This window comes from Taudactylus pleione, unplaced genomic scaffold (assembly GCF_031769625.1).
Source record: "Taudactylus pleione unplaced genomic scaffold, aTauple2 ptg000439l, whole genome shotgun sequence".
NCBI lineage: Eukaryota > Metazoa > Chordata > Amphibia > Anura > Myobatrachidae > Taudactylus > Taudactylus pleione.
In genome coordinates, this window is record NW_028284841.1 from 733,268 (window position 1) to 805,356 (window position 72,089).

Sequence of the window (72,089 nt, forward strand, 5' to 3'; positions counted from 1 at the left end):
TAGGAACTTAGAGGGGGGATTAGGGTTAGGCCCTGGGGGGAAGGTTAGGGTTAGGTACCCCTAAGGAGGGTAAGGATTAGGGGAGGGAATTAGGTTAGTCTATACTTACCTTAGAGACGATCAGGATTTTCACCCATGTCTGGCAGCCGCTGTCGGGATTCCAACCGCCGGAGGTAATTCATACCGATTCCCTTCCCACAATAGGCACATAAAAACTCTTTATCTGCAGGTGTACATTCCTGTCTCTCAATGTCAGCATACATTTGAACAAAGCGAAATTCAGAGTTTAACTCTATCAGACATTCATTACAAAGGTAATGTAGGAGATATCACGTATATCTCCTGCTTACATTTCAGTCTCGATCAGACCCGCTACAATAGTATGGGCACCAAAATTCATTAACCTCCAAAAATACAACATTTTTGAAGCTTGACAGCAGGAACCTATGCCATCTTCAGATGCCACCGATTCCTGGACCCTAGCACCTTCCTTAGGGAAGGAGTCCCAGGTTGGGAAAAGAGATCTTTTCGGATCCCTCTGCCACTGTTTGGATCCCTCAGCTGGATGCCGGCTTCTTCTTTGTGTGCATGCCTGAATCCCAGTTCATGCATGCGCACTAGCACTGCCAAGTCAGACTCGGCAGTGTTAAGTGTCACTGCTACCAAATTAGCGGTGATAGGGATCGTGGGGAGAGCTGATCTTTAGATCAGCTTTCTGCACACCCGAGCTATATTGAGTCACATTGGTATTTTTGAATCCACAGTTGCGACTCACAGCGAGTTGGATACTAAAGTTTCGTCATTGCTTAATGAATAGCTCCTTAGAGTGTTATTTAATTGTCTGCTAACAACAAATGTCTGTTTTTGTTGTAATCTACAGAATTTTCAATCATTTATTTTCATTCCCATAATTTTTGCCAAACTGGAACTTTATAGAAAACTTTTACATGCTTTATATTTATTTACATATTTAAAGAAAAAAATATCTTCCTAAATATAACGTCATAGGGAAGTGCAATTATACTCCAAGAGCCTCAGGTTTGCATCTGCTTGATGGCACCACTACTGACTGTACAGTAGTGGGAGCCAAATGGATAGAGGGCCTGATTCAGACCCGCTCGCGAGCGCTGAGCACTCGCAAGCGGGTCGATGTTGCCCAAGTGCGCATGCGCATGACGGAGGCGGCTCCGTCGTGCGCATGCGCAAGACCCGAATAACAACGGCCAAGCCGTCGTTATGGGTCTCGCACCAAAGGGGGCGTGCTGTCGATGGTGATTGATTCCCGTGGGAACGCCTACCGTCTGGGGCCGGCCCCACTGACATCACTAGTGATGTCAGTGGGAGTGCTTTTGGCTCTGATAGATCGCAAGGATCTCGTCGCAAGCCCGATGGTCGCGATGGTCATTTTGGCTGCTCGCTATAGCTGTGGGTGGTCACCCACAGCTATGCGAGCGGCCAGGAGGCCGCTCCAAAAAGTAGGAGGGACGGCCCTGATTCAGAGCGAGCGCTCTGTCAGAGCATCCGGCTCTGAATCAGGGCCAGAGTACGATGGCAGGTCATGAGGATGTGTTGGTATTGGTTTGTGATGGCGCTGTTCCAGGGGGAAAGGGGAATGGGTTGCTACAGTATATGGGTTGACACTTCTGTCTCCATAGGGACCTTTTAAAAATACTGCAAGGCCTTCTTCACTAGTAGATTTTAGTAAATTGTAAATTTCACATGTTTAAGCAAGTTCTATTGTATCCCCTTCAATGAGTGTGATCTACCACTGTGGCCCTCCGACCACTGCTCTAGAGGCAGGTCATGCCCTTATTTACCTGTGACCACATCCACAATTTGATTTATCCCATCCTTTATCATACTTGCCAGCTCCCTGAAATAGTAACAATCTCCCTGACTCCCTGAAGAGTATAGCAATCTGCCTGATTGCACATTAACCTCATTATAACCTTCATAGCTTCCATGTCTTATCACATCCCCTCTCACAGTCCACACATAACCTCACATATTGTCTTTCTTTCACATACTCCTGACATTTTGCCGACATTCCTGTGTGACTGGATCATGCAGCCCACCAAGAAACTCTGCATTCTGGCCACCAAATTGCAATATATATAGCACCTATCCTTGTGTATCAATGCCTGTTTCCCTATAGATTGTAAGCTTGCAAGCAGGGCCCTCTTACCTCTATGTCTGTCTGTTATTACCTTGTTTTGTTCTATCAATGTTTACAATTGTAAAGCGCAACGGAATATGCTGCGCTATATAAGAAACTGTTAATAAATAAATAAATAAATAAATAAATTATGTAGCTGTTATATACTTGGAAAAAAAAGACATCAGAGATATATACAAATGTACATTCAAATGGTATAATCGGTGCCATTTCTCTGCATTTGTTATAATACAAAGTGATCCCTATGGCTACATGCATTTTCATATAAAGTTTCTCTTGGCCACTTATATGGAACCCTTTGTAAAATACAATACATGAGCAAGCCCTCAAAGGTATCACTGTGTTTTCATCAACAAGTAGATCTTACTAACTGCTTTTAAGGTTTGTTTACATTTGGATATAACCAAAGTTTATTGCACGCTTCTCAGATCTAGCAGTACACGTCCACTTTACTGCTGCACTCATTGGTGCTGCTTTCACAATCTCCCTGAAATGCTTTTTCGAAAGGAGACAAGTACGCTTTTACCCATGGGAAATTAGGACTGGACTGCAAAAATGGGCAGAGCTAATTTGCTCTATGTAACTAGGACATTATCATGAGTTAATAATCTAATATATGAAAATACAAATGTACACTCCATATAGACATGGCAGCCTGCTTACTACCTTTGCTAATGCAAGTAATCTGTCTTCATGCAGATGACCGGCACAACCATTATTTTTCTGTCTGCCGCCGTCATTACTTTTATTACCACTGACAACTTTTCGATGTTGGGTAGAAAAGATCCACCAGAAACAGGCATCCTATCTCCATCCACATGCTCCAAATGAGCACCAAATTCTGCCTACATGCCGACAACACCCCTGAGATAGATAATTTCCTTGCAATCGCATTATCACAGCCCCTAAATGCCTTTTTCATAGAAAGAGTGATCTATGGGTCAGACCGTCCACTCCTTCAACCTCTATCCATGTGTGAATGCATGGTATAGGGCATGCACAATCAGCGACTGATTTCTGTGCAGCACAGGCACTTTGCAGATATGCCCAAGATCTGTTCCCATTTGGACTTTAGCGGTACAATCCCGTTTTTCGGGCACAGTTCCGCTGTCCTATCTGCAGTGTTCCACATGCGCGCACCATCCATTTGGTGCCGGGAGAACGCTGAGGGCAGCCCAGCAGCCAACGGAGTGCTATGCTCGTCCCCAGCATGACGAGACATGTCACATGTCAAACACAGACCCACATTGAATTTTCAGCATGTTGGGAGGTAGGTCACAATTAGGCCAGGATTGCTGACTTTTGATTTCTCCTCCCCGGGAGAAGCAGGTGGGTGGATTTGAGGGTGGGGACCGATCGGGTTGCATCATTAAGCCCCACCTCTCACTGGAATTACCCACAACCGCCGGATATTTACGCGATTCTCATAGAAAACATCAGGGGGTGTCAAACTCCTGGCCACCCAGCTGCTGTGTGACTACATATCCCAGCATGCCCTACCACAGTTTTAACATGCCCTAAGAGTAAAATTGTGGCAGTGCATGTTGGGATATGTAGTTCCACTGCAGCTGGATGGCCTGAGTTTAACACCACTGCACTACACAATTGGCACCTAATCGCATGCGATATCTTCCGGTTGGCCTGTAGCACGGCCAAACGGAAGACGTTGCATACGACCCGCGGGAGCGCACAATAGAGCGTACACACTAGCCGATATGCGTGATTTGTTGTGCTGATAACAATAACGATATCATTCAACTGAACGATCTCCCGGATGTGCTGGATGATCGATATCGATCATCCAGCACACCACCAACGATGGCCAACGACTCACGTTCAATGATCACGGGTCCTAGTATAGTAACCTGGCCGATATCGACCAGGTTGGCCTGCTTGCACGGGTGATGGACGAAATCATTATCGACCATACGTGCAGGCGCATTGCAGGTCGTTGGTGTGTTGGAGGCACAGAAAAATGCACGATATGAACGATAACAATATGATCGATATCGTTCATATTGTGCAGAGCTGGCCCTAGGCATAGGCATTCTAAGCAAATGCCTAGGGCAATTGGAATGCCTTGGGGCATTCCAAGGCCCTGACGTTGCCCCTCCGCGACGCTGCTCCCCCTTTCACAACGCTGCCCTCCCCTCCCGTTCATACCCCTTTTACACCAAACAACCCGGGTTATTGCCAGGTTGGATCCGGGTTGAGGCTCTGTGTGAACGGCTCCCAAAAAAATAACCCGGGTCGATTTACCGGGCAATCTTACTCGGGTTGAGAGCAGGGTTGAAAATGGGTTGTTCCCGGGTCATGAGGCAGTGTAAACGGGTGCTACCCTGCTTATTTGACCCGGCTAGCCCCGAAAGATGCCGATTGGAGCTTCTGGGGCACTGACAGATGATGTAATTTGTCAGTGCCCTGCAGAGAGAGATGCATATGAAGCCATCACTTGCCTGCCTAACCTTCTGCACCACAGCAGCCTGACCAGCAGCCACAAAAGCAGGCAGGCACACAGCCTGCCACAGCCAGAACAGCAACCTGTAGCAATGCTGTAAGCAGTCCCCACCCCTCTCTTTTGTTGCCTTTTGTGATCATCTTTGTCAGACCTTAAAACAGACCATTTTTAATGACTTCTATAGAGAAAAGCAGGTATTATCCGGGTTCAGTGTAAACGTGGCAAACCCGGGAATAACCAAGGTCGAGTTGCAGTGTAAACGGGGTCTGAAGCCGAGTTGACCAGTGTTCAAATTCCAGGGTTGGACCCGGGATTTTGGTGTAAAAGGGGTATTAGTGATCACAAATCAAATACGCGCAATAGCTCAATTTTGCGGAATGGGCGGTGGGTCCGCGGAGAAGCACACTATCGCGGTCAATCCCCTGGCTCCTGCTTGTCTGTCTTGGATCATGTAACAGCGCCCGGCACTACAGGGACAGGCAAGGCTTCCCCAGCACCTGGCGGGAGGGCAGGTTCGGCACACAGCAGGACGGCGGTTCTGGCACCCGGCAGTAGGACAGCCCCAGCACCCGCTGGAGGGCAGGTCTGGCGGCACCTAGGCAGGAGGACTTCCCCGGCACTCAGCGGGAGGACGGCACCCGGCTGAAAGGCAGGTCCGGCAATACCCAACTGGAGGACTTCCCCGGCACCCGGTGGGAGGGCAGATCCGGCTGGCAAAAGGACAGCCCTGGCGGCACTTTCAAAACAGCAGTAAGGCATTAGCAATCACCTCCTCCTTTTATGCTGTTTCAATGATGCAAGGTCTGCAAGTAGATAATGTGTTTGTAGGGGGTGGGATGGTCCAGCTGCTACTACTACTTAAGCTGCCCTTCTATCTACCATCACACCCTATCTACCCCCAGCACTGCATGCCACTTACCACCTCTTTGCCCCCCAAGTACTGCCCAGCTGCTATCTACCCTTGCTCCCTCCCTACCCCAGTACTGTCTGCCCCAACCCCTTCCTTGCCCCCCAGTACTGCACCAGCTGCCATCTACCCACACTACCTGCTCCCATCCTCCACCTTGCCCCAGCTGCTATCTAAATGATAGCGATAACGATTCTTGACAAACAGCACTAATCTTTGATTACCAGTTTATATCCAGAAAACATGGCATAACCCCTCTAGCGAGCGCTAAAGGGGTTATCCTTCATTGAGGACTTAGATTGGTAGTGAGATTATCTGCAAGGTGGCACCAGTCAAACCTTTGCCTAGGGCACCACATTGGCTAGGGCCGGCTCTGATATTGTGCATTTTAATCGTACCGTGTGTACGCACCAATAGAGAAGCTATAGTAGGAAAATACTGTCCCAATAATATACCTAATTTTGTCTTATTTTTATATGTGGCTGTGTGCAAACCTGTGACTGGTTGACTGAATGTCAGATTACGGGCAAAACCATATTGATGCTATGACTAATATAGCTGTCACAGTTACCGCCCACTAGCGCCTGGCACGGGAACTGCACTCTGCCAGTCACCGGAAACTGGTTACCTCAGCCAGCAGGTAGCCAGCAACGTGAGCGTGACGCAGACAATAACGCGCCGCTTGCGGGAGCGCGCTCGTATGAAGGGGCGGGACAAAATAACATATCCGGAAGATCTTCATACGGAGGCGCGCCTTCCTTCTCTGCTGCCGCATTCGGACTCCAGACAACTCGGACGCGGGAGTGCGCCTAGGCTAGAGGCAGCGGCGGAGACGCGCAGTGTTGTGCTGCGCAGAGCCGGAGAGGCAGCAGCAGGATGGAGGAAGATATTTTGACCACCCTCAAGATCCTGATCATCGGGGAGAGCGGGGTGGGCAAGTCCAGGTAAGGAGAGAAGACAGACGGTCCCGGCAGACAGGACCTGGGGTCTGATCACGGTGTTAGTCAGTGGATCTGGGCCTAGTTATTGCCAGCACTGATCCCTGACACTATTGTTAGGCGGTGACAGGGTTCCTACTAGAAGTTGTCGACCTTATCCAGCTGTTGTGTAACTACAAATCCCAGCATTCCTTGAGAAGCAGGGACAGGCAGTTAATACTGGAACTTCTAATTTGGCAACAGCTGGGGAGTCCACAGGTTGCTAATGCTAATCCCTTTGTCTGATCTGTCACTTTTCTTTTTCCATCACCCGTCAGGCTGGGGGCAACCCCTGTCGCCCGTCAGGCTGGGGGCAACCCCTGTCGCCCGTCAGGCTGGGGGCAACCCCTGTCGCCCGTCAGGCTGGGGGCAACCCCTGTCGCCCGTCAGGCTGGGGGCAACCCCTGTCGCCCGTCAGGCTGGGGGCAACCCCTGTCGCCCGTCAGGCTGGGGGCAACCCCTGTCGCCCGTCAGGCTGGGGGCAACCCCTGTCGCCCGTCAGGCTGGGGGCAACCCCTGTCGCCCGTCAGGCTGGGGGCAACCCCTGTCGCCCGTCAGGCTGGGGGCAACCCCTGTCGCCCGTCAGGCTGGGGGCAACCCCTGTCGCCCGTCAGGCTGGGGGCAACCCCTGTCGCCCGTCAGGCTGGGGGCAACCCCTGTCGCCCGTCAGGCTGGGGGCAACCCCTGTCGCCCGTCAGGCTGGGGGCAACCCCTGTCGCCCGTCAGGCTGGGGGCAACCCCTGTCGCCCGTCAGGCTGGGGGCAACCCCTGTCGCCCGTCAGGCTGGGGGCAACCCCTGTCGCCCGTCAGGCTGGGGGCAACACCTGTCCCAGGGACAGGCAATTAATACTGGAACTTGTAATTCGGCAACAGCTGGTGAGTCCGCAGGTTGCTAATGCAAAATCCTCTGTCTGAACTGTCACATTTCTTCTTCCATAACCCATCGGACTATGGCAGCCCCTGTCACCTGTAATATTCCCCATATTGGGGAAGCTTTAGCGGCCTCTAATGACTCGCCAAAAGTAATCAAATATTTACTTTTTGTTTTCACTTTTGTGTGTTTTTACATAAAAAAAAAATAAAATAAATGTGTGTATAAGGCCTAATGTGGGCTAAGCTTAGAAGAAACTTTTTCGAAACTAGTTATTGGGGGTGATTTAATTCACGGAGAAGGGATGTTGGTCCCGGAGCTATTCAATTCTAGTCCGACTATAATCACTTAGTCATGAGAACTGGCATTTACTGACTCAGGTGCTGGCTGCGAGGCTGTTAGCGCCGCGCTAAGCTGGAAAACAACTTCACGGCCTGCACTTTAGTCGGGCAAACAGCGCACTGAATTGAATGGTTCCGTGAGCTCCCTGCTGGCTGTTGAGCACTGAATTGAATCGGCCCCATTGTGTATCTACTAATTTTTTTTTTTTGTCAGTAGAATATGTCCTATCATGTAGATCAGGGGTGGGAACCTCTTTTCTGCTGAGGGTCATTTTGATATATACAACATTACCCGCGGCCCCGGTGCAGGCCATGAGCCTCCATGTGACATCAAACAGGGGCGCGGCCACAATCACAGGTAGTGTTCCCGCTAGGCTGTTTTGGCGGGGCGCGGCGCCCTGCCTTCCTTCTGGAGGGCAAAAAGCACCCTACCCTCCAGGAGGAGGGCAAAAAGCGCCCTGCCCTCACAGCCTGCGGGAGCCGTTCTCACCCGCGGGACGCAGTGTCCCGCGGGTGGAGAAACATGCGGTGACCCGGTCACCGCCGGAGAATAGACGCCGGGCGCATGCGCCCGGCATCTATTCTCCCTGTCTGCAGGGCTTGGGGGCTGCCCGGCGTGTCCGTAAGTGCCGGGCACGCCCCCAAGAGTGACGAAAAGGGGACGCGTCTTACAGACACGCCCCCTTTTCCGATGACCAGGCCCCCTTCTCGGTCGCGCGCGCGCCTTTGGCGCGCGCACAGGCATGCCCTCTCTAGCTCCGGCGCCCTGCCTCCCGCCAGAGCTAGAGGGAACACTAACAGGTGATTACAGCAATGCCTGGAGCATCCTGAGGATGCTCTGGGAAGCTGTAAGGGCAGCGGTGTGACCATCTTAAGCGTCCTAAGGATGCTCCAGGCGGCACCTTTGCATAGATTCTGGCTGCAGGTTGCTATTCTAGGCAGCCTGCTAGCCAGATGAGGTTAGCAGAAAATATCTCCAAGGGCCATACCAAATGATTCCGAGGGCCTTATACGGGCCTGAGGTTCCCCATCCCTGCTCTAGATGTTGGTTATGCTCTTTTTTTTTTACTAGTGACTACACCCACTAGTGACACACACACATTTCTGCTCTCGGCCACCTGAGGTGGCAAGCAGAAATGTGCGAAAAGTCCGTAGTTTGGTCTGCAGGGGCGGTTTAAGAGAGGTGGAGGCCCGTGTGCAGGCCCCTCCTTTTGGCAGCGTAGTAGACTTTGGCTCTCTGCCAGAGTCCACTATGCATGTCCAGGTCTCTGGGAACATGACACCTGCGCTATGTTCCTGGAGACATCTCTAGCGCACATGCACAAATCACTGGGAAATTGGCTGCCGCACCATTTTCCCGTTGATTTCAGTTGCAGCATCGGGAATCCGGAGAGGTAACTATAATAATTATATGGGTATGTGGTCTGGCTGCCCCTGCACCCAGGGCCCATGTGTGTACTGCAGGCCCTGCATCCATTATAGATACATAGAGGAAAAAAGGAGTGGCTGGGCTGCACATTCCAATCTTAAACATATGTCCTACCATGTATAGACCTGTAGTTCTAAAAAATGGAAAATGCAGGTGTACACTCTAAGCACAAACAATTCTGAAATCAAAATATTTATAATAAACTCCAACAATTAGCAAGGTTTTTTTAAGTAAGGTACATGTTTGGCCAAAGATATTTGTACACCTACAACGTCACGGTGAACCTCATCAGACTGGTCCCTAACATCCCCAATACTGACACATTAAATACATTTATCTAGGACTTACCTTTTAATAGAGCCCATTTAAATGTTTGTACTGCAATGTAAAGGACCCATCCCATCCCTGGGAAAGGTGGGAGGAGTGCTAACACAAGAGAAGGGGTCGCACCTTGAAAATATACCTTAATAGAGGAAAACAGGAGGGCCGGAATGGGTATGATACCCGGCGGTTCGATTCCCGTCAGCGGCAGCCCGACAGGAGCAGAGTTAGAAGCAGCGGAAGCCCGACATCGCTGGAAATCCCGATCGTGGATAGGTAAGTATCCACTAACCTAACCCCCCTAACCCTCCTTAGGGGTGCCTAACCCTAACTTCCCCCCCAAGTGCATAACCCTAACCACCCCCTTCCCCGCTGCCTAACCCTGTCCCCCGGTGGGGTTGCCTAACCCTAAGTCCCCCCCGGGAGTGCCTAACCCTCCCTCCCTCCCTCCCCCTAGCCTAACCCTAACCCTCCCGGGGGGGTGCCTAACCCTAAGTCCCCCCCGGGAGCCGTAAACCTAACCCTCCCCCCTCGCGGCTGTCCGCTCGCGGCGCCCGGCATCACTGCGGTCGTGATGCCGGGTGCCAGGTCTCCCGGCATCGGGGCAATGCGGGTGTCTACATCTAGACGCCCGGCATTTCACCCATGCCGGGATAAGACAGTCGGGAAGCCGGCTGCCGGTATTTAGGCAGTCTGCTTCCCTGAGTGCTGGGCTGCCCATCCTAATCTTAAACATAATAAGAGGTGCTACCATGCTGAGACCTGTAGTTCTAAATTCATTATCGATACGCCAATCTTTGGGCGTCCTAATCAGGACTTTAGGCAGGTTTAGCAGCTTTTTGCGGATAAGTCTGGTGCTTTTGTGTGCGATAATGGGCGCCCCAAGCAAATTAGTTGCTCCGTCAGGCACCCATTAATTGCCGCCCAAAAACAATTGCATTCCCTCCTTTGGCTCTCTTTATTCTTCTGTATCGGGTGTATGCAATATGTGGCACTCCAGCGGTTGTGGAACTACACATCCCAGCATATGCTGCCACAATTTTAGAATGCCCCAACAGCAAAACTGTAGCAGGGAACGGTAGTATGTGTATTTATTAAGTTATTTATATAGCGCATACATTTTCTGCCGAGCTTTTACTGAGAATACTTGACCATTCACAACAGTTTATTCCCCCATGGAGCTTAGTCTATATTCCCTACCACACGTACACACCCACACTAGGGTTAATTTTTGTCAGGAGCCAATTAACCTACCAGTAGTGTTCCCGCTAGGCTGCTTTAGTGGGGCGCTGCGCTATGCCTGATTTTAAAAGGGCAAAATGCTCCCTGCCCTTTTAGCAGTGCCCCGCTAAAACAACCTGCCCTGAGCATTCCCCACCCGTGGGCCACAGTGTTTCATGGGTGGGAAAAGTTGCAGTGAAAGTTCACAGCTGGCTGAATAGACGGCGTGTGCACGGCATCTATTTACCATGAATGGAGATCTTGGGGGAAGCCCAGCACCTCCGTAAGTGCTGGGCACTCCCCTTTTCCTGTGGCACACTTAGAGGCTCCCTGCTGGCGCCCTGCCCACAGTCTAGTGGGAATATTACTATCGGCATATTTTTGGATAGTGGGAAGAAATCAGAGTACCTGGAGGAAATCCCCATAAAGTCAGGAAGAATATACATACTCCACACAGTTAGTGCCGTGGTGTGGGTTGAACCCAAGAACTGGTGAGGCAGTAATACTAACCATTACACCAACCATGCTGCCCATCTAGTGCCACATGTTTCATTCTCCTGTTGTATATAATACAGCACAGATAGTAGTTTGTACTCTGCTGATGTGGCAGTACTAGATAGCAAGCTGTGTTGTGGAAAAGTGGGAATCCTGTATTACAAAACATCCTTTCTGGTCACCTTATTTACTTAACATAGGTATGGCTCACAAGGTGATGTGAATAAACTTCCTGTAAGTGAGAGCTCTGTAGTTACCCTTAAGGGGCCTATCCTTTACCTGACTTTATGAACAATCCGACCAAAACCAGGAGGTTTTGGTTGCATTGTTCAGAGTCGGGTATTGGATAGCCGGCAAGGACCAGCGATGCGCCTGCACGCTTCGTCCTTGCCGACCAGGACTGTCTACTGAACATGCCCGTCAACCTGACGACGGACGTCAGGTTCGGCATGTTCAGGGATAGGGAGGTCGGGCTCTGCACTAAATGACGTTCAGTGCGGGAACCGCACCTCGCCGAACTGAAGGTCTGAACGCTTCTGTTCAGACTTTCAGTTGTCGTAGTGGATACTCCCCTTTAGCATGGATCTAATGCTGCACAGCTAAATGTATGCTTATTTACGGAGAGTATCGTGTATGAATTTGCACTGCACATGCTCATAAATAGGTGCTGGTAAATACTGGCGATGTGGAGTCATATGCATTTTCATAGCATGTACATATAAAGAGCAGCTGAAATGGTTGTGTCTGGTGTTCTTACAGTGAGGGTGTGTTCATGCAAATGCCGGCTCTGCAGACCTGCAAGCAATCAAAAATGCACTTGTTTAGAGATGTAACTTTTGTACCGGTATAGGATTGGTGCAAGTCAGCTCTGATGAGACCTGTGGTCACATCTCAAGAGGGGTACAACCCAGCATATGGGCGAAATTACCAATTTTATCTTTCCATGCACGCTTCTTTTGAGCAATAAGTGCCCAGCTCTGCACCAGGCCTGTTTTATGCTTTTTTGGTCAGTATTGTACTTTAGTGGATTATGGTTATGATCAATGGTATCTTGTAGAGCAAACCAGTTCTCAAGGACCCCTAACAGTTCATGTTATCCAGACCACTTCTGGATAATGTGTGTTTTTAGGGTTTAATTGCCTATAACTGCATTATTTTTAAAGAAAATCCTATGAAGGTATATATCACTGGAAAGATAATTAAATCCAGAATATAATGCGTTTCACCGCAAATAATTAACTGTATTAAATAAAGAGTTATAGCTAAATAAACATGGGGAGCACATTTATTGCTACCAGAATTTATAGTAAAGCATCTTAATTAGTTGTTTTACTATAACTAAGTTGTTTTTTTTTTTTTACTTTAATTTCTTGACGTAAGCAAAGAGTTGAAGACGGTACCCAAAGGAGGCATTTCGAAACTAGAATAAGTATCAACAGACTCAGTCGATTTAAAACCAAACTGTTAAAGGTAGGAAAAGATCCACAACACCATGCTGTGATAGAAGAATGAAAAACCTGTGCTCGAGTGACAGAAGAAAGCATCTGAGGCAATTCAAAATTATTTACGTGAATGTGGTGTAAACATCAGTTGCAGGACCCCCCCCGCGGCTGTCTGCGCTCGGCATCACTTCAGGATGTCGGGCGCCGGTCTCCCGGCATCGGTAAAATGACAGGCGTCTAGATTTAGATGCCTGTCATTTAACCCTCGCCGGGATAAAGCAGTCGGGAAGCCGGCCGTCGGGATAACGTCCGCCGGCTTCCCGACTGCATACCGTTTGACGCAGACTTCAATATTTTAGATTAAACGCCAGAGTTCTAAGGATAAAGCTGCTTTTATCTCTCAAAGACAGAATGTGCTAAAAAGTATATTAATTGGTCAGAAGAACAATGGAACGGTGTCATCTGGAGTGATGAAGCCAGAATATCCATATTTGGTAGTGATGGAATGAGATATGTCTGCATTAGAATTGAAGAAGATTTGCTACCTGAGTGCTCAACACCTACTGTAATGCATCCAGTTAGTGTTATGCTGTGGGGATGTATGGCAGCAAAAGGTGTGGGACGAATGTGTCATCAATGACACTTGAAATAGCAGCAAATACATCAGTGTCCCGATGTGAGTGGGGTGGCCAGTTGGGGTGAGCACGTGCATATGCACACAGCATCTATTAAGAGCAGAGAGAGCCTCTGGGCAGCCCAGCATCTCGGGAGAGTGCTGGGCACACTGCCACAGTGACGGAAACCGGCGTGCTGAGAGGCTCCACCCTTTTTCATGATGTGGGCGTGTCTTAAACTGCGTATCCACTTGCCGATTAAAAAGAGCGATTGAACAACATCATTATCGTTCAGTCTAACGATACTGAAATTGAACCTCTATATACCCCTGTCTATACCTTCTAGTATCCTACCTATAAACCTCTAAGGATGACGCTATTTTGCGTACGCAGTCATACAGTAAATAAAGACTTCAGACCTAGAATCTGTGGTTCCAAAGCACAAAGTATTATTCAAGTAAAAGTACAGCAGTTACACGCTATGATCCTCATATAATCTAAGCGCAAAGAGATTTAACAGACCCAAGTACAATTATACATACGCAGCGCTCTCTGGTCCAGATGTTAGGCATGAGCAAGAAACCCCTCGTCAGTCAGCATGAAGACTAAGACTCAGTGTTGGAGCACACATATTTATACCCCCCAGAAATAGACAACACAATAGAGAAGTTTGTTGCTGATGCCATTGGTCCTCAAGGGGGATGCATCTGTTACAGAGCAGTTAACAGGCTTATTCAAATAGACACAACCCAGCCTCCAACAACTGAGGGTCTCTGGTTTCCCGCCCCATGCAACATCCTAACAGTTGTTCATATAATATACATTTTGTTGCTTGAAGTCTCTGCGGTCCATAAGTTGAGAATGCATGATGCGATCTCCACATCGATAATACCGGAATTCTGTTGAAAGAGTACGCATCAGTACAATACCAAACACTGCTTACTTATCAAGTATAAAACCTTAATTACCAAATAATCTTTATTTCACAGTATTTATACTAACTGAACAAACTTAAATCTTATACCTTAAAGCTTATTAAACCTTTTATGTGAATATGTAATGTGTAAGTATGCGGGTTGTGATGTAAAGACGCTAGTTAACTTGGGGCAGATGTGTGCGCATGAAGCTAACAAACAGCTTTTTCATACAGGATCTTATGCATTCGCTAATATGCGATTAGTTACCAGCGCAATTGTGCGTATTAATGTGTGTATGAGAAATGGTGCACTTAAATCTCACTTAAACTAAGTGAACACCTAGCAGTGTGGAATGCTGAGCCTTATAGTTCCACACGCCCCCCTCTCTCAGCAGCCCCCACCCTTCCCAGGCTCAAAAGTAAAGTCCTTTGTTCTCCCAGGCTCTTGTGTAAATGCAAATTAGCACAGTTACAAGACCCAAACCTAAGATAACACTCTTGGCTTTGAAGGTATTTTATTGCAGGAAGCCTGCTAATGTAAGGTGTGTATTCGAGCAGGGCCACCTGGAGTGAGAGCAGACGTTATATCCAGGAAGCTTGTCTACACAGGCTAGTTGTCACGTGGCCATTTGCTCTGTTTAGCTAATGCAATCCAATTTTGAAAATATATCCTTTAGGGGAATTATAATAATATACACTTTATCCAGAGCACCCAAACTACAAAAAGTTATGAATTGGGCTTTTGGTGAATCGCCGTAACTTATGGCGATGGTCACAGATGCAATCGCATGATGCTAATAGTAATATCGCCACATGTACTAAAGTGTCAGTTTATCTAAAATGGCGCTTAGGCGGCCATTCGCACAATGGTGTCTTGCGGCCAGTCGCAAGATGGTGTCGCTGCGATTCAATTTTAAACTGATCTTGTCTCAGCCAATAATCCAGCTTCGACAAATCGCTCATTAATCGTGCACAAATTGGGCATGAAAATGTTGGAAACGACCAGAAATGAGCACTCCCGCTGGTGGTTTCTGACCTCAATCATCGCCTGAACATGCTGGTCAATCTGCCGATAATGACAGATTGGGCATGTTCGGGGATGAGGGAGGGTGCCTGCACTGAACGACATATTGTTCAGTGTAGGCACTACAGGGGATGCGGAATGACAGTACGATTACAATGTTGTAATCGTACTGTCGTTAACCCATCGGCAAGTGGATATGCACCTTTAGGCACGCCAAGGGTCCCGACCCACGGGCCATCATTGTTGGGAGGTATGTAATTGCAGCAAAAGGCTTCCAAACAAAGTACTAATGAATCTTGTTCAAAACTATTTTGTAAACAACAATTTTCTGTCAGATTTTCCCTTGAAAAAGTGAACGATTTTTTTAAGTGTAATGAGCGATTTTTAAAATGATGAACAAAAAATGTTCCTTCCCTTAATGAAAAACGTTATGTTGGACAGTCTGAAATGGATGATGAACGATAACTACAAACGGGAGCGTGCTTGAACGATTATCGTTCATCGTTATAACTCAGAAACTGAACCATTTTTTGAACGATAATGACATAGTTAACGACAAATCGTTCAAAAAAATCGTTACGTGTGTATGCACCTTAAGAAATGTACTTTCCCACAGTTCAGTATGTATAACTGTTTTGAAAATGTAAAATTTTGTTATAAAGTTCATTGTATTATGTTCTAAATGAAATTGCCATTGTAATCATGTATGCATTTTGGTATAATACTAAATATATATGCTTTTGGCCACTAGTGTACAGTTACAATACCTGTCAGACCCTCAGGCATTTTATCTGACAGCCTAATATTGTGGCCTTACACTGTGCGGTAATTCGCAGTGTATGGGCCATGATATCTGCTCCTTCCCAGGAGAGGAGACATTTCCCCATTCCTTTCTCTGTGAAGGAACTGGGGAAATTTATGGTGGTCGGCCTTGGCAGTGCATACACTACCTGATGCGGTCGACTGTCACTTAAAAATTACATCGTACACATGCTGGACTGTCCAGCATGACCCTTCGATATTTTCATATTAGTCGCTGGCATACACTGATCTGACGATACAGGGCAGATTGGCCAGATAATTGTATAGTGTATGCCTAGCATTAGGAATGAATGCACAAGTGTGACAGTAATGATTAGACCTATGCAGCAGCTAGGTGTTGTGGAAAACGTGACCTGTTAGTAGTCATCGAGGACTAGGCTGGCCACCCCTAATGTAGGGTTTACACCAGTTGTGAGCTTATTTCTTTTTATAGAACGGAGCAATTTCTTAAAAACACGTTCCTTTTAGAACATTTCTCCTACTTCTTTGTGCACTATTACCACACAACCTCACCCATACCCTAGTGACTTGTAACTTAACATGTTGTGGTGTCTAGCAATAACGCTGTTAGGGTTTTTCAGGAAAGCTTCGGTTCTAACAGGTCTTTGGGGGCTTATTTAATATATTTATGAGGGAGATGTACAAAACCTTCTAAAGAGAACAAGTGCTCAGGACAAGTGCCCATAGAAGCAATCGCATTCTATTATGTTACGGATTGTACTAGATAAATGATAGCTAGACTCTGATTGCTTGCTCCATATGTCTTTAGAAGGTTTGATACAACTCCTCGTGTCACAGTGATTACATGTGCCATGTTCTGGTATCCATCTATTTTTTTATGTCATTTATTGCTAAAGTAACCTATAAGAAACGTTGCTGTTAAATAACTACCCGATGTCGTGTTAATTGTTCGCAAATCAATAATCCGAGCACTAAACAGTAACATGTAAAAGGACGTTTTAATTACTATTATTAGTCAAATCCAACTGTTTTCTGTGAGTCACTCAGATTCTTACAAAGAACCTAGAAGCTTACTAAGCTATTACTTCCACTTAAGAACATTGTAAAAGGCCTTCTTTGCTTGTATAATGCTATCTCCTTTTTACAGCTTTAACACCACTTTTCAAAGAGCTGAAATTTATTTTATTTGACACCTTTCATTTTCTGTTAACCCGCAGAAGGGAGTTGTGACCAATCATTGTTTTATTTTCATTACATATTTGGCATTATAATTTCAAAGTTCATTCTATATATAAATTGCCCCTGTTATGTTGCAACAGTCCCTGATTACACTGCAGTGGTATGACCTTCTTTCTGCATTGGTGTCATGTTTTGTCCTGTAACTGGTTAGGCTTGGAGTGAAGCAAGAAACCCTTTCTTGTATTAACCACTACAGCTTATTCTGTCACCTCTTTCATTGTAATTCTAGAGAGGATACGTTCATTCAGAACTTCAGTTAATGTATTGGGCACTTGATTTTTTTTAAATATTAATAAGGTTGGTGTCAAACTGGAGTTTTCTGTACAGAACATTTCTTCAGCTCCACAAATAGGAAGCATTAGTAATCTGCGGGCTTGGGCAACTCTGCGTTCAGAAGTGCTATTAAGAGTATAATGACTGGACAGTTCTACAGCTCAGACTGGGTAAAGCTAGATACACACCTATACAATCCTCGACCCGATATCGGGCCAACAATTGTATAGGAGTGTATGCAGGACCATTGCAGGTGCATTAGCCGATTAGCGGCTTATAATGCTCCTGCAACGGTCGGGATCGGGAGGTGGCAACTTATGTGCTGTTTAATTTTTATTGGCTTGACCTCCCTATCCCATAGATGCCTGTATATAATGAGCTACGTCATGCTCAGCTGATCGGGAGAGTTTGACCCGATCAGCCGAGGATCAAAAAGGTGTGTAGCCACCAATTTGGCTACTCATATGCTTATTAAATGATCCTCAGGATTAGTGGATGTCCTGCAAGTTATTTGGCTTGCCTATTTACTTGATTAAAACAAATTTTTGCTTTTGATAGAATACAATAAAGGGGGAAGTTTAGATCGACATATTATGTATGATATGAAGTGTTTATTGTAGCTTCTTTAACAGGCAGGGCACCAATCAAGAAAGAGGGCACCTCTGTGCGTGGCCTTTCAGGGGGAGGGCGTGGCCTCACACTGTCAGAGATGCTGGGCTGCCCCGCCCCCAAGCTTACATCGTGCTGTGAACAGATACTGAGGCACAGTGGGAGGAGGGGCGCTGCGGGTCCGCCAGCATCAGCCTGTGAGGGCATCGTGGCAGCTCCATAAATGCATTTTACCATTTTAAAATCGGACAGGGCACAGTTCCCCGCTGAAATAACCTAGCGGGAATGCTAATATATCTGCACAGATAATAAGAAAACTAAGGCGGGTTCACATTATGGGTTGACCTACATAGTAGACTCTGAATAGACTCCATTCAGAATATAGATTGTGGATGTACATATTTAGATTCTGGGAGGTAAGAAAAGCAGTTGCATGCCAGAGGCAAAAAGTATGGATTAATGTAGGTGTTAATAAGTTTTATTGTAGTGCTTAATTATTGATTTAAAGGGGAAATGTATTAAACCTTCTAAAGAGTGAAGTAACCAATCAGCTTTTAGCTAGCATTCATAAAGTACATTGTATAAAATGCTAGCTAGATGCTGATTGGTTTAATACCTTTCCCCCTAAATCTTATAATAAAGCATGTTATACATTTTTTTTTTTTTTTTTTTAGTTTTTTAAACCAAATGCAAAAGAAGAATAAATAATATTGTTCACTACCTTTAATCAGATATGTGCATCAGGAGACAATGCTTTGGAACAGCAATACACATTTCTGATCCAGTTCTATAATCTGATAATGACCCCATAGTGACGACTTTATTACTAGCGATGAGCACGGATCATCTCAAAACAATCAGCGACTAATATCTCATATCGTCCATTCTACATTCGTCCATTCTACAGGGAAAAGTGGATGAAAAATATGGGTCAATCACCCTCATCTTCCCAAAAGTGCCAAATAACAGAGCAGTATTAGAAGGCCGTTAGTGGCTTTAAGCAAGGTATTGGATGTTCTTAAAATATATCAAATATTTTATTTTTACAGTTTTAGTAATGCTGGAAAAATGGTGGGCAGCAAGTGTTTTCCAGCAAATTAAAGTCTGTACAGTATTTGGGGTACAAAAATGTAATGTCCTTTTTTAATGTTTTAAGACAGGTTTGTGAATGTTGGAAAAAACCTTTTAACGCACACCTGCATTTCAAAACTGCTTTCCCATAAGTGCATCACCTCCACGTACCTGTCCTACATCATTTACGCCATTTCTACTTCAGGGTCCATAGGGTATCCACAGGATACCTTGGGGTATAGGTGTGACGTCAGTCGCAGGGCACCAAAGAGTTAAGCTTTCAGCCTCCTAGGATGCACTAGGTCCCCCTCCTATACCCCGCCCCCAGGCCAAGGCACCTCAGTTTAGTTTGGTGCCCGGCCGGAGTCGGGTGCACCTGTTGGAGTGGGGGCTAGAAGAGCCCCTGAAGCTTATTCTTCATGCAGCTGTGGCTGCACAACTGGATGAACAGCATGGACAGTCAGTCCTGACGTCCATGCTGTCTTCCCTACACCCCGCCGGTACCAGAACGCCGGTACTGATCCGGGGATGCTGGTGGGCATCTGGGGTCACAGCTAGCGGTGACCCCAGATGTTCCGGACCATGGCCGGATTCAAGGGGGACAGAGGTAAGCAGCGGGGTCCCGCGGTGGGTCCCCGCTGATCACATGGTCCTAAGTCCCCAGGCAGGGGGCTCCCTGGGGACTGGCTGCAGCGTGGAGCCAGGCGACCAACCTGCGCTTCCACTACCCCCTGGGACAGCGGACCGCAGCAGAGCGGTAGCGCTGCGGCGTCCCAGGGGTTAAATGCATGCCAGGGGAGCGCGCCTTCCCTGTCTCACAGCCGGCGCCTCCCCCGCTGCACACAGCCCTCTCTGCACTGTGCTGACTGGTCCTGTGTCAGCGCTCCTCCCCCAGGCCAGCTTCTCTCTGCTCCTCGGCGGCCATCTTCTCTGCAACGCATGGTGAACGCTGCTGGAAGTCTGGAAGGAAGCATCGTGGTCTGGGTCCCCCCGCATACCTCTCCTACGCTGTGGCTCAGGTCTGTGTATGCAGCGCTGTGTCCTACCAGGCCCTGTGTCTGTGTAGTTGAGTGATCAGCGCTGTTAGTGCAGGAATTGTTATTTCTCTGCATTGTATGTGACTGTGCTAGCGCTGCCTGTAACTATTCTTCACTAAACTGTCAGCTTTATTACTGTCCCTGTTCTTTCTGCTAAAGCCCTTGCGGTGCGGTGCTGCAGGGTGGTCTCTCGCCTATTTAATACTTAATTGGTGAGAGAGGTCACATACGTGGTGCCATCATGTCTGAAAGTGATTTTCCCCTCCGGCTACAGTGTACCACGTGCAAAGTACCGTTAGCGGAGGGGGAGGGTAGCGCGGAGGGCCTTTGCCGGCAGTGTTGTCCATGGCGCGGCCTATTACGGTTACAGCACCGGTACAGGAGCCGCCCTGGGCTTGTTTCGCTCAGGCGTTAACAGCTTTAGTGGGCCAGTTAGCTCCGCAGCCCGCGTTTACTCCGATGGGTTTGTCCCAGCAGTCTGTGGTGTCGTCACCCATGCAGGGGTTCCCACGACAATTGGTGGTACCCCACAGTCTCCCTATTTCCCCGCTCCCGGGTTCTCAGGAGCCAGCGTGGGTTAACTCCCTGACGAGTTCTTTACAGCACTTGTCGGATGTATTGCAAGGGGAGTCTGTGATGCGGCCTCATAAAAGGCCGGTGGCGTCTCTGTCCGCTCCTTATGAGGATGACGAAGGGACGTCTGATGATGGGGAGATTCTGGATCCTTACGATCAGGAACCTTTCCATACTAAGGACGCTGATGCTAAGTCCAAAGTATATATTCCTGGACTTATTCGGGCGGTCCGCACAGCCTTGGTGATTGAGGACGAAGTTCCCCCAGCGGCTAAATCTAAGTATGCCTTTTTCAAAGATGTGAAGGGCGATGCCACAGTCTTTCCTCTTTCGGGTCAGTTGGTGGACCATTTAGAGGAGGCGTGGAAACAACCTGGCAAAAGATACCAGCCGCAGAGACGCCTGGCGGTGGCTTATCCGTTCGCGGATAATTATTTTGCTAAGTGTGAATCCCCTCCACAGGTGGATTCTCACGTGACCCGTCTTGTCCGTAGTGCCACATTGCCGATGCCATCCATGTCCTCCCTTAAGGATGCTACGGACCGCAAGGTAGAAATCTGCCTGAAGTCCGCTTATTCCCTTGCAGGGGGGGCAGCACGGCCGGCTATGGCCATTTGCTGGGTTGCCAGAGCGATGGAGCGCTGGGCGGATTCATTAGAGGCTTCTTTTGAATCCGACTGTCCGGCCGAACAAGCGGAGTTGATTGGCAATCTCCGTGATTCGGCCACCTACATCAACGAGGCGGCTCTAGACATTAGTACTCTGGTGTCTAGAATTTCTTCAGCAGCGGTAGCTGCTCGTCGCACCTTGTGGCTGCGATCCTGGAAGGCGGACGCAGATCCAAGAAAGGTCTGGAAGCGTTGCCGTTTACCGGAGAAGTTCTCTTCGGTCCGGATCTGGATAAGATTGTGGCCACGCTGGCGGCAGCCAAATCTGCTTGTCTCCCGTCGGCCGCTGCTCCTTCTGGTTCTGGACCATCGTCCTTTCGGTCATCTAGGGCCCAGGGCAGGCCCAAACCACAGTCGTTTCCTCGACAGGCTGGCCCTAAGAAATCGGGCAAGCCCCGGAAACAGGCATGGAGTACCAGACGTCCGGCCCCCAAGCCAGATGACAAGCCTGCGGCCTGACGGTCCGGGTCTCCCCTTGGGGGATCCCAGGGTGGGAGGCCGCCTGCTGCAGTTCTCCCGGTGTTGGTCGTTCACTACGACAGACACTTGGGTTCTGGAGGTGGTCTCTCACGGGTACGCCCTCTCCTTCCGGCACAGACCCCCGGCTCGATTCTTCACCACGGGTCTACCATCAGACCGGAACAAGGCTACGGAGCTGCGGAAGGTATTGCACACTATGCTCCAGGCTGGAGTTATAGTGCCTGTTCCATTCTCCCAGAGGGGCCAGGGTTTCTATTCAAATCTATTTTTGGTACAGAAACCCAATGGGTCATATCGTCCGATTCTCAACCTCAAAGCACTCAACAAGTCTTTGCGGGTCCCGAAGTTTCGGATGGAGACCCTACGGTCCATCATTCTGGCGCTGGAACCTGGGGACTACATGGTGTCATTGGACATACAGGACGCTATGGCGGTCATGGCGGCTTCTCTGCGGCTGCAAGGAGTCCGCATGTTGCCGTACTTGGACGACCTGTTATTGGTGGCAGGATCTCCAGAGCTCCTGTTACACCACTTGGACCTGACCATTGCACTGCTGCAACGGCACGGCTGGCTAATTAACTGGCAGAAGTCCACTCTAATCCCGTCTCGGAGGATTCTGCATCTTGGAGCCTTATTGGACTCGGGACAGCAAAGGATCTTCGTGACGGAGGACAAGATCTCTGCTTTACAGTCAAGGGTGCGCAGTTGTCTGCACAGCCACCGGGTGTCCTTACACTCGGCGATGAGGTTACTGGGCTCCATGGTGTCGGTGTTCGACATGGTGGAATACGCCCAGTTTCACTCTAGACCTCTGCAGCACCTGATCCTGTCCAAGTGGAACGGGCTGCCTCAGTCTCTGAAGTTCCAGACGATTGTGCTCACCCCGGAGGTTCGCCTGTCCCTTGCGTGGTGGTTAAAGATGACCCACCTCAACAAGGGACGTCCGTTCTGGGTTCCAAATTGGGTCCTGTTGACAACGGACGCCAGTCTTCGAGGCTGGGGAGCAGTTTCGGGTCCACACTTGTTCCAGGGCAGGTGGACACCGACAGAAGCGGAGCTTCCAATAAATATCTTGGAACTCCGTGCGGTCTTCAATGCTCTCCTGCAGGCACAGCGGTTTCTCCAGGGTCACCCGGTGCAGGTCCAGTCGGACAATGCTACCACCGTGGCCTACATAAACAGGCAAGGAGGAACTCGCAGTCGGGCGGCTCTCGTAGAGGTCTGTCGGATCCTGGTTTGGGCGGAGCGCAATCTTCCGGCCATATCAGCGGTCTTCATCCCGGGAGTGCTAAATTGGGAGGCGGACTTTCTAAGTCGCCAGGACGTTCATCCAGGGGAATGGTCCCTGCACCCGGACGTTTTTCAACTACTGGTGGACAGGTGGGGTCTTCCAGAAATCGACCTCATGGCGTCCCGGCACAACAACAAGTTGCCGGTGTACGGGTCTCGCACAAGAGACGAAGGGGCGTCTCTGGTGGATGCTCTGTCCGTCCGGTGGACGTTCAGGTTCGCATACCTGTTCCCTCCGGTCTCCCTTCTTCCACGGGTAATCCGGAAATTCAAACAGGAAGGAGGGACGCTCCTGTTGATAGCTCCCGCGTGGCCCAGACGGCACTGGTTCTCAGACCTTCAGGGTCTGTCCGTGGACAGTCCTCTGCGGTTGCCGCTACGACCGGACCTTCTGTCTCAGGGTCCTTGTCTTCACCCGGACCTGACTCGGCTGTCTTTGGCGGCGTGGCTGTTGAGACGGCCATGCTGAGGTCCTGGGGGTTTGCCAGCTCTATGCTGTGTACCATGTTACGAGCTCGGAAACCGTCTTCCGCGAGGATATACCATCGCGTGTGGCATACGTTCTTCCAGTGGTGTCGACCGAGAGGTTATGCACCGCGGGAGTTTCGTCTGTCTCGGATTCTCGCCTTCCTGCAAGCGGGACTAGATCATGGGCTTCGCCTTGCTTCTTTGAAGGTACAGGTTTCGGCCCTATCTGTCTGGTTTCACCGTAGGATTGCTACAATCCCGGATGTGCGCACCTTTATGCAAGGTGTTCTCCGTATTCAGCCGCCCTTTGTTCCACCTGTGGCGCCTTGGGATTTGGCTGTGGTCCTGAGGACTCTCCAAGGACCGCCGTTTGAACCACTGGGCTCAGTGGATATTAAATGGCTAACAGCTAAGACTGTTTTCCTTCTGGCTATTGCTTCAGCCAGACGTGTTTCTGAGTTAGGGGCTCTTTCTTGTAGACCCCCTTTCTTGGTTTTTTTCATGGGAACAGGGCAGTGCTCCGCACTCGGCCCGAGTTTCTCCCCAAAGTTGTTTCCCAGTTTCAGGTTAACGAGGAAATAGTTGTTCCGGCCTTTAACTCACCGGGTCTTTCCGTGGGTGAGGCCTCTTTGGATATTGTGCGGGCCTTAAGGACTTATGTGGACCGCACTTCTTTGTTTAGGAAGTCGGACGCTTTGTTGTCCTCTATGGCTTCTGTAAAAAGGGTTGGCCTGCTTCAAAGCAAACTTTGGCAGCCTGGATCCGTATGGCTATTTCTGAAGCTTATCTTCATGAAGGCCTACCGGTCCCTCCTTCTCTGAAGGCTCATTCCACTAGGTCTGTGGGTCCTTCGTGGGCAGCTTGACGTGGTGCCTCGGCAGTTCAGATCTGCAAGGCTGCTACGTGGTCTTCTGTCCATACCTTCGTGAGGTATTACAGGTTTGACACCTTCGCCTCTCAGGATGCTTCCTTCGGGCGGCGGATTCTCCTTTCTGCACAGGAGCGTCCCCACCCTTAAAGGATACTGCTTTGGGACATCCCCAAGGTATCCTGTGGATACCCTATGGACCCTGAAGTAGAAAATATGAGATATGGTAAGAACTTACCCTTGTTATCTCTATTTCTACGAAGTCCATAGGGTTCCACAGGACTCCCGCCCTGTCGCACCTGTGCTGCAGATGGGCTTTGCTCTGGTCACCGGTTTTCCGTCTCCCTCTGGTGAGAATGTGATTCTTGTATGTGTCCAGATCTTTGTTCTCTCTCTTCCTTCTCCTCCTCCGGCCTATGGCTTGGTAACTAACTGAGGTGCCTTGGCCTGGGGGCGGGGTATAGGAGGGGGACCTAGTGCATCCTGGGAGGCTGAAAGCTTAACTCTTTGGTGCCCTGCGACTGACGTCACACCTATACCCCAAGGTATCCTGTGGAACCCTATGGACTTCGTAGAAATAGAGATAACAAGGGTAAGTTCTTACCATATCTCATATTTTTTCAGCATTTTAGAAAAATTCACCTGAAAATTGTCATGTCAGTATTGGCCATATTGTGCTATTTAAATTCCTCAAAGCGGGAAGTTTAATTGTTTTCGGGTTCCAATAACCCCCATCTAAATATACTTGAGTTATTCAGTTGTTTGTGCCAGTGGGCACCTAGTGTTCACTCTAGTTCCGGCGGAAGGCAGGGCAGCGGAACTAGAGGGGGCACCTTTGTGCGCGTGCCAAAGGCGTGCGTGCGCCCAAAAGTGGCGGGGCCATTGAAAAGGGGGCTTATCTATAAGACTCGTCCCCTTTTCGTCACTCTTGGGGATGTGCACGGCACTTACGGACACGCCGGGCAGCCCCCAAGCGCTGCAGACAGGGCGAATAGATGCCGGGCGCATACACCGAGCGTCTATTCTCTGGCGGTGACCGGGTCACCGCACATTTCTCCGCCCGCGGGACACTGCAACCCGTGGGTGAAGACTGCACCCGCAGGCTGTGAGGGCAGGGTGCTTTTTGCCCTCCAGAAGGAGGGCAGGGCGCCGCGCCGCACTAAAACAGCCTAGCGGGAATTCTAGGCACCCATTACTTATTGCACATTTCTCCTTGCAGCCTCCTGAGGTGCTAGCAGAAATCCGCCCAAAGTAGGGCTTTTGCCGCCTTACCTGCATTGCTCCCAGCTTTTGCACACTTGAACTGTCTCTTTAGATGGGATTTGCCGCTTTGCATGACATCCTCGTCAGTGATGGGCGCCTAAATACAGTTGAATAGCTCCTGTCACTTTAGACACAAGTTGCGGCTTCAATAAAACTGAATTTCTCACCAAGTGCCTGATTATTCAAGGCCAGATGTACCAGAGGTTCTGCACTGTCCTCCGACCCTTTTTAACTTAAGAAAAATTCCCATGCTCAGGGGGATGCGAGGAAAAAAAATGCTTTGACGTGAAACTTGTCCTGGAGTTTGCAACTGAATTGCAAGATTGCGCAGAGATGACTTTTAGCTGCACGATCACAATGCTTACCTAAATTCCCAGCACATCGCACTGAATGAAATCCTCCCCCATAGAGGTTCGCAGGAAAATTAATGAAAATAACTTTACGTATTAAATGATAATTTGCACAGAATGAACGTAACACAGTTGTTACACATTGGTGACGCTTTGCTAGGAATTGAATTGCACCCATACTGTGGTATCTGAGTCTGAGTTGGGATCAAAGCAAAAAAAAAGTCAATTTGCACCTTAGCAAATCCATGTTGAGATTTGAGAGGGATCGTGTCCAAACTCAAATGCAAAAATCAGCCAGTTTTTACGTTGCATGAAAAAAAATGTATTTGCATCCCTTGTATTGCAACATGGTTTTCCAGTACTTGCATTTTTTTTTGCTTTGCTCCCAAATCACAAATGTCCCTATAATGTTGATCTAGGTCTAGTATAATATTGATATTATATGTTGGCTGTCCAGTGAGCGAACACTATTGAATGAAAGAAACATTACATTTAACTTTAGTTGTCTTTTAATAAATTCCAAAAAGGCAAAGACATGATAACCTATGTGCTGAGTATCCTATGCACATGTTATCCTTTCATTCCATTGTTGGGTTTATGTTCTTTTAAGCCACTTTTAGTACAGTACAAGCTACAGAGGGGTAAGGGAATATCCGCCTCTGCTCTGTGCACATAGGAACCGCTTTACAGTTCAGTAGCATTCCCGCTAGGCTGTTTAGTGGGCTGCCGCACCCCTGCCTGATTTTATAAGGCTAGAATGTAGCCTGCCTTCCACGTTGCCATTTCCTGTCACCCACATGGGCTGTGGTGTCTTGCGGGGGATTCAAAGTTGGGTGGGCAGAGGGAGAATAGATGCCATGCATAGCATCTATTCACAGTGCAAACCCCCTTTCCATCAAATCTCCAAAGCTCTCCTTGCACTGTGCATTCATGGCACACCCCTGGGGAGGGGGTGTACCATGAGACCATGCCCCCATTTCATATTGCCGTTCTTCATGATCGGCGCCCTGATTTAGAGTTGAAAAATAACTAGTCAGGATGTATGTGCAAAATGCACCCTTTTCAGTACAACATGGTGGAGTTGTTGCCCATAGCAACCAATCAGATTCTACTTAACATTTATCTAGCACCTTCTAGAAGATAATGGCTAGAATCTGATTGACTGCTATGGGCAACATCTCCATATCTCCCTTTATTACTGTTACGTTCAATATAATTGTAACGGCAATGGCCTTTCTGGTTACTCCAAGGTATTGGTACAGTACAGGTTGAGTCTCCCATATCCAAAATGCTTGGGACCAAGGGTATTTTGGATATCGGAATATTCCGTATTTTGGAATAATTGCATAAGATATTTATATTTCTTAGGAATAGGGCCTAAATCTAAACACAGAATGCATTTATGATTCATGTGCACATTATACACACAGCCTGAAGATAATTTTAGACAATATTTTCAATAATTTTGTAGCTCAAACAAAGTTTGTGTAAATACATGAAATTAATTTATCTGTCTTATAACCTTATACACACAGCCTATAGGTCATTTTATACTTTATTTTTAATAATTTTGTGCCTTAAACAAAGTTTGTGTACATTAAACCATCAAAAATCAAAGGTTTCACTATCTCAGTCATGCTAAAAATATTCTGTATTTCGGAATATTCCGTATTTCGGAATATTTGGATATGGGAGGCTCAACCTGTCTATCCAGATTGCTTTAAAATTTGGTTGTATATCATTTTTGCACTTTTTTAACTTGAAAGTATTTTTATCAGTGGTGAGGATTCTGAAGGGGTAGCCTAATAACAAAACAATGTTACAGTGCACCCTCTTTATAACTCGGGCTTAAAACACCAGTCAAAACTAATTAATATAATGAGGTTGGCATATAATTAGTTCATGTATTTTATTGTACTAATTGCAGAGGATATACATGGCTGCCTTTTTGTTAAGTGTCCTGGACAGAATTGTTTTATTGTACATCTATTTGCATGTACTAGTAATGCAGGTTTATGCTGAAGAGCGACGATCTAAGTGGGAAGATAGTTTTAAACTTTCTTGCAAAGTCAACATTCAATGTTGACACATAGGGAGTTGCAAATTGTTTGTTTATGTTGTAATATATTAAGCACCCATCACTCTTCATTCTCTTCAGCCTTTGCTGGAGTGGTAAGAATAGTGTACAGTGTTCTTCACAGAATTTTTTTTCAGCCGGGTGGCATCAAGAAGTAGCCGGGTGGGGACCTTCGCAATAATAAAATGTTTTAAACCCTGACCTTTATAATGATTTATACTTGAAATAACATTTTATATATTCTCCTCTTCTTATTAGAGGCCCAGTCGTCTGATTATGAAAAAGCTGTTAAGTTTGTAGGATCCGGTCCTTTTAATACAGCTCCCAGACACTGTCCCCACTTGCAGGCTCCCAAAGTGCTGGGTGATAGGCTGTGTCTTGCCGAGGTGCACCCACAAAAAACAGCCTGGGGAGAACACTGGTGTATATGATAATGGTATGCATGTGTAAAGGGATCAAGAAACATAAACTTTCTGTGATAGATTAATTGCACTAAAGTGTTGTCGCCTCATAGTGTACGTGTGATGCAGTACAACGCTTCTCCCTTTTACATGATCTATATCATACAAGTGACTTGGTTTATCTAAGTATTGTCCCCTCTTCTATACAATAAAAAGTATATTAGAAGCAGAGGAGTAGCATGTAGCCAGGGCGCCCGGAGCACGTGCATGCTATGGTGCCCCCTCAAGTGTTCCAGGGTGGAGGCGGGTCCATATAGGATAAAAGTAAAGAGAAAAAAAAATAAAGATTAGGGGCAGCCCCCTGTAGTGGTGCCCTTATGCGGTGCCCCTTGTAGTGGTGCCCTTATGCGGTGCCCCTTGTAGTGGTGCCCTTATGCGGTGCCCCTTGTAGTGGTGCCCTTATGCGGTGCCCCTTGTAGTGGTGCCCTTATGCGGTGCCCCTTGTAGTGGTGCCCTTACGCGGTGCCCCTTGTAGTGGTGCCCTTACGCGGTGCCCCTTGTAGTGGTGCCCTTACGCGGTGCCCCTTGTAGTGGTGCCCTTACGCGGTGCCCCTTGTAGTGGTGCCCTTACGCGGTGCCCCTTGTAGTGGTGCCCTTACGCGGTGCCCCTTGTAGTGGTGCCCTTACGCGGTGCCCCTTGTAGTGGTGCCCTTACGCGGTGCCCCTTGTAGTGGTGCCCTTACGCGGTGCCCCTTGTAGTGGTGCCCTTACGCGGTGCCCCTTGTAGTGGTGCCCTTACGCGGTGCCCCTTGTAGTGGTGCCCTTACGCGGTGCCCCTTGTAGTGGTGCCCTTACGCGGTGCCCCTTGTAGTGGTGCCCTTACGCGGTGCCCCTTGTAGTGGTGCCCTTACGCGGTGCCCCTTGTAGTGGTGCCCTTACGCGGTGCCCCTTGTAGTGGTGCCCTTACGCGGTGCCCCTTGTAGTGGTGCCCTTACGCGGTGCCCCTTGTAGTGGTGCCCTTACGCGGTGCCCCTTGTAGTGGTGCCCTTACGCGGTGCCCCTTGTAGTGGTGCCCTTACGCGGTGCCCCTTGTAGTGGTGCCCTTACGCGGTGCCCCTTGTAGTGGTGCCCTTACGCGGTGCCCCTTGTAGTGGTGCCCTTACGCGGTGCCCCTTGTAGTGGTGCCCTTACGCGGTGCCCCTTGTAGTGGTGCCCTTACGCGGTGCCCCTTGTAGTGGTGCCCTTACGCGGTGCCCCTTGTAGTGGTGCCCTTACGCGGTGCCCCTTGTAGTGGTGCCCTTACGCGGTGCCCCTTGTAGCGGTGCCCTTACGCGGTGCCCCTTGTAGCGGCGCCCTTACGCGGTGCCCCTTGTAGCGGCGCCCTTACGCGGTGCCCCTTGTAGCGGCGCCCTTACGCGGTGCCCCTTGTAGCGGCGCCCTTACGCGGTGCCCCTTGTAGCGGCGCCCTTACGCGGTGCCCCTTGTAGCGGCGCCCTTACGCGGTGCCCCTTGTAGCGGCGCCCTTACGCGGTGCCCCTTGTAGCGGCGCCCTTACGCGGTGCCCCTTGTAGCGGCGCCCTTACGCGGTGCCCCTTGTAGCGGCGCCCTTACGCGGTGCCCCTTGTAGCGGCGCCCTTACGCGGTGCCCCTTGTAGCGGCGCCCTTACGCGGTGCCCCTTGTAGCGGCGCCCTTACGCGGTGCCCCTTGTAGCGGCGCCCTTACGCGGTGCCCCTTGTAGCGGCGCCCTTACGCGGTGCCCCTTGTAGCGGCGCCCTTACGCGGTGCCCCTTGTAGCGGCGCCCTTACGCGGTGCCCCTTGTAGCGGCGCCCTTACGCGGTGCCCCTTGTAGCGGCGCCCTTACGCGGTGCCCCTTGTAGCGGCGCCCTTACGCGGTGCCCCTTGTAGCGGCGCCCTTACGCGGTGCCCCTTGTAGCGGCGCCCTTACGCGGTGCCCCTTGTAGCGGCGCCCTTACGCGGTGCCCCTTGTAGCGGCGCCCTTACGCGGTGCCCCTTGTAGCGGCGCCCTTACGCGGTGCCCCTTGTAGCGGCGCCCTTACGCGGTGCCCCTTGTAGCGGCGCCCTTACGCGGTGCCCCTTGTAGCGGCGCCCTTACGCGGTGCCCCTTGTAGCGGCGCCCTTACGCGGTGCCCCTTGTAGCGGCGCCCTTACGCGGTGCCCCTTGTAGCGGCGCCCTTACGCGGTGCCCCTTGTAGCGGCGCCCTTACGCGGTGCCCCTTGTAGCGGCGCCCTTACGCGGTGCCCCTTGTAGCGGCGCCCTTACGCGGTGCCCCTTGTAGCGGCGCCCTTACGCGGTGCCCCTTGTAGCGGCGCCCTTACGCGGTGCCCCTTGTAGCGGCGCCCTTACGCGGTGCCCCTTGTAGCGGCGCCCTTACGCGGTGCCCCTTGTAGCGGCGCCCTTACGCGGTGCCCCTTGTAGCGCTGCCCTTACGCGGTGCCCCTTGTAGCGGCGCCCTTACGCGGTGCCCCTTGTAGCGGCGCCCTTACGCGGTGCCCCTTGTAGCGGCGCCTGTATGCAGTATCCCCCAGTAGTTTTGCCCCTGTATGCAGTATCCCCCAGTAGTTTTGCCCCTGTATGCAGTATCCCCCAGTAGTTTTGCCCCTGTATGCAGTATCCCCCAGTAGTTTTGCCCCTGTATGCAGTATCCCCCAGTAGTTTTGCCCCTGTATGCAGTATCCCCCAGTAGTTTTGCCCCTGTATGCAGTATCCCCCAGTAGTTTTGCCCCTGTATGCAGTATCCCCCAGTAGTTTTGCCCCTGTATGCAGTATCCCCCAGTAGTTTTGCCCCTGTATGCAGTATCCCCCAGTAGTTTTGCCCCTGTATGCAGTATCCCCCAGTAGTTTTGCCCCTGTATGCAGTATCCCCCAGTAGTTTTGCCCCTGTATGCAGTACCCCCCCCTGTTGTAGTGTCCATATGCAGTTGTGCCCATATGCAGTGCCCCTGTAGTTCTGTGTCCCCTCCCCCCCCCCTGTAGTTCTGCCCCCTCCCAGTACTTACCTGATCCATCGCGGCCGTCGTCCGTGCTGTCATTGCTGCTGCCGTCCTGACTGGATCTAACTAGCCTCCGATCGCTTTAGAGGCCATCGCTCACAGTTCAATGCTAGCACCCGGCAGGCTGTCAGCTAAGACAGCTGCCGGGTGCACAGCGTCGCCTCTGGACACCTGCGGTGCCTGGAGCCGCCCTCCCTACGCCCCTGATTAGAAGTCACCTTGTGCTTCTACATGGTCACAGCACTACTCTTGTGCTATCCCTACACCTTACAGCAGTGGTTCATTATTCCATACATTATATAGCATGGGCTTCTTTAGTAGTTTAGTATTTGGCAGCTAGAATCTGATGGGTATATTTACTAAACTGCGGGTTTTTAGATGTGGAGATGTTGCCCATGGCAACCAATCAGATTCTACTTAACATTTATCTATCACCTTAGAACAGGGGTCAGAGAACTTTTTTACCTTTTACCCCAAAATATATTTAGATACGCCGACGTTACCCCCTTGATTTGAAAGGAAGGAAATCCTATAGTAGTGCCCCCATAGTTATGCCCCTGTAGCAGTGATCCCATAGTTATTTCCCACTCCTGCATCCGCCGCCGTCCTGTCTGCCGGCTGCTCCTCGGAACTATGCAAGAGACGTCATGACGTCTCTCCCGTAGTGCGCATGAAGAGAGCTGGAAGCTGGAGTTCAGAAGAGAACTCCAGCCTTCGGCTAACGCGGCACCGCAAGGAAAGAGCCGGGCGCCCGCTGGTAATAACATCTCAGCGGGCGTCCGGCTTAGAGCCTCCCAGTGGCGCCGGGCTGGAGGTCACTGACGCCGGGTGCGCCGCTGCACCCGGTGCCAGTGACCTCCATTCCTGGGGGTAATGGACGGACAGCCGGGCATACAATGATTCATATGCATGCCCGGCTGTCCGTCCGTTACCCCCAGGAATTTCAGTTTTACCCCAAATGGGGTAATTTACCCCTGTTTCCCGACCACTGCCTTAGAAGATAATAGCTAGAATATGATTGGTTGCTATGGGCAACATCTCCACATCTAAAAACCCGTAATTTACCCCTGAGTGTTAGAGGAGTTGATGTGTGTTGCAAAAGACAGGACATTATTATTTTTTTTAAATCGTTTTTAATCCTGAAGGTTTCTAGCATGGATTATAAACATTTGTAAAGAAAAAACCTCTCTGAAGGGGTATTGTAGCACATGTCCCTTAATAAAGACTACCAAATGATAGCAGCAACTAAAATACAGCACATGATGTGTATATATAATAAGGGAATCTGTATGTAATGCCTGCCGGATGTATTGCGGGTGGACTAAATACCGACGCGGGAAGCCTGAACCATCAGGATCCTGTCTGGGGCTGGTAAGTACCCTAACCTCCCCCCAGTGTTGCCTAAACCTATCCCTCCTGGGTTGGTGCCTATCCCTAACCTTCCCCCAGTGACACTTAACCTCCCCGGGGGTGCCTAAAACTAACCCCCCCTGTGAGCGGCTAACAGTCCCCGCTTACCTTCGGGATGTCGGGATTTCTGCGCCTGGCTAAAGATAGGAGTCTAAATACCGACGCCTATCTTTAGTACACAGTCGGGATTCCGACGTCCGGACGCCGGTAAAAAGGCTTTTATTATGGGATGCAGTTTAATGGCTCAACTTATTGTACCACACCTTACGCTGGGTACACACTGTACTTTTTTTTTTTTTCAGATTGACAAACTCTTTTGTACTTGCAAGGAAAACCTCCGATTATTGCGCATACCGATACCCCTATTTATCTCTCCTAGTGATCAGAAGGAAAGATCGTGTCTCTGTACACGCTGCTCAGATTATCTGTATAGTGACCGCCTAATGAATATAAAATCTGCAGATCAGTTGTTGGCACGTACACCCTGCATAATGTTTTCTATGCCATAACCACGTTTATCGCATCTTATGAGCTTCCTAGAAGGTGAGATCATTCTATCACACCGATTTATCTGAGCTAAAAGGAGATTGTGTGTGTGTGTGCATTATACAATCTTCAGTCAATCCTCTAATACCCAGATGGTCTGTAAGATAATTGTACAGTGTGTACCCCGCTTTACATAGTCTATGCCTATGGTATAACCTGCCTCAGATACAGATGAATGCAGTGTCCTGTACACCTCTTCTGCCCAGTGCCGGCCGTAGGCATAGGCAAACTAAACAAATGCCTAGGGGCACCCATGCCCATGTAGGGCCGGCAGAGGTTTGGGGCAGGCATGGCCGGGGAACCTGCTGCTGGGTGGGCAGAGACTCTGGCAGCTGCTACTGCCGCTGTGCACGTCCATGATCGGAGCTCAGCTGACAGCTCCAATCATGTCCGGCAGCAAACAGTGAGCGGGCAACGGCAGAACAGATGATGGCGGGGCACCTGGATGGCGGCTAGTGGTTAACGCGGGTGCTGTGCTGGAAGAGGGTGAAAGGTGCTGTGCTGAGAGAGGGGTGACGGCTCTGTACTGTGCTGGGTGAGGGGTACAGTGCTGTGATCTGTGCTGGGAGAGGGGTGCTGTGGAGGGTGGTGCTGTGCTGTGATGGGTGCAGTAATGGGTGCTGTGATCTGGTGGGGTGTGCTGGGAGAAGGGTGCTGGGAGCACAGCACAATGGGGGAAGGGCCACACCAAGTGAAACCACACCCCTTCCGAGAGGCCACAACCCTTTTCTGGATCCGGGAGGGGGGGGGGGGGGGCTGGCACCATACAAAATCTTGCCTAGGGCATTAATTTGGCTAGGGCCGGCTCTGCTTCTGCCCCTTCATCCACTGAATATATCTCTATTCCCTCCCCCTCCTGCCAATAGCATATGTCTCCATGAATTTGCTTACAAGGTATAGGGGGGAATTGAATTGAAAGCAAGTTTGTTAAGCTCTAGGAATGAGTGCCCGGAGCTATTCAATAGGCCGTGCTATAGGCCCGCGACTAGGGGATTTCTGCTCGCACACTCCTGAGATGCGTGCAGAAATCTGACTTAACTAATGCATCAACGCTAGTTACGGGCTTACGCTGTGCGCTATTAGCCTCGAAAATGCTGTTTACTGCAACTGAACCTTGGGCATTAGTCGCGATAAACTGCATTTTAAAGCTAAGGAATCTATGGGTGCTTATTCCCGGAACTAAACAAACTCTCGTTCATATGAATTCTCCCCAATGTTATAGTGTGCTATAAGTGTGTCCAGAGTCAACGTGCTACTGCTGATTTGAGCTGTATGTGGAAACGGGCATGACTGCAGGAATAGAGTTTAGTAGTAATAAATGCTATTACTATTTCTGGAAGACTATTTGCTGGAAACCAATCCTATTGATTCCTGGCAGGAGCACTGGTGATTGGTCTGTTACCCAATTCACTGGCTGCACACTGGCCCAGTTAGGAAAGTGTATTTTATTTGGGAAATTGAGGAAACAAATGTTTCTTCTAACCGTTTTTAAAATTATACTATAGGATGTTCCCTCATATTTTTTTTTTAGCACTGTAGCTTCAGATCTACAGTTACCTATGTACTATAGCACATGGAGTCCTATTACACTACATATACTTTAGTGATTAGTCACCCTTCTATTTCTACTGTAATGTGCGATTACCTCTACATGTTTTATCTCCTGTGATGCCATATCTAGTCTAAATGATCTACTATAGATGGGTTGGGAACGGGATCTCGGCGGTCAGAATTAATAGGCCGGGATCCCAACATGGTTATGATACCGGCACCTGCAGGTAAGTACTCTAACCCTCCCTTCCCGCACCCTAAACCTAAAACCAAACCTTCCGCCTCTGCAGACTAGGCCCTCCCTCTAACCCCAATACTTACCATTGGGATTCTGACTGGTGTCGGGATTCCGGCACCAGCATTCTGAGTGCCGGCATTCCCGACAGTTGGGATATAAACTACATCCCCTATAGATATATTAAATATGAAAATAGCTCTTTATTTCATTCACTTAAACTTTTATAAGAAATTTGCATGTCCAACAATGATCTCTTATTTGATTGATCTTAATGGGTTTGCTGGAATTTTATTTTATTCATTATTCCTGCCATTGTAATTTCTATCAGCAAAAAGTTTCGGTTTAATGTATCTGTGTCACCTTGTTCAATGTAGGAGACCAAGGGGTAGATTTACTAAAGCTTCTAAACAAACAAGATGGTGTGTTGCCCATAGCAACCAATCAGATTGTCTGTCATTTTCTAGAATGCAATAGAGAAATAATAGCTAGAATTTGATTGGTTGCTATGGGCAACAGTAAGACTGTTAATTATTGGAAGCTTTAGTAAATCCACTGTACCCATAATCTCTATTGTGCGTCCATTCACACTGATGTTTAGCCACGGTGAGATGTTCCGGATGTGTCTTATAACAAAAATTTATTTTGTTTTATAGCCTCCTGTTAAGGTTTACAGATGACACATTTGACCCAGAGCTTGCAGCTACTATTGGTGAGTGATTTGTTTGGTTTAGGTGATCTGTAAAGGTTGCCCATACATGGTGCGATGCACCGTGTAGGGCGACTGCCGATCCGTCTGCAGACGGATCGTGTTATCACCGCCGGCAATCGTGCGGTCCCCGCAGACCGCACGATATGCTGGATTGCCCCTCCTTCATCTGAATGGGATCGTACATCGCATCCCAGATCAGTTGGTTTTGCAGGAAGATCTGGGGATGCGATGTACAACGCCGCGGGAGCGCACAGCACGATATCAGGTGAGATATCGTGCCCATACAATGCATGATATAGCACCTATATCGTGCTGATCTGTCGGATCGGCATGTATATCGTGCCGTGTATATTAAGACTTATTATTGTATAAATACTATCGACCTATTTATTTGCGTTGTGTTGCATTTCCTAAAACACTGCTTGTTCTACTTTTTGGGCTTACCGTGGGTAAATGCAATGGTAGTGCCTAGATCTAGTAAAAACAGTGAGAAAAAAGTTATGTTAAATTAGTCTGTTAACAACATATTTTATGCACTTTTACTTGAACTACTGATGAAGATCATAGTTTCTTAGTGTGGTCTGCTTAAACTGAAAAATCACCAACTCCTTTTGTGCATGGGGTTCATTCTATTGTGTATGCATATTACATCAGTGTGTGCACACGTGATATTACACAAATGGCTGATACTTGTCAGGAGTCCTCTAGGATGCCAAATAACAAGATTTGTATTAGTCTTTTAAGCAAGGTGGAAGGGGGGTTGTATTACTTAAAGCTCCAACAAACAATGCATTATCTCCTAACCTCATACATATCTATTCAGTTTCGGTAGATACAACACCTTAAAGCGCTGCAGGAGTGGGCTTGTCCGCACATAATAAGTCATTGTCTTAATACTTGAATAGTTGTTGTATTGGATGGAACAGCAAGTTAAATTGAATAACAAAAGCAGTATTTTATTTTCTTCCCGTCCAATAAAAATAATGTTATAATGACTTGTTTTGTAGGTGTTGACTTCAAGGTGAAAACAATTTCTGTTGATGGTAATAAAGCAAAGCTGGCTATATGGGTGAGTATGGAAACACTAAGAACCTTGGTATAGCAGCTTTCTATAGACTGCCCTCATTCAAGAAATAAAGAAATGGTAAACTTGGCTCTAAGGTCTTGTGTAGATGTGTGCCTTTTCTATACCGGCTTGTGTTGCATCAAAAGCCGTTTCTTATATTGTTTGTTTCTATTGATGGCATTTAGGGAGTAGCTATTGGAGTACTAACCTTTTCCCCTGCTTGGGTTGGTATTCCGTATGGAATGGATAGATGTGTAAAGACTGAATTGGGCAGTACAGGATATTTCCAACTTTTGTATGACACGATGAATGTGACGTAGTAATGGGACCTAACAACAAATACAGATTTCAGTATGAGAGAGCTTCTAATGTAGTACAGTAATTTCATAGGTGTGGTAGTAAAGGTAACTATCTGGGAGTGGTGGACAATACGTAATTGGGGTGGCTGTTTTGTGTGTTTGGACACATTAACTCTTCATAACATTCACACATTGGCGCACCAGAGTAATGAGACGGAAAGTCTGCTGCATCTAATCATTATTAATAGCTGGATTTTTCCTACATGTCCCCAATAGGGGGACTACCTCCAAACTCGCAGCAGTGATAAACCAGGGAAAGAAAAATTAGTGTTCTGATGTGGCGCTGTTAGGACACAATAATACGAATTAAAATCTAAATCTTTATTAGGTATTAAAATAGTTTTCAAAACTAGACCCTCATGAAAGATTATAAACTGGAAATGTTTTAATGAAATAAGTGAACATAATTCGGGGTCCAAATCCAATTTTTTTTTAAATGATTTTGAGGCGTGCAAGCCTTTGTAAGATGGTTTTTCTCAAATATTACATGACAATTACTATGGTTGCATCAGCTCAGTTTAATAGACTCACCTATTCACCCAAGCATTTCACGAATGTCCCTTGTTTAAGCTTATTTTGTACTGTAAATGTAAAGCACTTTGAGTCCTTTAGGAGAAAAGCGCTATATAAATAAAATTATTATTAAATGGTCCGTTACACTTCCTATTGACTGGACTTGTATTTCTGTCATCTAGTTACAGTGCCTAGTACCCAAACACAATATAGTACCTAATATATCTTTAAAAGGATTTGTCTGATAATTGTGATTTAAAGAAAAAAAAAAAGACACAGTGTCATTATTAATTGCTGTACAGTTAATACAGTACATTGGCTCCATTTCTTGACATAAGACTGATTGATGTTCCTGAACAGTGTATGTTATATGAACAGGGCAGTAACTAGGGGTGCGGTGGCACAGAGAGCAGCTCACCCACAGCTCCTGCATCTGGCTAGCAGGGTGCCTGTATCGGCACCCTGCTCCCGGAATCTCTGCAGCAGGGCCACCTGGAGCTTCCTTAGGACGCTCCAGAAGGTCACAACACTGCCCTTACAGCTCCCCAGAGCATCCTGAGGATGCTCCGGGCATTGTTGTAATCACCTGCTCACATCGTTGGTTACAGGCCACGGCCTCTCCACATGACATCATAAGGGGGGGGGGGCATGGCCTGCGTCGGAAGCGCTAGCTACGGCACTATATAAAGTGATGAGTGGCACAGTGTTTTTTGTTAATTAGGTTGAAGAATTCTGCATTCTGTGCACAGCATATATAGCGGATTACGCATTCAATGCCACTTAATGCAGTCACTTATAATTTGAGTGATTCTGCTTGGTGAGAAGTTGCATTCACATTCTATTAATGCTTTATGGATGTTACGTGTCATATCCACTTCCTATTTGAGCAGTCTCTGGATGCTAATGGTCTAAATCAGGATATAACTAGAGATAACTGCTTTCAAGTAGGAAGCTGCAATACTTGCGCCCCTTAGCTTACTCAGTGACTGTTTTCCCAATTTTTTAGGGATCTAATCCCATTTTAGACTTGTGCCAAGAAGGTGAAGCACAGTGAAACTGTCGCACGTTTCCAGACACTTTGCCAAGTAGCCCTGCTTGGTGATACACCGGTATGAGTACATCCTTAGCTGTGATGAAATGGTCTGAAGTGCATGCCCGCCTTCCAGCTTCTATAGCCGATGATACAGGACTGAATGATGCTGGATCCCTCTGATGCAGATATGCATTGATATCCTTACAATCTCATGCAGGAATCAATCTGCAGAATTGCACCAGGAGAGTCCTGCAAGTGTGTCGATCCCACTCCTTATTTCTGGGGAGAAAAAGGGATATGAGAAAAGAAAACAGACACATATTTAGTGGTTGTAGTAAACCATGTCCAGCACATGTGTTGCTGACAAACATGTTTTTGCTTAGGATTCAAGTAAACTCAGAGTTCGGCATCTCTCTTTAGACTGCTGACATTTGTGATCCATCCATGTCCTGGCAACACCTCTAATTTGTTCTCCAGTAACCCCATTTATGTCCATTGCCATTGTATTGTGGAATGATTCACATAGGAATAAAGCTTTACATGAGTTGGTAGGAACTAAGGATTATGGGATAAAGAGAAAAATCATGGCACTGTAGTTTGGCCGGATAATTAAGACCATATATTTGTACATCTAGAATACAAGAGATTTATATTTTGTTGACCAATCACTCAGTCTTTGGGCCAAATTCAATTGGCTGCGAAAAGATGAGATCGGCGAGAAACGCAAAGTTTTCACCTCATTCGCGTGTTTTGAGGCAAAGTTTTCGCCTGCTTACTCAATGTGCGTACCCGCTTTTCGCCCTATTCAAATCAGTCCGTACCCCCAATAAAGCCTAACTCACCTGTTGAATCAATATAGAAGTGTATTAATAACTCTAATAAAAGTAATTGGGGTACTTAAATTGAGTCAAAGGGCTGTTATATTCATATTTGCATAAGTGTGAAAAAATGATGGAAAGCAATTTTTTTGGGGGGGAAAATAATTTCTGTAGTTAATTTGGGGGTACATTAATATGGGCACTAGTATATTTTGGTGTCTATAAAGTGCAGTTTTAAAAAATGTTAAAAATACACCGGCTGCCTAATTAGTCATTAGTGGCGGTGTCCAAAGGGTTCTGAACCATTTATAACCCAAAATATAGATTTTGCACTTCTTTTCGCCTGCTTTTGCCTATGTAGTTATCGCCTAGGTGAAAATGTCCAGGAATTGTATAGGGCGATACTTCGGAAACAGGCAAAAACCACGCATCTGTGAAAACTTTTTGCAGATCGCGGCTTTTTGCATCTGAATACAAGCCAGCTGGAAAAGGTAATGGAACATCTATGATTTTGTTCCATTAAGAGAAGTAATTAAGTCAGATGTTAAGATAAAGTGCACAATTCATGCAAGACCTGTCAAAATTATCACTGATCTGAAGCATTGCAATACAGAGGAATGAGCCTACTTATCCACAAACGGCTGGATCGACCATTAGGTACAGGATATGATTTTTATATAAGTAATGTACTGCTACAATATTGCTAAATAAGTTCTAATGATAAAGTTTCAAATATTTTTTCCCACTGTTAATGTTGCTTCAGTGGGGACATCAATTACAAACATTGGTGCATAGATAAAGTTTCAGTAACCCATACCAACCAATTAGCTGCTTGCCTTCATTTTCCAAACTGTACTAGAAAATCTACATAATTTGGTTGCTAAAATTACATCTCCCTTTTGTCACACGGAGCTGTTTTCATAAATATTCTCCAGTGTATTCAATACAGACTATAAACTGCAATTCATTTAGAAAAAAAATGTAGCAGACTATCTAGATCTTCTAAACACAGAGGACGAACCTCACAATGGCGCCTTAGTGTGACTCTAAATTCTCACAACTCTCCACAATCAATTTGATGAAAGTAAAATTCTGCAAATAATTCTGTGACAACTAAATATGGTTGCAGCTACTAAAGAATAGGGAGCGGAGGGCCTGATTCAGAGCCGGACGCTCTGACCAGAGCGCTCGCTCTGAATCAGGGCCGGCCTACCTAAAATTGGTGCGGCCTCCTGGCCGCTCGCATAGCTGTGGGTGACCACCCACAGCTTGTGTGAGCGTCCATGATGATGCTCTGCGGTAGGGTCTCGCTGCCGCAAGCCCTGGAGTGCTTTTGGCTCTATCAGAGCCAAAAGCACTCCCACTGACATCACTAGTGATATCAGTGGGGCCGGCCCCAGACAGTAGGCGTTCCCATGGGAACGCCTCCGTCTTTGCTGCCAAGCCCCCGGCACGCCCACCAAAGGGGGCGTGCTGTCACTCACCATCGACAGCACGCCCCCTTTGGTGCGAGACCCGGTCGCTCAAAGAAAAAAAAGGGAAGGGAGAGCGCTAACCAATATAAATTAACAGTTTAATAATATTGACAATTATATCAAACAAAATAATATTAAAAATATATACGATTAGATAATCAGCTGATCATAGTTTCCCATTTCATCATGAAATAACATGCACAATCAATTGGACACGATTTGAGACAATAAAAAATAATCGTATGATCCTAATCGTGTACAGTTCTACGCATGTATTAAACACGAATCCATTGGTGCTAGTTCTCCCATCCAAATAAAAATGATTAAAAACGGAACATATTTAAATTCTGCTATACAATAGTCAATCCTGAATTGGTTTGAACAGCCTCAAAATCCTAGTGTCCTAACAAATTCCCTTTTTGAAAAGAGGTTGTTGCATGCACACAATATTGTAATCTTAATGGTAATTTAGGGCTATTAGTCCCCAGATGTATGAAATCATGCAGTTTCCCTCTTCTCTACCTTGCGGAAGTTAGTTAGTAGCATAATGAATGACTTATGAGATGTAATGGTAAAAAAAAATCCATAATGTTTCATTTTAGTAGCAGAAAAGCTTTGAATTTGTCAGTCCTGAGGCTGGTTATTAAATAGCAGTCTGTTGGAAAACACTTATTTTATGTGAATATATCTTGAAGCAGGTTTTTGTCACCCCGTTAGCCATTCAGAGCAATCTGGGCACAATCAGGCGTCACTGTCGGCCTGTGATTCACAGGATACTGATATGGACAGTAATGTATATCCTCCGTATCCGGCTCTATCCCACTATTTGTTATGCACTTATTGGTGTACCTATAAGAGAGAGGAAAAAAAGTCAACCTCATACGAGCATAGCAATTTACCATTAAGGTTAATTATTTATAATGACATACTCCTCTCAGATAATAGTGGTAGTGTCAGTGATTAAGCTCTGCAATGACTACTCACACTGTGTTCACAATTGATCTACATCAAATCGCATACGTCCTGTCCATCTCTGTATCCCTGTGTACTCACAATGGAGGCAGCCATTTTGCAGGCTGAACCAATATTTAGAAGAAAGCTGCCTATTAACCCCTTAATGGTGAGCCTATTCCAGAAAATACCATTAGTTGCATATTTCACCTCACAATGCACAAATGGTCAATTGAATTTTAAAATATAGCAAATGGGTCTTTCCATGTCAAATCCTCACAAAATAAGTAACTTTTCAACCCAACCATCTCAGATTTTTTGTAAAATTTGGTAGGATGATAGACGCATAAAGTAACTTTCATATGTAACATTTTAGCCCTCAGTGATGCACGGTGTTAATGCTACAGGGTTGCAAACATGACAAAAAAAATGTATGCTTGCAAGGTGAACTAAAACAAATCATAACTTTGCTTCTTGCAGTAACCATGCAGCTGGCAAGTTCAGACCTGTCTTGTAGTGTCTCTCTGTGTTCTAGGGATGGCCATCGGTGGTTTTCAATCGATGGTCACCATTGGAGATAATCCATTGTGCAATATCAATCTATGGTGTACCATCGATGGTTTGCACCACTTGATGGCCACTGCTGCCCTGTGTCTGGCAAACTAGGGGCTAATAAAAAAACCTGGGGCGGGGCCTAGCGGACAGTCATGAGTGGGGCTAAGTTCTGTGTCATGGGCAGAAAAAACCATCCGGTTCCACTTTGCAATCATTGGCAGAAAAGAATTGGCTCTCTGCCATCGATGGCAAAACTCATCGATCATCGGTAGTAAGCCATCGAAATTTGTAAACTATTCATGGTCAATGGCTATCCCTACTGTGTTCTTCTCAGTATCATACCTCCCAACTGTCCCGCATTCAGCGGGACAGTCCCATTTTTCTGGGACTGTCCCGCTGTCCCACCTGCTGGCCGCAGTGTCCCACGGTGGAGGGGGGAAGTTGGGGGCATCTGTTCACCTGTGTTAGGGAGAGCCAGGGGGCTGCCCAGCATCTCGGAGAGTGCTGGGCACGCCCCTTATAATGACACAAACGGTAGTTGACGCGAGGCTCCGCCCCATTTCTGAGAAGCCACACCTTCTAGCAAAGCCCCGCCCCTTTCCCATTTCCGGTTTTAGAGATATCCATGGTTGAGCACAGTTGCTTAAATCTAACTGAGTTACTAATTAAGTCACCTGTGATCAAGCATGTATATCCTTAAAACCTGTACTGTTAGGGTGCCCTGAGGACTGAGTTGCGAACCTCTGAAATAAACTGTCTTCGTCCCTTGTATCATACTTGCCTACTCTCCTGAAATGTCTGGGAGCTTTACGAAAATCGGATGTTGCTCTGAGACCCCCGAAAATCAGGCAAGTCTCCTGGCCGGCAGTCTACCCCCCAAACTCCCTTGTAGCTCCATGCACACAATCATCATGATCCCGCCCCCTGCTTCACAATGTCTGTAATCTCGGTATTGTGTAGCGGTGGTGTGGCCAAAATGATGCGATCACATGGTCGCGTCCCCGCTCTGCTTCTAATGCTGGGTAATATCCCTAGCCACGCCCCTATGCCGACCTGGCTACCCCCTCCCGGAGGCAAGCATGTCTTGTATCACTAGTTCTCAATGCAGAAGCTGCAGCCAGACTGAGTAGTGAACCATCAATGATTTGCACCATAGATTGTTGTACCATTGATGGTTATCACCAATGGTGACGATCGATGAAAAACCACCGATGGCTGTTTCTAGAACAGAGAGGCAGACTACAAGACAAGTCTGAACTTGCCAGTTGCATGGTAAGTGCAAGAAGGGTTGAACTGCCGTACTTAATATTTTTTTTTTACTCCTGTTCCCAAAGGATTCCCAAAATGAAACCTATACCAAAGAGAGAGTGTATTTAAGTGTATAACATACTTTATGTACAAAGTAATTAAACATACACTTTTTTTTTTTTTTTTTTTAATGAAAACTGTAGATGAACTGAAGGACCCCTCCTCCTCAAAAATATCATCTAGTGTGTACCCAGCTTAAGATGCCTTTCTCCATGTGCATGTAGCTGACATACAATGTTCTACAGCCAACAATTGAGACTTGCATATGCAGCCAGTGTACACCAGCTATAAGTAACACATTATGATTCTGTTTTCAACCGTTTGTTTTGCTTGTGAAAAATGCACTAGCTAATAGGCAGCAGTAAAACGGAATAATGCTCGTTACTCTCTCCGCTGCTGAGGGTTTTCCCACACTTGTGCTGAGACCATTTTTCTTGGTTTGCGCTAATCACATTCTAATGTCATAACACTATTTGTTTTATTATTTATTTTCCTGAAGTACCCACATTATACTTGGCTTTTATTTTTTTATATAAGACTTTGAATTTTCAGAAAATACCATTAACCTTTTTGCTCCTTCTAACCTGTTGAATGACATTTAGCAGATATTGCCAAGAATGTGTGTGAAGGGAGGTTGTCATTTCATTAAAGTGAACTAAAAGCTAGAATGCATTTATATTTAGAAGCCTGCCCTACACGGTAGTTCTTGTTTTGGCATTAATCCACCTTCCCAGAATTGCAAAAAGCAGGATTCTGAGGGGGCGATTCATTGTTGCGTGGGAGGCGATAATTAAGGAGCGCCCAGGTTTGCAATTCAATTGTTCTGGGCACTCATTGATTATTGCCCTCTTCACGCCCTATTAAATCGGGTTTAGCCGTGTAAAACGTCTAACGTCCTGGTTAGGGTGCTCTAACCACAGGTTTCTCGCACATTTTTGCCCGCATCCTCCTAAAGGTGCGAGGAGAAATACCGGCGGCTATTGCGCTCAGATAGAAACAATTTAGTGTAGTTTTTCAGACGAAAAGTTTGTCTGAACTTTTAAAATGATGTTGCAGTTTTTTTTTTTTTTCATTGTTTATTTTTTTAAGTTTTCTAGTTGGCGAAAATGATCTCGTTTTTAACGGTCTGTTTATCAAACTAATTCTGTACTTAAAACATGCAGAGGTCTAGGTACCTTAATCTGAGAATTTCAGTGACAAGTGTAAGAATCCTCCTGTAATGCATTACAACAATCTTAAGTTCTGTGTATTAAATATGAGGATTATTAGTAATGTTAGCTTTTTCCTTTTGTCTCCTCTTCTCACACAAATAGATCTGTAATGAACTGGTTGTCATATCTAAAACATACACAGCAGCTAACTGCATGAGGCTCTTGAATAATTCTGAGACTTGTGTCAGTGAGGGTCACTGTGTGTGCCGGTGTCTCTCTCCATACTCCTATTGTGCTGTGTAACTGATAACCCACCTATTTCATGGGAGTGATCTAGGACATTTTTAATTTAAGACCTTACCATGACATATCTGTCTATGACAGGGCTTTATATTTGACAGTATTAGAACTGGTATTTGTCACCAGGTATATGACAACAGACAACCAGAAAGGTGTACATGAGAAACCTACATCTCAGAGATCCTTGTAATTAGTGGCCGAGATGAGTGCTGCTCCCCCTGGTGGTGTAAAAATACTCTTTTACGTTTTTGAAGAGCATTTTTATTCGAGGAGAAGTCTGCCATTATCGGTAATTCTCCTCTGAGCCCCTATATAGCAGACCGTCCTGATATTGTTCTAATCTCTGCACTGATGAATAATCTACTCTGAGCTCTTGTAAAACCTGGCGCCCCAATATATCAGGCTGCGTGTTTCTGATAAATGAAAACATAAATTGAATTGTATTACAGGCAGCCCTCAGGCTTTTTACTAAGCACTGTGCACTGGATGTGCCCCCTGTGCTCTCCTACACGGCAAACACTTGTCTGCTACAAAATTATTTGTTTGCTTTTACTGTAGTGCGCAGAGTATACACCCTGTTGCCTGGGCTCTCAGCGATCATCAATACACTGTATACTGCAGCTTCCTGAGTCCTCCCAAATCAGCAGGGAGGGATAGAGCCGTGCTTACTTCACTGCATGCTGGGTGGTACGTGTCACTCCAGACATGCCCCCTATTTCCAGCTCCATAATAAGAATTTATTCTTTTCTCAGATGCGTATCATTCTGCTGCTTAGAAATATGCATGAGGACCTTTTTAATGAGTGCTTGTCATTCCATAGGTGTCTGATGCCTATACACAGGTGTTCATGCAATCACTTCTTGTATCGCATTAAGATGCGAAGCCAGGAATAGAACTACTGTAGGGACTTATCTGTAATAATTGCAGCATTGGAAGCTGCAGTTTTCTCCACATTATTTGATACTTGCTCTGCATGAACCAGAAGTGCTTTAAGCCTTGTACAGTGCCTTGCAAAAGTATTCACCCCCTTGGCTTTTTACCTTTTTTTGTTACATTACAACCTGGAATTTTTTTTTTTTTTTTTTTAATCTGAATTTTATGTGATGGATCTGCACAAAATAGTCTAATTTGGTGAAGTGAAATGAGAAAAATATAAATAAAATTCTGAAATTTGGCATGAGCATATATAATCACCCCCTTTGCTATGAAGCCCCTCAAAAGTTCTGGTGCAACCAATTACCTTCAGAAATCACATAATTAGTGAAAAAAATTAAGTCCACCTGTGTGAAATCTAAGTGTCCCATGATCTGTCAGTATAAACACACCTTTTCTGAAACGCCCCAAAGGCTGCAACACCAGTAAGCAAGAGACCTCACACCATGAAGACCAAGGAGCTCTCCAAACAATTCAGGGACAAAGTTGTTGAGAAGTACAATTCTGGGTTGGTAATAAAAAACAATATCAAAATCTTTGATGATCCCTCGGAGCACCATCAAATCCATCATCATCAAATGGAAAGAACATGGTACCATAACAAACTTGCCAAGAGAGGGCCCCCCACCAAAACTCAGACCGGGCAAGGAGGGCATTAATCAGAGAGGCAGCACAGAGACCAAAGGCAACCCTGAAGGAGCTGCAGAGTTCCACAGCAGAGACTGGTGTATCTGTGCATGTGACCACAATAAGCTGTACACTTCATAGAGCTGGGCTTTATGGAACAGCGACCAGAAAAAAGCCATTACAGTGATAAAAATAAGAAGACGCGATTTGAGTTTGCCAAAAGGCATGTGGGTGACTCCCCAAATGTATGGAGGAAGGTGCTCTGGTCAGATGAAACTAACATTGAACTTTTCGGCCACCAAGGAAAACGCTATGTCTGGCGCAAACCCAACACATACCATCACCCCAAGAACACCATCCTCACAGTGAAACATGGTGGTGGCAGCATCATGCTGTGGGGATGTTTCTCAGCAGCAGGGACTGGGAAACTGATTCGAGTCGAGGGAAAGATGGATGGTGCTAAATACAGGGATATTCTTGAGCAAAACATGTTTCAGTCTGCTTGTGATTTGAGACTGGGACGGAGGTTCACCTTCCAGCAGGACAATGACCTGAAGCATACTGCTAAAGCAACACTCTAGTGGTTTAAGGGGAAACATTTAAATGTGTTGGAATGGCCTAGTCAAAGCCCAGATCTCAATCCAATAGAGAATCTGTGGTCAGACTTGAAGATTGCTGTTCACAAGCGGAAACCATCCAACATGAAGGAGCTGGAGCAGTTTTGCCTTGAGGAATGGGCAAAAATCCCAGGGGCAAGATGTGGCAAGCTCATGGAGACTTATCCAAAGCGACTTGCAGCTGTAATTGCCACAAAAGGTGGCTGGACAAAGTACTGACTTTAGGGGGGTGAATAGTTATGCATGCTGAAGATTTCTGTTATGTTGTCCTAAATGTTGTTTGATTCACAATATAAAAAAAAAAAAATCTTCACAGTTGTAGGCATGTTCTGTGAATGAAATGATGCACACCTTCAAACAATCCATTTTAATTTCAGGCAACAAAACATGAAAAATGCAAAGGAGAGTAAATACATTTGCAAGGCACTGTATATGTTGACTTTGCCTCTGTAATGCCTCCACTTTTACAATAAGCTGGGTCCCAGTATGGAGTGTATTGCCAATTTGCTGTATTTTTCTGGAATGAAAAATCCGCCACCTTTTCTCTAGGCCAAGGAGCAAATATTTGATTGGCTGAATATATAAAGTCGCCAACTGTTCTTTAAAGCTGTATTACCATTTGTTCTGGCACATCTTTGGCATTTACCACTTTAATATGGCTGCTGGGGACGGTGTTTGCTTGTGAACAAATTGGAAGCCACATTCTCTGGGATTGCAGGTTCTCGTTTTCACAGTCAGTTGGTTAAATCAAATTGACTGAGGTACCTATTAAGTCACCCGTGGTCAAGCGTGGATATTCTTAAAACCTGGACTGTAATGGCAGAGTTTGGCAAACTCTGATCTAAGCCAATTAGCTTGTGAATGAAGATTGTACTCTGTATAATATAAGTACAGTTATTTACATGGTCACTTTTAGATCCTGGGCCAAGTCATGCTGTGTTTAGATCACACATGCTCTTGAAGTGCTTTCATGAAATGTATATGCAGTGAGTTTAGAAATGTAAAGGTGGTTACTTTTTTTTTTTTTTTATAATGAGTGAATCATTTGTTCCATCAATATCCATATTCATTTATTTAATGAATTCTTGAGTTTGTCAAAAAGGAAAAAAGAAATCAAGCAGCCAAAAACCAACAAAACCCAATGTGTGCGATTATACTATTTGTCCAGAAGATGGTGCTGTAGGACAGTATAATGCACATCTTTCTTGTTTGAGAATCTTTAACTTTTTGCTGTTTCTAGATTGCTCAAGATTTATGGTAACTATGGAACCATTTTATATCAATCTGTAGGACACTGCCGGACAAGAGCGTTTCCGAACACTAACTCCCAGCTATTACAGGGGTGCTCAAGGTGTTATATTGGGTAAGACTGTATATTGCATTGTATAATACCCTATTATTTCCATCTACCCCTTTCCCTTTATTTTGCTTTACAAGAATAAACTTTCTGTAGTTTAACGGTTTGTCTTTAATATAAGGTAAAAGCGCTAATGTTCACCAAGCAAAAAAAAAAATAGATGTAATAATAGGTAAGCTACTAGACAGAATTTTAGCGGGTGTGGGGAAGGAGCAGTGTTATTAAAATGAATATTTGGAAATAAGAATAAGGCTAAAATGGTATAGCCTAATATGCAAACTGATGTGTCAGGTCAAGATGCAGGAAGGTAATAACTTGTATCTTATCTAGCCGATGTGCCAGGCACTGCCTGGGTGGTTTTATTTTTTTTCTAATTCCCCTTATTTCCCCCTCAGATAAATGTATTCAGTGATTAAAAAATAGATAATGGAGTACTAGTTTTTAAATGTATCTATAGTAAACCTTGTGCAGTAAAGTCATTTATTCCTGTGCACTGTTTACGTTATTCATGTGTTTGCGCTTTTGGACCGTTATCTAGAAAACTCCCCATTTTCTTCCCTCTTGTCTTTCAGTTTATGATGTCACACGAAGGGATACATTTGTAAAGCTGGACAACTGGCTAAATGAGCTGGAGACATATTGCACAAGAAATGACATTGTAAAAATGCTGGTTGGCAACAAGATAGACAAGGTGAGGTGCCGGTCTGTACTGGACATGGGATGTGGGACTTTGGTTCTTTTGTATTTGGGAATCTACTAAAACAAAGCAGAGTGAGCAATGACGGACGTGCCAGATAATAAGTGTTTCCATCCCATTGCATGTCAGGTTGTCTTTCCTTGAGTAATTGCAGTGACCAGATCTGATTCGCATGTAGAGTTTTGTTATCCTGTTCCATAAAAGCCAATGATGAATCATGTCCTAATCACTCACTAGGGATAAACGTGTATAAATGACACTAAACAAAAGGAGTTTTTGTTCCAGTAGTGACCTCACATGGCTATTATTGCACCCCGAGTGCCTAGTCTAAATTCCATGGCAACATGGAGCAGATTGTGTGACTCTAATGGTGTACCTGGCATTACAGCTTTATCTGCACACACACAAGGTCTTGATGATATTATCACACCAAATTTGAGGGTGGCGCTATTGATTCTTTTCTATAAACTTCCATTTGTACTGTTCAGTCATTTCAATTACATTGAGTGCAGCGTTTATGGCACCTTACTATCTGGACGTTTCATGAAGAGGAGATCAGAAAAAAAAGGTTTAGTTATGTAAAGAGGCTGAAATGTGCCAGTGGGCTGTTTTTGTGGTTACCACCATGTGCCCACACACCACAAGTTGCAATGTGTGTCGAAGATCATCTGAGTAAATCCGTTGCCTTTGTAGCATGAATAAAGCGGCTGCAGCAGTCACAATAGTGCTAAATGAGAAACACAGGTTTCATTATGCTGCGGTTGGCTGTGGTATAAAAGATAGACCGTTAAAAGATCAACAATGTCTAGACAGACAATAGATGTTAGGCAATAGGTCGACAGGGTCAAAAGGCTGGCGCACTAAATGTCAATGTGAAAATGGTCGACTCATGTTTTTGTTTTTTCAAGCTCTAATCTTCACCCTTGGTGCCTAACCCTAGCCATCGGGGTAGGTGCCTAACCCTCCAGTAAATGCCTGACCCTAAAAGAAAAAAAAATGTGTTTACCATTTAAAAAACGTATGTTGACCATTTTAGTGTCGACCATTTGTACATGTCGACCTTCTTTCTTGTCTACCTTTTGTCCCTGTTGACCTATTGCCTGTCTAACATCTGGTGTCTGTCTAGACCATTGTTGGCTTACCTTGACACTCCAGCTGTTATGGAACTAAATAACCCAGCATGCACTGCTACAGTTTTGCTATTAGGGCATGCTAAAACTGTGGCAGGGCATGCTGGGATATATAGTTCCACAACAGCTGGAGTGTCAAGGTAAGCCAACAATGGTCTAGACATTGTTGACCTTTTAACTGTCTGTCTGTAGTCCAGTGTCCGCTGTGGTTGTAGGTTACCACGTTTGGGAATACTACAAAATGAAAGTGTTTCCCTTTAGTTTTGCATTAACCTGCCATTAGGTTCAAGCTCAGTAATTGTAAGAGTCCATTTTATTAGCAGAGGAACAATAATTTGACAAACACTAAATTTGTACAGTTGCATTACTTTTGCTTTGCACTAATTACTTTTGCTTAACCGAAGTGTTATATCTTCAATATTGTGGATACACTTGAAATCCTTTTGGTTTAGTTTTTATTTTTGTTACTCAAACATCACTTGAGTGTAATGTTGTAGCGCAGGGTTCACAAATGGCCCATAGATAGCATTGGGGCCTACTAGGTTACAGTGTATGCATCAGTATTCTTGACTCAATGTAATGCACTTGTCGGGCAGAGTGAGTTCTAGTATACAGAATAAGCTGAAGTAAATTTAAAACACATTTTTGTTAACGTATTTTGCGTTACTGCTTCTCCTGCACAAATTTATGGGGTTTTAAAAGCTTTAATCAATTTGTGCGTTCTTTATCTAGATGTTTATCTGTAGGAGAACTTTGTCATGATTAGGTACTTAAGACATATTTGTAGAAGCGCCATTCTATATTGTATATATTATTTAACCAAATTCTAAATCTATCATCACATCACTTTTTCAGTATTTTATTTCTACTGATTTAATTTACTTGTAATAAGTGATATTTGATTGTGCCATTGTGGAAACTATATAAAGAAAAAATATATAATAATCTAGTTTACACACAAATGTAAGGAAATCTTCATAGTATATCACGGAGGTTACTTTCACTTCATGAATACAAAAAAAATATTGTCTTCTTACAGGACAACAGAGAAGTGGACAGGAATGAAGGTCTCAGGTTTGCACGAAAACATTCAATGTTGTTTATAGGTAAGTGTTTGTTTACCTGTAAGAAATATTTGAGCGAACAGTTTATTGTGTTACATTGGTTATTCAAATTTATTTTGCCACATTAGCAATCAATAATATATAATATTGCTCTGTTAATATAATTAAACATTAAGTTTAACAACTATTCAACTTCCTCATTTGCTCATTGATCAGGTAGCTTTCCGGAAGCTTTTACAATGATCCTCTAAACCGCGGAATAGTAAATCCAACAGCTTGGCGGGCAAAAAGGCCGCCGGGCCAGCTTATATGCCCCTCACTAAATTTCCCCCTGGCTTTACTTTTTCACATGTATAATCAATAGAAATTCTTCCTCAGCTCTCTACATTGAGACCTTTCCATTACCCCACCCCCCTGATATGCCTGTGCATTTTGTACAAGTTGGTCTTTACTTGTTGGTTGCTCTGTTGTGTCCGTCTATTGTGTATCCCAGAGATCTCAGTCTGTAAAACCTTTTTAAGTCATGGATGAGGTAGAAAACATTCTTTCTTAAATCACACTTTGTTTTGGTTTTATACTGTTCTAAATCTTTATTAGATCATCCTTCCTGCTTTGCTGGACCACATCTTAAGGAAACTAAATGTGGTATTGATTGTGTTTGAAAAGCTCATAGATAACCTTTAGCTGGCATTGGTGCCTACAGCGCCTCTGAGGCAGTATTTGTGTATTATGTCACATCATAGTTCTGACACATTGTAACCTCACCTGTTCCTGCAGTGGAATCACTTCCCGAGCAGTGTTTCCAATCCCTTGCCCTTCAGCTGTTCTGGCTGCTTTGTGAGATGAGTCCTGGGGCTGGTTCCTGCACTCCACGATGCACTCCACTCTTGTTTTCATTATGTGCGCGATAGGTGTGATTCATTTCATGGAAGTAATGTAGCAGTTACCTTGTATTACCTTGTATTGAGCTCTCAAAGGATCTTACATTGAAAATAATTAGCCGTACCCACTAAACATCCTGTGTTTGTTTTGTTTTTTTCCTGGATTTCATATAGGTTTAATGAGTTGTCACAATGCTAGCTGCTACTAGTAGTAACTATAAATCAGGGCCTTCAGCGAAAAGTGATTTGATAAATATTTCGGTCACAGCCATTGTTGCCGTAAGGCAGCTGAGCCCTCTGGAATGTGAAGCGTGAAAGACTGACTATTGCCCCAGCCACAACAAGACACCTTTTCATACTTTTTCTGGATTCAAACTCTTCGCTTTGAGTCCAGTACCCACTTTTTCATGGTTTTATACTTCATGCCAAGTGTGTTCCAGGCTGTGCCAAGAATCACAGGGCTGACCCCTAGAAGCTGTAGTAGTAAATTTTAATATCATCTAATGTATTTTCTTTTGATTATTGAAAGCAGCTCCGTAGGATTCGGAAACCTGTCATTGCCTCTCACTTAAGAAAAGATTTAGTAAAAAGTCAGCATGACACCTGGTAAAATGTCTGAGATCTGAAGATTTGCACCTGATCGGTTACTGGTGATTTCAGATGTAATTTCAGAATGAAAATGTAATTTTTTATTTTTTTTTGCCAGTTAGTGAATCTTGTTTTATTGAGCCTACGATTTCTCATTTTTCAGAAAGACTTTTTTTATTATACTGTCCTGCTTAAATGTTGTATTTACACATTACTAATGGATTATTTTGAAGGCCTATAGCAGTGTGCATCTCTATTGGGCTCTGCAATTTGGGAAAGCTTAGAAAATAATGTATTGTTGGGAGTACTTTTTTTTTCCTGAATTTTTCTCAAATATAAAATAGGTTTAAACTGATCAGAATCTGCTTTTGGTCTTGTAGAATTTCATATCGTTTACTGGGACCTGAGGAGCATGACAATGTGTCACATTGCTATTTTGGTCTGACCTCTAATAAGACCCATGTTTGTGACCAGCTACGTTTTATTTCTGCCATGAACTTTCATGGTGAAATAAATCACCCAGTCACATGGTTTTCTGTTAATCACAAGGACACTAGTAATACAGATCTATCGTTAGTATAAATGTATACACTTACATGCATATTGTACCTGTATACGTTTTATATAGACTGCATTTTGCCACTTGTTAACCTCTTGAATGACCCAGTGGTGGGGAGATTACTGGAAGCCATATGCTTCAGAGACGGATCCCCAGAAGCTAACTGAAAGGCTGTATTCTTGCAGTAGGATCAGGGGGTGTTTTTAGAAGTGGCTAAAACAATTAAAACTAAACCACAAGTTGACCCAATGTGGAGCAGAATCCTGTGACCATGACAAATGTATATGTAATAAACATTGTATCTTCTTTTGATATGTAGCTCATGGTAAGCTAAGCTTGGAGCCAAGAAGCCGGTCATCACATTGATAAATACCTTCTTCTTTATCTATTCTTTTGACATGTATGTTTTGACATTTTACCTCTAATTATTGCATTTTAGATGTAGTGATCCTTTAGTGGTGGTTCTGTGGAAAGTGCACCTTGTCTCCAGAGTCACCTACATCATGTAATTAGCTGGTAATATGTTGTACAGGATTATATACAGTACTGAGATCATCACTCAGGCAATCTTTTGTAATTGTCCACTAAATGTGTATTTGTCCCCTGTAGAGTCCAGTGCGAAGACCAGAGACGGAGTTCAGTGTGCCTTTGAGGAACTTGTTGAAAAGATTATACAGACTCCCGGACTATGGGAAAGCGAGTCTCACAGCAGAGGTGTCAGATTGTCTGATGAAGAAGGTGGCAGAGGGGGACCTTGCGGCGGATACTGCTCCATGCTATAAAATAGTTGTTGTACCCTCCTCCTATTTAATCATATATATAGTGATACCAGTTTTCTGTATATAAATCCTTTACAGTTAACATAGGGACCTTTCCAGTTTGCACACATCTGTTTGTATCATGAGACAAATATTTGTAGAACACTGTCCAATAGATTTGCAGTCAGCAAAGTTAAGCACATGAAACGGACTCTTTACCGTTGGCGTGAACAGGACTGCATAAGCAAGTGCATAGACCACAATGTCATTTGTTCATGTACTTTTAAACTCTTGCTTACATTACAGCGCTATTCTAAACTATGAATGCAAAATCCTCTTTGCCCACCCACTTTCTTTCTTTGCTCATAACTATATGTGGGTCATCTGTTTAAATCCTTGAGCGTTACACAATCCCAGTGTGGCCATTGCCGAGGATGACCCCTGGCTTGCTTCGGACGCTCACAAAAGCATGTTCAAGCAGATGTCTTTTTATCACATTGCCAAGAAGATGCAATTTCCTCTGATAGGTAATAACCACCAGTATGTGTTTGTATGTAGCATACGATTTCCTTGAGAACTCATCAGCTCTCCACACGTCTCCTGATTGTGTGTTTATAGTTGGTGGAGGCGTCATACTTCAGTTTACAGCACTTGTATCCTGTCCGACGACTCTTAGTGATGTATTCATGTTTCTGTAACACAGAATGGAAGGATGTCTTCCCAATGCATGTTGTGACAAGTCCTCTGTTTCCTCTACACCTATTTCTGTGTGGTTTACAGTCCATTACATTGAATTTAGTTCTGGTAATGTGTATATATAAAACTAATTCTGAGGCTTGTTACTCTACTATGTTGAGCAGGTGGGAATAATTTCACCAATAATGAGTAATTCTTGTATGATGGGTAAAGCTAAAATTCCATACATCTTGTATAAAACCCCATCTCCTTATTGCTGGTGGTGTTTGATCATTAATTTAAGGCATTGTTGTATTAACGATTGCATGACCCACTTCACCCTCTTCCCCACTTTTTGGGTAAAAGGATAAATGCTCCAAAACAAAAAGGTGTAATTGCTCTCATTCCCATAATGCACTCCCCTCTCTCTTTGTAGGAGTATGGGAAGTAACCGCATCTGCTGTGCGGGCAAGGGCGAGTGAGGACTTGGACCCATTGGGGGCTTAAATGGGGCGAGAAAGATTAGTAGGCTTTTTTTTCCTTATAATTAACCTGTAATACCAATAGAGTAACGCCACACAGTCTGGCCAAAACGTTTCTTACAGAAAATGCCTAATGGACCTACAATTGCCTTCAGCCTGCTAAGAATTTTATTCCATTTACGGAAAGCACGTTCTAACTTATCTGCAGATATAAATAAACCTGATCTCACCATTCAGTTCTGTATGTGCAGCCTTCACTTTGTCTCACTTGTGTCTCATAGCTTCGGTGTCCGTTTATTGCAAAAAAAAATTCCGACCTATTTACATATGGCTTCTGAGGTAGGAAGTAGCATATTGCAGGTTAACTTTTGTAAAAAAAAATTGAAAACGGCCTTTTGTACACAAGATAATATTTAAATACACACGTATGTGCTCCATAATGAATGTGTGCAGTAATACCATAAAGTATAATTAGATGTAAGGGTCATTGGTTCTTCTACAGCGACAGAGAAGAGCACTTGTGCACTTGCATTGAAGATCACCCAAGTACTGCCGAGTAACTTGGACACCATCAAAAATGTTGTAAGGATTTGGATTCTGTGCTAAGCCATCTTTAAGTAGGATGCTCCACGTAATTACACTTTATATATGAATCTTCAGTGTATTTCAGCTTCTGCAGCCATGGTTTGTTTTTTAGCCAGAAAGCACAACGTTTTATGTAGGGAATGATTATTGGACCAACAGAAAAATTTACTCTTTGAAGCATAAAAAAAAAAAGTCACATAATGTATTCTTTGCTCCAATAGCTGTAAAAAGTGTACTGTTTTTACACTGTGGATAATTGCAATGATTTTAAGCTTTGCATGTAAACTCTTTGCGTGATGCCATATAATTGATACTACACTTTATTCTGTTTGGAAAAACCATTTGTAAAATAAAGTAATGGATAATCCAAGATTGCTGTTAGAGAAAACTGATTTTCTGTGTACTGTGGATAGGTCATCTATAAACACAGCCATTTTGTGGGCTGAACCAATATTCAGTCTTTACATCACTAGGACATGCGTTCTGAAAATAGCTGCTGCCATAGTTTGCAGGTGACGGGTACATTTCAGGATAAATTGAATAAATATATTCCAGTTTAATTCTCTAAGATATGGAAGACAAATGAGAAGTTTCTCAAGTTGCTTTCTTGATGGGTGTTGTTCATTATACAACTTCCATTTTGTTTTGTCATTGGTTTACAACCAGTCTCTCAGGAACCATACAGCTTCCATTCACACAGCCCAGATAATTGAGGTAAAGTTGCATTCAGGGGTAACCAGCAGTATGTTTGACAACAGCACATATAAGGGGGAAATAGCCGCAGGCTAATTAATCCCCCGGACTGTTCAATTAGCCCCGCAGGCAGGCAGCCGTTAATGAGGAATTTTTTTTCCGGGTCTGATAAGGCCTATCAAGAAATCCCAAATGAATAGCCTGTTAACGGTTGCCGCGACTCTGTTGTTGATTGTGTGAACACCTTCTTTCAGAGAATTCTTAGTGGGGAATTCAGTCGTACGTGGTGGACGCTATGTGCTGTCCCTGGACTGCACATCGCACCCAATGGCATCTCATGTTTTCCCTCGCACCCCACAGAGGTGCGAGTGAAGATTATCAAGATCTGCACGACCGTCACTGGGCACAGTCTGTGATGGCACATTGTGCCCCTTAGATTGCATTCAACCTGCTATGGTAAAGTTACTATATTTTACCCATCAGCAGATTGGATCGGCATCTGCAGACAGGGGAATTGGGCCGTAGATGTGTGTGTGGCCTGCAGAAGCGTAATTAAAATATTGTCTGTTATGTTATCACAGGTCAGTCTTTCTTTGATTAAATACATTGTTTTACTAACATGGAATATGGGTAATGTTGGACATGTTTAAGGTTAGGGGGAACCCCATTGTAGCACCTCAAGCGTGTCGGGTTGTTTATCGCCAGGTTAGGGTAGCTTAATCCTTAGTAAAACCAGTGCTGACATTACACAGTATACCTGCAATGTGTGTCACTTGGCTGTATCTTCAGCATTTTCTTTTTTTTTTCTGCTTTGACTGTTAACTGTGGTTTGATAGACTTGTTATCAGAACCACATGCTATCCCTGGCTTGATGGCTGGATTACATTTGAGAGCTTTTTTGGACAGTTATACGCGTATAACTGAGTGACACCATAACCTGCAGAAAAGAAATACTGCATCCTAAAAGTTCTGAAATGAAAACCAGATTTGTTCCCAATAACATTGTTCTGAAAATGATAAGGAGGAGTACCTCCTGGCTGTAAGACGTGATAGAAGCATTTGTATAAAGTGAAGGCAATAAACTGCCTTATAAATCAGCATAAGGACTGGCGCACATTAACATTTCAGCAACAAATGTGTCAGAGAGCACAAAATTAGCTAACATACAAGTTCCAGGTTTGTCCATGTAGCTTGTACATTAGATTAAAAAAAAAAAAAACACCGATACATTGTGTTAATAAATGTGTATGATACAGAGCCAAGTAGTCTTGGTGCCTTTTGGCCATAGCTCACTAGTGATTTCTAGGTCTACTGGGCAGAATTATTCCAATCTTGATACTATATATAATGACTTGATCATGCCACAGATAAACCATTTGTGTATTACAGAATTGTTTACAAATATCAAAAATACATCTTTATAAAGGTGCATACACCCACAACGATTTTTTGAACGACTATCGCTAATGATATCATTTATTGTTCAATCGTTGAAAAAATCGTTTACTTTCTAAGTTAAAACGAACGATTATCGTTCATGCACGTTTGTAGTTCAGTCAGACTGACCAACTCAACGATTTTCATTAAGGGAATATGCAAAAATCGTTTGTTGTTCAAAAAAATTCGTTCATTACACTTTAAAAAAATCTGACAGAAAATCGTTGGTAACAAAATCGTTGTGTGTGTATATGCAGCTTAAGAGAGCCTGGAACCTGTCTGGCAGAGATTTCCTGTCTCATGGGTGCCACTTGTGGTGAAAATTACAACACAGGTTTTTACTAACCTATTTAGGTACAACATTGCACTCTATCCTCTGCTATAAATCTACTTGTGGCAGGTTATAGAGCCCCTTATTCATCACAGTGTGCTATATGTTTTATTTTTTACATGCAGCTCTGCTCCAGTTATGGAGCCTGGTAAACTTTTGCTACTCTGATGAGGGAATCATTAACATGCACAATGTAACTTAGCCCCAACTGTTCCACACACAAACAAATCTGGGGCTGTGCGCTTTAAGGTGTTTGTCACAGCAAGATACCTGCATGGATGGGAGTTTAAATGGGAACAAGCTGGATGCATACTGATAAACTACTAGAATGTACGGTTACTAGGTCTGTTCGCTACAGTTTAACCTCTATAGGTTATTGTTTAGTGGTAGATGGTGTCAGTCAGTGTGGATCAAGGGGGCTCAGTCAACCTGGTACTGGCATCAGCAATGTTTATTTTGGACTGGGAGATTTAATCCTTAGGCCTCCTGCCCAAACTTCCAGGACTTTGTCCCTGGATTCTACTGCCCCACCAAGCCACCTATAATTTCAGGATGTTGGAAGCCTTTTGCTGCTTCTCTCTGGTCGCACGACTTGTGAATGGAGGTATGGCAACCTAATACTACTGGATAATTTTGAACCCCCACAAAATTACCAGTCTGGCACAGAAATTGTGTTTAGTTCCTTTCAAAAGATTAAATATTTATTTTATAATCCAAAATAAAAATAGGCTTTCACTGTATCGTCAGATCAAGCACATTGCAATCTGTTTACAATAGAGTGCATCTACTCTCCTATACTTCCAAACTGCTGCATGGAATCCGTATGCAGCCGGGAGAGCGCAATACAGAGGAAGTCAGTCAAGGTGGACAGTGACATGTAATGTTCTATATAGTTTGTCCTGGCCATTAATGTAATTCAAGGTTGCAGAACCACCCTGTCATTGTGATTTCTTGTCCCCTATCACTTGCTCACAGACTATTGGGATCATGCGTTTGGTCTCCGCTATCTATGCCTACAGACAAACAACACTCAAATGGCCGCTACATGTATCTACTCAGATCAGCCACAACACCACTAACAGGTGAAGTGAATAACATTGATTATCTTGTTACAAAGGCACCTCTCAATGGGTGGGATATATTAGGGAGCAAGTGAAGACTCCGTTCTTGAAGTTGATGTGATTGAAGCAGGAAAAATGGGAAAGTGTAAGGTTCTGAGCGACTTTGATAAGGGCCAAATTGTGATGGCTAGACAACTGAGGCAGTGCATCTCCAACACTACTTATTGGTTCAGGTCCCTGGCGCACACTGTTGGCCGGCGCATGGGTCACCGGGAGGCGATGAATTCTTCCATAGGTTACTATAGGATAACGCCATGTGGAGATGGCGTTATCCTATCAGGACCAAGCTTTGGAAGCTTCGCATTCTGGAGCTTCATAGATCTCACTGTTTTGTAGCCCCTATAAAAACCTATGGGGGCTGCTGTCGGAAATGGATGAACCACAGCCGGTATCGGAGATATCTGCTCCAGTGCCTCCATGGTACGTTCAGGGGATACTTAATATTTGTGGGTATCCTCCATAAACGTCTGCTTTCAGGGAATAGCCCGCAAATAATATTTGATTAATAGGCCCCAAAGCATTCAAGGTCTAGCATCTGTGTGATGTGCTGGAAAAACAAGTCCGAGCCATGCAGTCCCCACCTGGCAAATTACAGAACTTAAAGCAGGGGTTCCCAACCACAGTCATTAAGGCACACTAACAGACCAGGTTTCAAGTATAGCCATACTTGAGCACAGGTTTCTTGATTAGTACCTCAGTTATTTTGATTTAACCATTTGTGCTCAAGCATGGACATCACTAATTACTGGATACTATCACTGGATTGTTGGTGTGCCTTGAAGACCGAGGTTGGAAAACACTGACCTAAAGGATCTGCTGTCTTGGTGCCAGACACTACAGGACACCTTCAGAGGTCTTGTGGATTCCATGCTTCGACGGGTCAGAGCTGTTTTGGTGGCACGAGGGGGACCTACACAATATTAGGCAGGTGGTTTTAATGTTATAACTCATTGGCATATGTTATGCAAGGTAATTAAAGAAATCTGTGGGTGTCTCTTGTAGTCTACACAACCCCAATAAGTGGCATCATCAATGCTACGTGTTAATCTTTTATTTTTGTCCCCACTCTGTACCTGTAAAGCTGTCTCCTATTTGAAATATTTGATTATTTAACTGCACGAATTGGACAAGTTACATGAGTTACCCTTTCTTCAATATAATGGTGCTGTGACTTTTACTGCAGATATATCCCTCTAACGCAAACTCTAATGGCCGATGAATTGACCTGCCACCTTGATGGTGTTTGTGTGCAAACCAGTACGTAATTTTAAATCACTTCATTGTTTGATCATAGAAGTAATTTTCCATTGTGCTATACTACATTATCTCTGATTTGCATTATTCAGGTTAATAATCTTGTTTTACAGATTACCACCAATCAATATATTAGCAGGCAGTAAAAAGATGTCAAATGTTCACCCATAGCATCCAGTTGATAGAACACTGGTAATTGTGATTGTGTATGTCTTTGACCAACTTGCTCATAATTGCTGATCCACTTGTATGGAACGTGCTGTTTTTGCTTGCAGTTTGTATTTATTTTGATATAAGGTTAGAGCCAGTATAAATGCTAGCAGTCAGTACATTTTTGATAAAACTGCAAAATATTTGAGGGGATGGCAGCATGACTTACAGCAATTGAGTAAATATATGTGTACAATCACTATGTACAGTAGGTATGTCTGGCATGGCCCATGTGAAAATAAAAATGAAAGTATAAATAATTACATTGATTATATTATATTTAGAGAATTTAAATAGTCATAAATCAAACCGACAAAATCAACAAAACGTATGCCTCTGGCAATATAGACTTAAAGTGTATAGACATATTGAATGTGACATGTTAAGCACCATATTTGATTGCTGTGGCACCTGGTGATCACGTGTTACTTCTAGTGTACACCCCCCTCCCCTCATTGGCCACAAGTTTAATTTTACATTTCAGTCTTGGGGCCCATTTATCATTAACTATTTGTGGCATATTCCCTGAAAAACACCAGTTTTTGGGGAAACTATCCACAAATAATTAGTATCTTTGCAATGTATATCTCCGATATCTGCTGCTGTCACTCCATTTCCGACAGCAACCGTAGCTACCATAGGTTGCTATGGGAGATGCAATGCTGTCAGATTCGCATTCTGGAGCTTGGCCCCCTCAGCTAATGCCATCTAAAGATGGACTTGTGATGCTGTAAGCTGTGGGCTCTATATCTCAATAGAAGCCGCGAAAGGGTCCTGGATGAGCCCTACCCAGCAATGGCCGCGGCGCAGGCGTGGGCTGTAGACCACGTATGTGCAGGGGCCCAGCACAGGAGTGGATAGATGAAGAGACGGTCTCTTCACTCCGAGCCCCCTGCGGGGGCTCTTTGATACAAGCCACAACCAGTAACACACTCAGGGCCTTATTCAGAAGTGCACGCTAGTGCACTGCTGAACGCAGATTCCCGATCATCGGGAATCTACACAGGCGCATGACCCGTTCTGAGAACCCCACAGAGACTGTCAGTGATTGAGAGTCTGCTGCCATTTGTGGGCTGGGAGGAGGTGGTGGCGATGCACTCCATTTCCCAAAACAGACGTGACGCCGCCGTTGGGGGGAATAGAAGAAGCTAGGATCTCTGTCGGCTGACGGAGATTTCCTGGCTTCTTCCTCTCATCACCTTAGCCGGCCGATGTTCCACAGAGTATCCGATGTTGCGTTGGACAACGCAGCTCGGATATGTAATGCAGCAGGAGGCGTGCATTACCATATCTGCACAGATGGAATTTTAAAGCTGCTTGCAAGCAGCTTTGCAATTCCGTCTGAAGCTAAATCAGGCCCCCAGATCGCATTGCAAATGCGATTGTTAATAAATGGGCTCCTTTGTGCGGATTAGAGAATGACAATCCTTCCTTAGGTAAAGACTAAAAAACACGGGTCTTTCATGGATGGTATTGCTAGGATAAAGCACTTTATTTCTGGGGGGAAAAAAGATGGCAGTTTACTGGAATTTAAGGTGCACTTTAAAGGCTCAGTCACATGACCAAACCCAACATCCTCATCGGTGAGCATTCTATTTAAACCTACTCTGTGCACTAAACCAGAGTATCTGTCTTAAGTATTTGCTTGGAAACTGTTTGCCCTAGCTGTTCCATGTTTTTGAGACCTACTTCCAGTTTATATTCTGCCTGTGAGATCTTCGTGCCTCTTGCCTTATTGTCATCTATACATTCAGCTAGTGCTTTCTTCTTTCCACATTATCTTCTGCATTCTGCCAGTGCTATCACCCACCGGGGTTCTTGGAGGACACTTGTGCCATGTTAGACTCTGCACCACTGTATTGAGTAGTGTTAATCTGGACTGACTATTTGATTCATCACATAATAATGATTATCACCGCAAGAATCTTCTGCCAACCAACAAACATGCAAGTGTCGGGCTACAGCATTGGGTTGTTTTGAAACTACAGGAGCTGGACGCATCACTATCCACCATGAACCCTTCTTCATAAGTAATCAGAAGGATAAAGGGAATTCATCTGTCTGACAATAAAGCATGACCAGAAGTGGATCATGTAATAGGACAACACAGTCATTTTACAACTATAGGCTGAAAGAGAAACAAATCTAGAATTTGGAATCTCCAAGTCGAAATTCCAAACAAACCCCACTTGCAATGTTGAGACGAGTCCTTTGTTCTGGACATAAGCAATTGCCCTCTGACATTGATAAACTGAAGCTGTTCTGAAAGGATATGAAAGACTGGGTGTACTTTCCTTTTCAAATGGCTATACATTAATAAAATGTTTGACTACATGTTAATAAATCCTTGTATATGTAACTGCAACTTTAAAACATACAATTTTCTCTTATCTGACTTTTTGCAAGGTAGAAGGTAACGCACAATTACTTTACTAAATTTGGTAGAAGTATATCTAAGACGGCAAAATATTTTTAATTCGTTAATGAAAGCCTGTAGAATTCACACTGGCTGTCACTATGCACAACGCATCCTTTCATTCTGTAATGGTCACAATGAGCTGCATACAGCAGGAGCCCGGTCCCTTCCTCCAATTGCTGCACTTGTAGGTCAGAGCGTGGCGTGGGGAATCAGGTACACTACAAAGGCATCCTGCCAGCTCCTTGGGGCTTTCTTTATTCCTTGAATAGGAGCAACAACCACAGAATGGAAGTGTATGCTGTACAAAGTATAATTAAAATTGCACCGTGCACTCTTCCTAAATTCTTGTCAAGGAGGTGAGAGGAAAAAAAAAACTGTACATAGATGATCAAAGTCATTGCAAGGCTAATCTCACAGTCACATTTCAAAAGCAACTGTTAACAAATAAATTAAGCAATTTGTATTATCATTAATAACACTAAAACTAATTGAAGTGACAGTTGATGGCACAATATAGTCTTCTAATTCACTACACAGAACATTCACCTCCAATTTATCCTGATTTGTTGATGTTTTGAATGAGGACAGAAAAAAAAAATTCAATCTGATTGTTAACCATACACAATAAAAGCCTGGGAGGCCATTCCATACCTCCTACTGTTCCAGTGTAGGAGAGTAGAGAAGAGACGGTGGGCCTGATTCAGAGATGGACGGGATGGCAGAGCCACATACAAGCGGCTGTGCAATTCTGTCCATCTGAAATGTAGGAAACCCTTCCTTCCTGCATCTGCGATCCCAGCGTTGCGACCGAGTTCGAAACCAGGGATCACCATTGCGACCATTGTTTGCTCCTTTGGCCACGTTGCAGTATGTGAAGCTTATCACAGCCTGGCCAGTTTCTGGCAGCTGCGAGGCCAAGAAATCTGCTTCCACCGACACAGACCCTGGCCTCTGTTTCCTGGAACAGTGGCCAACCATTCAACGCTCTGCCCCCTAAACACGCTGTGGCTTGGCGGGGGTCTGCGAGTGGGATCGCATGGATAAACCCTAAACTATCGGAGATGTATGCTAATCATCGGGTTAGCATACATCTCTGAATCAGGCCCTGTGTAATTTCCCAGAACATGCTTAAGGGTATATTTACTAAAGGTCGATTTTAATCCATTTCAAATCGATCAACATCAATGTTGTGTTTCTAAGGGCTAAATCACACATTTACTAACACTGAAAAAACTAAACAAAACTCACCTGTTAGTAAATGTGTGATTTCGGCCCCAGAAACACATCTATGTTGATCGATTTGCATCGATTAAAGTCACCCTTTAGTAAGTATACCCCTTAGGCTGGGTACACACATAAAGATTTTCTGTCCAACCATCCAACTAGTTGATTGGTTGGAATGAAAATCTGGTAAGGTATGGGAGTAAATGATGATCAGCAATTTGCTCCTAAATGCCAGAAAACAGATGAAAATGGTCGTCAGACAAGTTTGTTAAATGTTTGATCTAAACAATTTGTTCAAACAACAGTTTTTGTCCGTTTTAAGGCATTTGGGAGCAAATTGCTGATTATCATTTACTTTCATTCCTTACCAGATTTTCATTCCAACCAATCAACTAGTTGGATGGTTGGACAGAAAATCTTTACGTGTGCACCCAGCCAGGCCCGTCAAGAGCTGCGATGGGTCCTGGTAAAAAGGGTGTGTGGCCTAATTGTGGGTGGCGTGGCCACGCCCCCTTAGGAAAAAAAACGTTTTGCAGCGCCGCAAAGCGAGGGGAGGCGCAGTGAGTGCTGGGCTGCTGTGTAATGTAAGAGGGGGAGGGAGCGGCGCCGGACCCAGGCCCCTGCTGTGCCCCTCCAGCAAGCCCGGGCCCAGGTAATTTGTACCCGCTCCCCCCCCGCTCGGCGCCCCTGTACCCAGCCTTAGACTCTATGCTTTTACTCATTTAAAGAAAAGTGGGAGTTGCTCTAATTGACGTAGCAGAGGTTACAATACACATGTTCTGTGTGTCTTTAAAACACTTCATAGTAGGATGCTGACCTTATGGGTTAGACAAGTGGTTCCCAAACTTTTTTGAATCACGGCGCCCTAGAGTATCAGCATTGTTCTCACAGCACCTCAAACCAAAAGTTTGGTATTGAGAAATTCTGAAAAAAATGTAGTAAAGTGAAGTATATTGTGCTTAGCTCATTTATGTGGTGGTGGACAGGATTGCACTTCTTTGTCCACATATTTACATTACATTGGCCATAAACAATTTGATTTGGTGCTGGACCACCAACCAGAGGCACCCCTGCTAGTGTCCTGAGGCACCCCAGGGTGCGACGGTGCACAGTTTGGGAATCACTGGGTTAGACAGTCAAAACACATCGGGGCTGATTCATAGTTGGGTTCAAAGGAAACAAAATGAGTAACTTGGGACAAACCATGTTGCAATGCAATGGATACAAATACATTTTGGATAAATATTTTCTATTTTGCATGCAGCTCAAATGTTGTACAGCTTTATTTATACATTGCAATATAGTTCAGTCATGATAAGCCCTAGAGGCTGACTGGCAACTTTCAATCTGGGGGGCAAACACAAGCTAGTGGCCCAGGCTTGTCAACGAAAAAAAACTTTGACAGAAAACTATAGATGCAGTATGTTATATTATATGGTTAATAAAGTAAATGTATATATCTAGTGTATATATGTACATAATATACATTATATATTTAGAAATATATACACATGTGTATATATAAATAATAATCTACATCCCACACTGCTTCCCCTCCCCTATCCACATCCCACACATTGCACTCCCCTTCTCCCATCCACATCCCACACTGCTCTCCCATCCACATCCCACACTTCACTCCCCTTCTCCCATCCACATCTCACACATTGCTCCCCTTCTCCCATCCACATCCCACACTGTGCTCCCCTTCTCCCATCCACATCCCACATTGTGCTCCCCTTCTCCCATCCACATCCAACACACTGAGCTCTCCTCCCATCCACATCCCACACTGGGCTCCTCTTCTCCCATCCACATCCCACACACTGCGCTCTCCTTCTCCCATCCACATCCAACACACTGCGCTACCCTTCGCAATCCACATCCCACACTGCGCTCCCCTTCTCCCATCTAAATTCCACACACTGCCCTCCCCTTCTCCCATCCACATCCCACACTGCGCTCCCCTTCTCCCGTCCACATCCCACACACTGCGCTCCCCTTCTCCCATCCATCCCACACTGCGCTCCCCTTCTCCCATCCACATCCCACACTGCGCTCCCCTTCTCCCATCCACATCCCACACACTGCGCTCTCCTCCCATCCACATCCTACACTGCGCTCCCCTTCTCCCATCCACATCCCACACACTGTGCTCATCTTCTCCCATCCACATCCCACACACTGTGCTCTCCTTCTCCCATCCACATCCCACACACTGCGCTACCTTTCTCACATCCACATCCCACACAATGTGCTCCCCTTCTCCCATCCACAACCCACACACTGTGCTCCCCTTCTCCCATCCACATCCCACACACTGCACTCCTCTTGCCCTATCAACATCCCACCGATTGCTCCCCTTCTCCCATCCAAATCCCACACACTGCTCCCCTTCTCCCATCCACATCCCATACATTGCTCCCCTTCTCTCACCCACATCCCACACTGTGCTCCCCTTCTCCCATCCACATGCAGCACTGCGCTCCCCTTCTCCCATCCACATCCTACACTGTGCTCCCCTTCTCCCATCCACATCCAACACTGTTCTCCCCTTCTCCCATCCATATCCCACACACTGCACTCCCCTTCTCCCATCCACATCCCCCACACTGTGCTCCCTTTCTCCCATCCACATTCCACATTGTGCTCCCCTTCTCCCATCCACATCCCCCACACTGCTCACCCCTTCTCCCATCCACATCCCCCACACTGCTCACCCCTTCTCCCATCCACATCCCATACACTGCTCCTCTTCTCCCATCCACATCCCACACATTGCTCCCTTTCTCCCATCCACATCCCACACACTGCGCTCTCATTCACATCCCACACTGTGCTCCACATCCCACACACTGTGCTCCCCTTCTCCCATCCACATCCCACACACTGCGCTCCCCTTCTCCCATCCACATCCCACACACTGCGCTCCCCTTCTCCCATCCACATCCCACACATTGCTCCCTTTCTCCCATCCACATCCCACACACTGCGCTCTCATTCACATCCCACACTGTGCTCCACATCCCACACTGCGCTCCCCTTCTCCCATCCACACCCCACACACTGTGCTCCCCTTCTCCCATCCACATCCCACACACTGCGCTCCCCTTCTCCCATCCACATCCCACACACTGCGCTCCCCTTCTCCCATCCACAACTGCGCTCCCCTTCTACCATTCACATCCAACTCTGTGATCCACATCCCACTCTGCGCTCCCCTTCCATCCACATCCCACTTTGTGCTCTCTTTGCTCTATCCACATCCCATACATTGCTCCCCTTCTCTCACCCACATCCCACTCTGTGCTCCCCTTCTCCCATCCACATCCCACACTGTGCTCCCCTTCTCCCATCCACATCCCACACTGTGCTCCCCTTCTCCCATCCACATCCCACACACTGCGCTCCCCTTCTCCCATCCACATGCCACACACTGCGCTCTCCTTCTCCCATCCACATCACACACTGCGCTCCCCTTCTCCCATCCACATCCCACTCTGTGTGCCCCTTGCCCTATCCACATCCCACACATTGCTCCCCTTCTCTCACCCACATCCCACACACTGTGCTCCCCTTCTCCCATCCACATCCCACACACTGTGCTCCCCTTCTCCCATCCATATCCCACACACTGTGCTCCCCTTTCTACATACCATACTGTGCTCCCCTTCTCCCATCCACAACCCACACTGCGCTCCCCTTCCCATATCCACATCCGAAACCACACAGGGCTCCCTCCACTTCCCCTATCCACATCCCACACAGGGTTCACTCATCTTTCCCCTTGTGTTCCCATTCCCCTCCACCTAATACCTCAGCATAAAATAACCCCACCCCCTCTGGTAGCTGCAGCAACCCTCACTGTACTGCACTTACATAGAAGTTATTTAAAAATTCCCCCCCACGGCTGCTGCTGGACATTACATAGAGAGGCAGAGCACTGGGTTGGGGGGCGTGGCTGCTTCATGATGACTTCTCGGACCACTGACTGAAAGATCCGAGGAGTCATCAGGCAGCCCTACTCTCACCCCAGTGTTGCTCACCCTCTGAAGGTACGAGCATCTGTCTTATTAAAGACAGTCAAAGATTCTAGGTGGTGCTGTGCAGTTATAGGCAGCAAAAAAAAAAAATGCATTGACGGCCCCAGCACTGCAGAATTGTACTGGCCTGGGGGGCAAATGGCACCCTACCCCTCGGCCCAACCCGCCACTGATAAGCCATCCCACCTCTGAATCTCTCTGCACATTATAAAAGCTTGTTTCCAACTTTGAAACAGCCCCATTGTGTTTTTGTAACTTGCTGGGATACCTGGTGTTGCCCTGGTTGAAGACTGGACCCTGAAATAAACCTGCAGCAAATTAGGAGTAAATGACAGTGCAGGCACGTGTATCCTCGCACCATTGGAATGGGGTATATCAGGAGCAGACTGACTTACAGAACAGGAATCAGTATAGCTTCCAAAATGACTCGAGTTTCAGAAATCACTGCAGACCAGAGGTGGTGATTCAGCTGTGATAGCTGTAATACTGTATATAAGCAGATGCGATAGCTGTAATATGGTAATGCAGCAGGAGGCATCACGCCTCCTTCATGTATTACTGATCCAAGTAGCGTCCAAATACATGTCGTTGGATCATCTGCAATCCCTTTGGCCGGCTGAGTGACCATGGGGTCATGCAAGCCGGCTGCCGCAGATTAATAAAATAGGCCAGGAAATCCTGGCCAATGCACTCTCCACCCAACAGCGGCGACATGCCTCCATTTTGAGAAACGAAGACCGTCGCCGCCCTCTCTCTGGCCACAAACAGCAGCAAACTGTCAATCACTGGAACAGGCAACAACAGATCCTGGGCCAGCCCTCTACACTGACTGGCCCAGGACCTTGTCAGGCTAGTGCAGGATGCTTTGCATGACAGACATGGTGCACAACGTCAGGGCAGTGACCTGATCTATTCCTCCATCCTGATGGTTCTGCTGGCTCCTCTTTGTCCCTGCACCTCTGCTCTTCACTTTCCTTACCTCTCCTGCTTTCCTACTTCTCCCCCCTGCTCGTTCTATCTTTCCCCTTCCATGTAGACTAACTTCAAATCCATCCTTTGCTGATTTCCAGCTTCCCACATGTGCACAGACAATGTAGAAAATAGACAGAACAATGTGCCTCCAACAGCAATTATCTATTGTGGGTATGGTGTTAAGATTATAAAGTGGGACTATTAATGTAATGTGGTGATTGGTCAGAGCTATTTAGTAGTGGGGCTGCTGTACAATGATTTGGTCAGTCTGTGCAGAGCATCTGTGAGTCACCACTCTCTGCACCCACACGGAGCACCAGACATTGGAGTTGCTGTAAGGATGGGAGCCCGGCAGCAGTTAGTTGGTAAGCACATGTGACAAAGAGTGGATGGTCAAGGAACTTATGTGACATGATAAGAGCGTGGAGAGCATATGTAACACTCTTCCCTTGTTACATATGTCCACTATTCTCCATTGACATATATATATAAGCGAGGACCCACTTTTAAACTCATGGACTCTAAGGGGGGGATTCAGACCCGGACGCTAAGCTGCGCTCTCTTGCAGCCGTTAGCAGGTGGATATGGAAATGCCACAATCGCACGGCCAGGCATAAGGACGCCCCCTTTGTCTTAGAGAGCGACGGCAGAGTGAACACACGCCGGTGTAAAGATGCCCACTTTTTTCTATCTTAGCACACGTCATCTCAGGAAGTGTATGATTAATCAGTAACATCGGGAGCCATCGGAGCCTTTGAGGTAGACCCTACCCCGCCGCAAGCACTGCGTTCACTGCAGGCTGAAATACAACCTGGTGACGTGTACAATGACGCTTCCATGCTAATTATGGACACCCATTAAACGCCGTTTTGATGCCCAGACACGCCTGCGTTCACAGCACCACTCCCCCGTTCACAAGCACCTTCCCATGTTACCACCCACATACGGCACTATCTGTCACTCAAAGTAGCGTCCAGCCTGTGTACTATGAGCGTACAATTGCCGATCGCAGCGAGTGGCTCACGCATATTGCCGCATACGCAGATGTGTGAAAATCGCCCATAGTGTGCGTTTGCGACTTAGCGTCCGGGTCTGAATCAGGCCCTAAGTTCATAAAACACCCACAGTGATCTGTGCAGTGCTTCTGTTTGGACTGGTTTGCCATCGTTTTTTAACTTCTATTTGCTGTCGGTTTTGAACTGATAGATGAAAACGGCTGATATTTACAGCTGCAAAAACCGACTGACATCGAGTTTGGGTTTCAATTAAAGCTGAAATGGATGGATGACAAATAGTAGTTTTTTTGACAGCTAAATACAATCGATATCCATCGATAGCTGTCGGTTTTGGTTTAGAACCAAAACCGCTGGTTAGTGAATTTACCCTTAGATCTTCCCAGGGTGGAGAATGGAGAACCCTTCTGTATAAGATGCTCTATTTGTCTCAGACCCTCCCATTCTCAGCGTCTTGCAGAAACATGTTCTCCTTTGTGTGGAGGAATCAACTCTTTGATTTAATTCAGCTGTCATAACTTGACATAAAAATGTTAGCGGGTAACAACTTTACAAGTAAATAAGTTTATATAATTTTACCATAGATTCCTAAACTGTCTAGACTTGATGTGGTCAAAACTCCTTCTATTATTGCCCCGTTGCTGCAAGTTTCGGGCACTGAGGCAATTACACTCACTAGTTTTTAGTCTCTATAATGCAGACGTTATTATCTAGTTGGGAACAGGAACTGTGAATTGTTAAATATTCTCTGTATCGTGCTGCACTGCATAATATGATAGT

General features: G+C 45.6%; 1 protein-coding gene across 1 annotated transcript; it reads left to right on the top strand.

The window, feature by feature from the left end:
• The first annotated feature begins 6,265 nt into the window (after nt 1-6,265).
• RAB18 (RAB18, member RAS oncogene family) lies at nt 6,266-56,243 on the top strand. Its single transcript, XM_088447795.1, has 7 exons — nt 6,266-6,485; nt 36,055-36,110; nt 37,118-37,179; nt 49,107-49,179; nt 49,746-49,864; nt 52,040-52,106; nt 54,702-56,243. Exons 1-7 carry the CDS (start codon nt 6,418-6,420, stop codon nt 54,872-54,874), a joined length of 618 nt encoding a protein of 205 aa, XP_088303921.1. The 5' UTR covers nt 6,266-6,417; the 3' UTR covers nt 54,875-56,243.
• Nucleotides 56,244-72,089: the final 15,846 nt, after the last annotated feature.

Bases quoted from the DNA above. Each gene is read 5' to 3' on its own strand.
- RAB18 (XM_088447795.1), top strand. From the start codon at position 6,418: ATGGAGGAAGATATTTTGACCACCCTCAAGATCCTGATCATCGGGGAG. The intron at 6,486-36,054 runs GTAAGGAGAGAA...TTTGTTTTATAG, and splicing joins AGCGGGGTGGGCAAGTCCAG to CCTCCTGTTAAGGTTTACAG. The intron at 37,180-49,106 runs GTGAGTATGGAA...ATCAATCTGTAG, and splicing joins AAGCAAAGCTGGCTATATGG to GACACTGCCGGACAAGAGCG.